General features: G+C 33.4%; 2 protein-coding genes across 2 annotated transcripts; both read left to right on the top strand.

Annotated features, from left to right (window-relative positions):
• The first annotated feature begins 30,668 nt into the window (after positions 1–30,668).
• On the top strand, positions 30,669–32,629 carry LOC126978464 (dynein intermediate chain 3, ciliary-like). Its single transcript, XM_050827279.1, has one exon. It carries the CDS (start codon positions 30,718–30,720, stop codon positions 32,470–32,472), a length of 1,755 nt encoding a protein of 584 aa, XP_050683236.1. The 5' UTR covers positions 30,669–30,717; the 3' UTR covers positions 32,473–32,629.
• A 3,135-nt stretch (positions 32,630–35,764) lies between these two features.
• Positions 35,765–50,756, top strand: LOC126978461 (uncharacterized). The gene is made up of 12 exons (XM_050827275.1): positions 35,765–35,912; positions 37,038–37,107; positions 38,677–38,770; positions 39,845–40,002; positions 40,969–41,121; positions 42,689–42,899; positions 43,855–44,153; positions 44,362–44,498; positions 44,996–45,141; positions 46,672–46,838; positions 48,178–48,329; positions 50,473–50,756. Exons 1-12 carry the CDS (start codon positions 35,842–35,844, stop codon positions 50,627–50,629), a joined length of 1,815 nt encoding a protein of 604 aa, XP_050683232.1. The 5' UTR covers positions 35,765–35,841; the 3' UTR covers positions 50,630–50,756.
• The last annotated feature ends 21,333 nt before the right edge of the window (positions 50,757–72,089 follow it).

Here is a 72,089-nt window from a genome sequence, read left to right as displayed (position 1 = left end):
CGCAGTAGATATTTCGTTCAGAAGTTACTTTCGGCAACACAATGGCAACCACGACGAATACGAACACTGCATTTTCGTGTGGCAAGTTTAGAATGATTTTAAGGGGAAAGTTGGAGCCTTTATATACCGGGTTGCTTCGTTAATATTTAAATAAGGCACGCGTGATCCTAATGAGACCTGAATGGTTCAGGCGTTGTGACAGGCGATCAAACATGTCGCGTTTACTTCAAATGCATAATTGTTAAGTGGAAAGTAAACTGGAACAAGAGCGTGGAGCGTCTTAAGCTGTAACTATTTATAGATAAATCTTATATCCTATTAATGTCGTTTTGTTTCTTATATGAGAAGGTTTGTTTGATGACCGTATCGAAAAAGAAGCATTCTAGTAATTTCGTTGCGATATTGCTGCACATTTTGAACTAATAATGTTTAGCATGGTAGTCTACTCTACTTATGCTGCGTCTACAGCTTGCTTCATCATACTGTGTCTGAATTGCTTAGATTCGTGGGATTACTTATGGATCCCCTGGGAATAAAAAGAGTAGAGGTGCCCAGAGCCATAGGTAAAGTAACAGGCGTCTAAGAGTTTTTTGATATGGGAGAGTAATGCTCCTGTCTTAGAAAGACATCACGAATGGGCAGAACTATACAAGAGATAAAGTTCACACTCGCACACAAAAATGTCGTGAAGTAACGACCAAGCACCGCTATGGTTCACATGGTTAGTGTCGAGGACCCTTGCAAAGTCCCTCCGCCACAATATGACAGCGCTCTGCAATAGGCTACCTTAGTTGGCGAGAATACCGAGTTGAAGAATGTCCAACATGGCAATACCATCGTTGTATTCCGTCCTGCACCTTACGTGGAGACTTGCAACATCAGAGGACTGCTAGAGGACTACCTTTAATTCGAATACAAATTCAAATATCATCATTTCATTTAGTCAGAAAATGATAAATAGTTTACATACTGGCCAAAATTATAATCATTCTTTTTATTTCGCCGTAGTGGAGTACCGCCCTAAAATCGTCGTTTCCTAAATGGTAATATAAAAGATTCTATTTGAATGTTCGAAGTTCATGGCACTTTGATAGAATAATCAGTATATTGATTGTAATTCGTCTTGTCCTAAGGACTATAATTATCCAAATCTGTGCAAAACATACGAGTATTATATAAAAGTAGGTGAGACAGAGTCGTCTGTAGGACGTAATACGTTTAACGTACGTCAGTGATTCGCGGCAAATTTGAATATTAATGAGTTTTCCATGGTATAAAACGGGGGAAAAATTTCTTCAAAGCACATTCATCCTCTTGACTCCTCAGAGATTACATTAAGAACAGTATTTTTGATTCTGCTAACATGAGATCCTTCTGTCTTATTCTTCTGATTTCTTTGGGATCAATATCCCTTGTTACAAAAACATCAGGACAGCAATATTACTGTGGCAGAAGATTGGCGTCAGCATTAGCAATGTTATGTTATGATGGTTCTATTGAGAAACGAGCAGGAGTCGCCATGGACAACATGATCTATCATAATCAGCTCCCGTGGTTGGACAGAAGCAACGCTCGATCAATGAATAAGAGTAAACGGCAGATTGTGTCCGAGTGCTGCGAGAAACCTTGTACCGTGGAAGAACTTGTTACATATTGCTAGATCAAAAATGTAAAACGGCTAATAAATTATTACAAATAAGTGCACTATTAATATATAATATGAATATATAAGATTCGGATTGTTTTACTCATCACCAGATACACTTAAATAAGATGCACTATATACTTTATTATCTATCTGTACATAGAAATAAAATTGGAGTGTCTGTTTGTCGTTTTTTACTATGTTTATAAAGATATATACGTTAGGTATACACCAAAATAACCTTTTTTACAATTTTTCTGTCTGTCTGTCTGTTTGTTCCGGCTAATCTCTGAAATAGCTGGACCGATTTTGACGGGACTTCTATTGAGATAGCTGATGTTATAAGGAGTAACGTAGGCTACGTTTATTTAAAAAAATATTTTACGAAAATTCTTTTCTTTTAGAAAAATAAAGAAATGTAGCAATGTCCAAGAAACGGTCCATCTTATATATATAAAATTTATATAGCAAAACAACGTTTGCCGGGTCAGCCATCATAGATATATATAAGTGATCATCTACATTAAATCCTAATTTTAGCATGAAAGTTTACTTCTACTACATTTGTGTCGTACCTTATGAAAAGTACAACAAATAGCTGCCAGAACAATCCAAGAGGTTACGGCAGTTGCTGCAAGCCCTTTGTGATAAAAATATTCCCGTTATTATATACTAATAGGCTGGCAACACTCCTGTGATTCTTCTGGTGTTGCAGGAGATTGTGGTGATAACTTAACATCAGGTGTGCTCGTTTGTCCTCCTCTTCCATAAAAAAACTACAACTCCAAATCATATAACTAACTGTAAAAATTAAATGACATAATTCAGTGTGAGCTAAGTGAACCGGACCATCTCATTCCTCCAACTAAACTGTTACCATTATTATAATTTAATATTAGATCGGGTTCAAACACTGATTTTAGGGCCAATAAGTTGTTAAATAGTCATAATACTAATTATATAAAATGTACTGCGCCAAATGTCAAAAATGTAGATATGAATATTTTATTAAACGGAGAGGTGGTAAAACCCAATGTAAAACCAGACAAATCTGCTATATTTCTTGGCATTTCCACAGTAGACATATGTAGTAGTACGTCGGTGTATATGTAAAGAGTCGGTGGCGGATGAGACCCTCGGGTCCAACGGCAGCGCTCACAGTCCTAAGCAGGATTTAGTGCCTTGGCGTCAGGTGGCAACCGGCCGTAAAACTACATAGCCACTTCACTTTCCTTGTCCTTAAAATATGACAGCACAAAATAAGAGAATGAACACTAATACTAGGGCGTCCCCTTTAAGCGACGGTTGAAGCTACATAAATGTTTGGGCGTCCCCCGTAAGCGACGGTCGAAGTAACACGACCACCTCATCACTGCGATTTGGAACCTGGAATGAAGTTACTATGACGGGCAGAAGTGCCGAATTAAGCGACATCTTTAAAAGGAGGCAATTAGATGCATGCTGTGTGCGAGAGAGAAAGGGAATAAAATCAAAATTTATAGGCCAAGGGTACAAACTCCTATAAGGGAACCATCAGCGGTAAAAATATCGTCGGAACAATTCTATCTGAAAATCTATCTCAGAGACTAATAAAGGCTGAAAGGGTATGCGACAAACTTATGGCTGTAAAGATAGCCCTATACAAACAACCATGTTTCAACATGATATCTGCATATGCACAATCCGGCACCGTTGAGAGTGAAAAGGATGCTTTTTGGAATGATCTTCAAAACTTACTAAAAATTATACCGCAAGAAGAAACAGTACATCTGGGTGATGATTTGAATGGCCATGTTGGAAGCAGGAATACCAACTCAGAAAAATGGCATTGAGGCTATGGTTATGGTACCAGCAACAGCGACGGAGATACTACAATTTGCATGCATCTGTGACCTGGCCATCATCAATACCTTTTTTAAAAAGAAAGAGTCCCACCAAGTAACATATAAAAGTGGTGGACACTCCTCTTATATAGACTTTTTTCTAGCGCGACGTATACATCTAGACTACAAAGACTGCAAGGTCGTACCGGGAGAACCACTCACCACTCAGCATTGATTACTAGTCACAGTTTACAAGCTTCCTAAACCTATAAAAATTAACCGTAAATTAACACCAAAAATTAAATGGAAATCCTTAAAAGAACCAGTAGGCAAACTGTTCACAGTGCAACTTTCTGAAAACTCTATCTTCATGGATACCATAAATATGACACCAAATGAAATGTGGGTAAAATTTGAAAGATTTTGTATTGGCAAAGCAGAACAACACTTAGGCCTCACAAGAAACAAAAAAGGACCAAATAAAGAAACAAAATGATGCAGCTCAGAAATAAAAGAAACGGTAAAAGCCAAGAAAGTATCTTTCGAACTGTGGTAGTTGACCAAAGATAAAACTGACTATGAAAACTACAAGAAAATAAAAAAGGAAACAAAAAGACAGATTGCAACATAAATAACAAAAACAGACTCTCACTTTTACAACCAATTAGAATCTGCCAAGTCAGAATTAGACATACTCAAAATAGCTAAAACACGTCACAATAATGCAAAAGATGTTTGTTATGATACATACATTAACAATGGTCATAACAAATGCTTACAGAATACAGAGACATGACCAACAGATGGACAGAGTATTACAAAAAGTTAACGTATCCCATCCCAGGAATTACAACTACAGCAGGCCTGAAACAGTACAGGGGTGAACTGTAGAAATATCAGCCATAGAGATAAAGTTAGCAGTACAGCAAATGAAAAATATTAAAACTCCAGGGCTAGATGAAATACCAGTAGAAGGTCTCTAAATCTAATAAATCTAATCACCATACTATGGTTTTTATAGACATTTGATCATGTCTCACGTGACCTCATCTGGGAATCACTGAGGCAACAATCTGTGCCAGAACATTACATTTATCTCATACAAGACATGTACAAATCTGTTTCCACTCAACTCCTGAGCCCAGCAGGAAAAGGCGAAGCGTTTGAACTTGAAGTCCGGATTCTATTAAATAATAAGTTTAATTGTACAATATTACCCGCTGAGCTTTTTGCGCCCCTTCTTCTCAGGTCTGAGGCATTCTCTTTGGAATGGGTGGTAGTTTTTGACTTTCAATAAGTGATGTCACAATCTTTTTTGAATAAAAATATTTGAATTTGAATAGGTACCATCAAAATGTGTCTACACCTTCCTAAAAGGTCAGTAACGCTCATGTGATTTCTGTGTAATTACACAATAATGTGGATGACGGTGATCACCTAACATCAGGTTACTAGTATGTTCATTTGTTCATTACCCTTCCATTACAAAAACAACTGCGCTATACCAAGGTTTACTGTCAAAGCTAAATGTTAGTGAAACTAAGCAAAGCCTTGGTTCCTTTACGTATTCAAATAATTACCATAAAAAGAACCAGTAAGACCATAACTTTTCTAAATTAAAAAATATAAAGTAACCAAGTAGGATAATCAGAACTACAGTGGTTTTTAGCTATTTAGACATAACTTCATACATAAAGGGAAGGTGGAGGGAAGAAGAACAAGAGGAAGGAGCCCCATGCGATGGACCGATCAGATTCGCACTGCCCTTGAAACCACTGTCCACGATGCTTTACACTCTGCTTCCGACAGGGGCAGATGGAGGCAAATAATACGCAACAAAGTACTCTGTCGAGATGATCACGACCCTCAACACTGAGGAAACCGACGCGAGGAGGAGGTACTTCATACTGTTAAACTCTATTACTATTTAAATACGTTATTTTTTGGTTTGTTTTGTACTTTAATCTTTTTATATTAAGTGTATCCGGTGAGTGTTTTGTGAAATAAATGTTTTTCTTCATTTCTTTCTTAAGCAAATGTTTGAAATGGATGGATACTAAAATAATAGGGGTTAAGGTATGAAATTTCCGTTTTATTGTAATAGGTATTTCGAATTGACATAGAAGATTCATGGCTTGAGATTTTTGAGAGAATTGTTTACATGGTATCTATTTGTAATTAGGTAGTTCTTATCTTATTTATCCACTTTCAGTTGTAAAACAACTTTATTCAGCTTTAAAAGCTAAACGTAGGATAGATTTTGATATTGTAAATCCCTATGATAATCATCTCAAGCCTAAAAAAAGTGTGTCGACATCCATGCAACATGAGGAAAATAAACCCAAAAAGAAAAAACGTTTATATAATATTTACAAACAGATGAACTGTTTAATTATTCTTTTAATAAGTTTAAGCGGTAGTACTAAATAAAGAATCTCCAATAATAACTAACTACTTAACAAGCATTTATTGAATTTGGCGTTATTTTTCGGAAATCCATAATCATGGAAATTTTGTGAGTTTTCTTGAGGCTTAATTGCGGTCTCGTGCTAGAGTTGGGCGAGTCAACATCTCTTGAGGATGCCTCGTGTAAAGGCGAAACACGGGGTCGAATTGATTAAGGATATATCCTCCTCGCCTCAAGATATGTCATGGTGGAATTTACACTCAAGAAAACTCACAGATTATTACTTAACAGCATGATTGCAATCAATTATTAATTATGTAAGTATGGTAGTATTAAAAAAGAATACTGGGAGAATTTCTTGCGCCGTTTCTTCTCTCTCAGAATCGTTTCCGAAGTTGTTCCGATGGTAGAAACCAAATTACTATTTGGTTTCTATTCATTCTTATTGGTTTACTAACCAATAAGAATTCTCATGCTGATTGCATAGTTTTTTTTTAAATTACGTTTTAACTATTTATTAAGGTAAGTATGAGCAAAGTGATAGTTAATCCCTTATTAAGATAATAATAATAATAAATCTTTATTTGTTGCAAAGAAAAAAATACAATTTTGCTTAAAATTACCCTCGACCCCCAAACTAGGACAGCCCGTGACATGGGGGTCAGTCTCTTCCCAGTTGTGCATTCTAAAATGTCAAATAACAAACATCAACATATTTTAAGGTCTAACAATGGAAGTTATGCAACAAATTATGAACACAGAAACTATTTTATATATTATTTAGGGCGTGTATTGTGTGTTTGTGTGTGTATGTGTGTGTGTATATGTGTGTGTATATGTGTGTGTGTGTGTGTGCGTGTGTGTGAGTATGTGTTTAGCTTTTTATTTTCAAATGCTATACCTGGATTAAGTAGTGGTTATCGAATAAGATTTTCAGTAGCTTCGTAATTTAGGTTTCTTAACATGTTCTTGAGTTTATGTCTAAGTTCATATATATTACAATGCATAATTTTAAGTTTTGTATTAATATTTTTGAAAAGTAATCGTCCCAAATAGTTATATTGGCGTTGTGCAAATGAACTTTTTGTTCGGGGAATGTGTATTACAGGTCGACGTCGGGGGGTACTGTCCAGTGGTGGGATTCGGTGCATCCGATGGTAACGTGTAACGCTTCTGTCTATATACAGCTGACGTACCGTAAGAAGTTCAGTGATTTTGTATAGTTCCTCAGTAGAGAATCTACGAGGTTTACCGAGCATCACCTTTATGATAGCTCTTTGCGCTCTTTCTACCTCAATAAGGTGTGAGGAGGCTGCTCCACCCCATGCAGATATGCAATAGATCAGTAGAGATTGACATAGTGCTTTATAAACCTGTATTATCAATTTGGTGTCAGCAACGTCACGGAGGTTTCTAAATACGGGGATTAGCCTCCTGACTCTATTAGCAAGTGCTGTGATGTGGGGATGCCATTTTAGGTTTTCGTCGATGACAACTCCCAAGTACTTCATGGTTACTTCTTTACCGAGTACTTCACAGGAGCAGTCATTAGGAGTGACTTCTAATTTGTTACAGGGAAACGTGTGTAACTTAAGTTTGAAATTAGAAGGGGGCTGGGTGACTCGCGTTATGCTAAAGCAAATGTACTTGGTTTTTTGAGCATTTATGGTGAGTAGATTATTTTCCAATGTTTTTGTGATCCTGCTGAGTCCAATTTCAGCTGTTGTGCGGGTCTCATTCCACGTTCTCCCATGAAATATTATGGCAGTGTCATCGGCAAAGGCAATAAGTTGGGCACTATCTAGTTTTATGTTGCAAATTTCATTAGCGTATACTAAAAAAAGCGTCGGTCCCAACGTGCTACCTTGTGGAATTTATAATATATTATAAATATATAATAAAAAAAGATAATTTGGAGGTAAACAATGTGTGGGTTTGGCTTCTCGACTCTCCACGTTTAATTTGACTTCAAAATATGAAATCTCAGCAGAAACAAAACCTTCAGCCAGTACAGAAAATATAATCGAATCGTGTTACAAAATAAAAACTTGCCAAACGGACCAATTCATTCTTAGTTTAGGCGAACACGATAGAAATCCGTTCGTATTTATGTCTGAGACTGCTGCCCTCCTACGCTACCTAAAAGGTACTGATATTATAATATTGAATATTGTGAAAAATCCTCATCTTAACGAAATTCTTATTAATAACTATTTAAAACAAATATGTCAACAATATCCAAATTGTAATATTTGAATTCAAATGTAAATTATACTGGATACTATTATGCTAAAAATAATTATATTAATAAAGTTTGCAACAACATCAGCAACGAATAAGAAAGTCAGCATTATAAACAGGAATTTTTGGTATGCAAGGATTGGTTAAATAAACTAAAATACAAAAATAGAAGCGTTAGAAACCAAAAAGAAATGTCTACACAAGTTGATAAAACGATATTGTCAGTTAAAAACTATTGTAATAAAGCGACTCAAACAATTAATCTAGAAAATAATACTCAAGCTAATTTTTTTCGACCATAAACCATGTAAGGAAATGTATCTCTTGCACCAAAACATTGCTGGTGTTTTAAATAAGCTAAAATGGATTGAGCTAGCGTTGTCTGAAATAGAAGTAGATATAAGTATCATTTATCTTACTGAAACTTTTATATTTTATAAAAGGGAGAAGAATCTAATCTCATACTGCAAAATTATGATGTCGTTTCGACGTTTTGTAGATTGAATGAAAGACGAGGAGGTAGTTGTATTTTAATGGAGAAATCTCTAGATTATAAGATTCTGGATCAGTGTACTGAATACTCAACCGAAAAAATATTTGAATGTTGTGCTGTTGAAGTAAGAGCGATAAATTGCTACATTGTTTGTATATACAGGACGTCAAACTCAAATATTACTTTATTTTTTGAAAAATTAGAACTAGGTACTTCTCCATAAATTAACCATAAATAATAATAAAAAGATTATATTAGCCGGAGACTTTAACATTGATATATTAAAAGAATAGATAAGATATCAAAATTATTTCAAAATCTATTAAGTAATTTCAATATTAATATAAATATAACGGAACCAACTCGACAACAAGCATGCCTAGATATAATAGCGACAATTATTCCTACAGTAGAAGGCAAAGTAATTAAACTTTTTCTATCGGATCATGAAACATGCCAACTAGTAAGTTTACCGAAAATATTTATAAATAAACCGAAAAATTGGTCTATAAAAATTAGGGATTATTGTCAAGAGAATATACATAAATTTAATATGTACTTACAATCTCTAAATTGGATCGATGTTTTAAATGAGTCAAATGCCAATACAGCCTTCAAAAATTTTCATGATTTTTTCTGCCTGTTATACGATCTTTGCTTTCCGATATATAATAAGAAAATGTCCAATTATGTTGGCAATAATAAATGGATATCAAAAGGTATTAAGGTAGCTTGTATTAAGAAAAGACAGTTGAGATTTAATCACTACAAATCAAAGTCTCATGAAAGTAAGATAAAGTTAAAAAAATATAGCAAAATATTACGGTCTTGTATTGACTGCTCTAAGAGACACCTAAATAATCAATATATACAAAACTCAATAAATAAAACTAAAGCTACATGGGATATAATAAAGAAAAAAGGTAGTCATAATAATATGATAGCTAAAAATTGTATTGACCTAATTCATTATAACGACGTTGATATAACAAATCCATTAGACATTGCAAAAACATTTAATAATTCCTTTATTGATTTGACTAAAAATTGTAATCATAATTGGAATAATCAATATAAATACAAAAGAAATTCAATCAATAATAGTATATTTCTGTCTCCATGTTCCGAAAACGAAGTAATAAAGATAATAAATTCTCTTAAAAATACAAAGGCAACAGGTTATGATTCCATATCTACACATATACTCAAACACTGCAAGCACAATATCTCTCATATTTTGACTTAATTAATAAATATATCCTTTTCACAGGGTGTCTTTCCAGAAAGCTTAAAGTTATCTGTTATTAAGCCTTTACTCAAAAAGGGTACTAAAACCGATATCAATAATTATCGGCCAATTACTCTTATATCTATTTTCTCAAAGATAATGGAAAAAGCAATGTATGTAAGAATAATGCATTTTATAAATAAACATAATATTATAAAAAAAGAACAAACTGGATTTCAAGCTAACAAATCAACTACTTTGGCTGCTTATTACTTAAAAGAAGAAATAACTACATGTATTAACAAGAAAGTACCTCTAATATCAACCTTTTTTGATATGTCAAAAGCAATCGATTTTGTTGATCATCATATCTTAATATATAAATGTGAAAAATATGGTATAAGAGGCCCTGCTCTAAAATGGATTGAAAGTTATTTAGCCGATAGACAACAAATTGTAGAAATAAATAACATAAATGAGAAACTGGAGATGACTACATACAAGTCACCCTATTTAATTAGTAAATTTGGAGTTCCTCAAGGAAGTCTTATGGGACCCTTACTGTTTTTAATTTATTTGAATGATTTACCCGATGTGGTTGACTATAACTGTGTATTATTTGCAGATGACATATCCATAATTATTCCTGACGAGCATAAAGCAATAAATAATTATAATATGACTATTAATAAAAATTTAGAAACTATATTGACATGGTTTAATGAGAATAATTTATTCGCTAATATGACAAAAACTAAATATATACAATTTTCTAATTATAAAACAATACATAAATCTCTAAGTATAACACACAGTGACCAAACGATTAAAGAAACAAACACAATAAAATTTTTAGGCATTATATTAGATTGCAATTGTAACTGGAAAGCTCAATGTGATACAGTGGCAGGCAAAATAAATAAGTTCGTTTTCGCTTTAAGAAGACTCAGACAAACTGTATCCTTTAATGCTGCACTTACTGCATACCACGGTTATATTGCGTCAGTTTTACCGTACGGGTTAATACTATGGGGAAACTCCACTAATATTTCAAATGTTTTTCTGGCACAAAAAAAATGTATAAGAGCTTTATGCAATGTCAGTCCTCTAGAATCGTGTAGACCATTATTCAAAAAGCACCGTCTGTTAACGCTTACTGGTCTATATATATTAGAAATTTGTATGTTCATTAAAAAACATGGTGAACTTTTTAAACCAGCAAAGGACTATTCCATATTAGGATTAAGAGATCCAACTCGCCTTCTGATGTCATACTGTAGAACAGCGCTTCATCAAAATAACGCAAATGTTATGTGTATTAGGGTATTTATTTAACCACCTTCCAAAGAATATTAGAGAGATGCCTAAAACATTAATGCATAAGAAATTAAAATTATGGCTAATAGATAAATGCTTTTATAGTTTAAAAGAATTCTTTAACCAAAAATAATAGTATTCAAATGTAATTTTTGAGAGGTACCTACAAACTAATGTTTATCTTATATTATATCATTGAATTAAAGCTATGTAATGTGTATTAAGAACGTATAAGTATAAATTAAATATGATATTCCAATATTGACAATCAAATATTTGTATGCCGATATATTGGCGAATTGTGCTGTACACCAATTAATTGTTAACAACTATGTTACCACGACTCATACAAATAAATCATTTCATTTCATTTCAGCTTATACAAGAAAGATGAATACTTCGAAAATTCAAGTGACTTATAATACGAATGCCGACGCGGAACTAACGCGGCAGAAACAGCTCGCTATATCAATGTTGCGTTTGGAGTGTGGACTGCTAATGAACGCACAGTGTGAAAGCTTTCGTGATGGAAACTTTGATTTCAAGAACTAACCACGTGGAAGACCGGTGACCGGACACAGTTGAATAACAATGAATTTAGTTAGTTATATTATTATATTTAGAAGAGGAGGACAAACAAGCGTACGTGTCACCTGATGTTAAGCTATCACCGCCACCCACACTCTCCTGCAACACCAGAGGAATGACAGGAGTGTTGCCAGCCTTTAAGCATATTATTGAGAGAGTATTCCTATCAAACAGTAATTTCATAAGGTAACAAATATAGCAGAAGTAAATTTTCATGCTAAAATTGGGATTTAATATAGATGATCACTTATTTTTGGAATTATATAGTAAAAAAATAAATTAATATTAAAAATTATTCATTATTTTTAACGAATTGCGAAATGCTTGTGCCAGGAAGCACAAATAGTGCATCTTATTTTAGTGTGTCTGGTGATTAATAAAACAAGCCGCACCTTATATATGGATTATATTAATAGTGCACTTATTTGTTATAATTTATTAGCCGTTGTACATTTTATATCTAGCAATAAGTAACAAGTTCGTCCACAGTACAAGGTTTCTCGCAGCACTCGGACACAATTTGCCGTTTACTCTTATTCATTGATCGAGCGTTGCTTCTGTCCAACCACGGGAGCTGATGATAGTTCATGTTGTCCATGGCGACTCCAGCCCGTTTCTCAATAGAACCATCATAACATAACATTGCTAATGCTGACGCTAATCTTCTGCCGCAGTAATATTGCTGTCCTGATGTATTTGTAACAAGGGATATTGATCCCAAAGAAATCAGTAGAATAAGACAGAAGGATCTCATGTTAGCAGAATGAAAAATACTGTACTTAATGTTGTCTCTGAGGAGTCAAGAGGATGAATGTGCTTTGAAGAAAGTTTTCCCTCGTTTTATACTGTGGGAAACTCATTAATATTCAAATTTGCCACGAGTCACTGACGTACGTTATACGTATTACGTCCTACAGACGACTCTGTCTCACCTATTTTAATACATATTTTGCACAGATTTGGTCCTTAGGAACTTAATTATAGTCCTTAGGACAAGACGTACGAACTACAAACAATATGCTGATTATTCTGTCAAAGTACAATGAAATTGAAACATTCAAAAAGAATCATTTATATTAGCATTTATGAAATGAAGATTTTAGGGAGGTACTTCGACTACGGCGGAATGAAAAGGAGGATTATAATTTTGACCAAATTTTAAGCTATTTATCATTCCACTCTGATAAATGAGGTATCGTTTGTCGCTGGTTACTGTACTCCTCTAACTATAATTTTAATGTTTTACTCACTTTTATTTTAACTTACTCTAGTTAGTTGAAACGTTCGAGTATTTCTGTTTCATATTTATATATAATTGCTGTGCCACTAAGTATTTGCCGTTTTTTCCCTTCAAATTTCAATTTTTTCGAAGTGGTGCTTAATGGAAAAATGATATTGACATTCCTGAGTACAATTGTTCTAAATGATTTTTTTTTTATGTAAGAGGAGGACAAACGAGCGTACGGGTCATCTGGTGCTAAGTGATCACCGCTGCCCACATTCTCTTGCAACACCAGAGGAATCACAAGAGCGTTGCCGGCCTTTAAGGAAGGTGAAAGATGATACTTGAATTTGTATTCAAATTCAAGGTAGTCAGGAGTTCTCTGATGTTGCAAGGCTCCAAGTAAGGTGCAGGACGGAATGCAGCGATGCTATTGCCTCGTTAGAGATTCCTCGACTCGTTATTCTCGCCAGCTACGGTAGCCTATTGCAGAGCGCTGTCAAATTGTGGTGGAGGGACTTTGCGAGGTTTCTCGGCACTAACCATGTGAAACATAGCGGTGCTTGGCCGTTACTTCACGAAATTTTTGTGTGCAAGTGTGAATTTTATCTTTATTATAGCTCTGCCCATTCGTGATGTCTTCCTAAGACAGGAGCATAACTTTCCCATATCAAAAATCTCTGAGACGCCTGTTACTATACCTATAGCTCTGGGGCGCCTCTGCTCTTTTTACTACCACGGGATCTATAAATAATCCCACGAATCTAGGCAATTCAGGCACAGTATGCTAAAGAATGCTGTAGTGGACGAAAAGTTGGGTGGAGTAGACTACCATGCTAAACATTATTAGTTCAAAATGTGCAGCAATATCGCAACGAAATTACCAGAATGCTTCGTTTTCGATACGGTCTTCAAACAAACCAGCTCATATAAGAAACAAAACGACATTAAAATGATATTAGATTTATCTATAAATAGTTACAGCTTAAGACGCTTAAGACTTGTTCCAGTTTACTTTCCACTTAACAATTATGCATATGAAGTAAGCACAACACGCATGATCGCCTGTCACAACGCCTGAACCATTCAGGTCTCATTAGGATTACGCGTGCCCGATTTAAATATTTATGATGCACCCCGGTATATAAAGGTTCCAATTTCCCCGTTAAAATCATTCTAAACTCACCACACGAACATGAAACTTGCAGTGCTCGCATTCTTCGTGGTAACTCCTGAACGAAATATCTACTGCAGCAGACGTCTGGCAATGGCAATAGAGATGTTGTGTGAGAATAGTCCTTCAGTTAAGCGGTCTAATTCTATGCTTTACTTCATATATGGTCGCTCCAGAAAGTCTGCGAACACCCCAGGAATGTTCTGAACTTCTGGAAGGAGCTGGGCTGGTTGGAGTAACTGGCCAATACTGCACGCAAAATGGACCCATGCTAGTGGTTTAATTGCGGAAACAGGAGCCCCTATAACATACCATTAACTTTATATATATTATTATAAAGAGATATAATAATATTTTTATTTGAAAGTCACAATATTGGAGTGCTGACTTCACATAATGTGGAATAAGGGCTTATAAGAATACTCGTAAAAAATTAAAATATTTAGTTAGTTTAGATTTTTTAAGGGGCAAATGGACAAGCGGCTCACGGGATGGGGAGAGGTTAGGCAACCGCCCATGTACATCCGCAACAACAGGTGTGTCATGAAATGCGTTGCCGGCCTTTAAGGTGGGAGTATGCTTTTATCTTGAAAGTCGCTAAGACGTATCTGTTCGGGTAAACCGCAGCCGGTAATTGATTCCAAAGTAGCTGTACGGGGCAAGAAATTTCTAGCAAAACGCGCGGTTGTGGAATGCCAGACGTCAACGTGATGCGGGTTATACTTTCCACGTAATGTCCGGTGGTGAGATTCGGCCGCTGGAATCAACACGAACAGCTCCTCTGAGCACTCCCCGTGAATTCGGTAGAAGATGCAGAGAGAGCCCATATATATACGCAATGCCAAAGAATCAAGCCGATTGGAGATTTTTTTTTTATGGAATAGGAGGACAAACGAGCGTACGGTACGGTACCTGTTGTTAAGTGATCACCGCCGCCCACAATCTCTTGCAACACCAGAGGAATCACAGGAGCGTTGCCGGCCTTTAAGGAAGGTTTACGCGCTTTCTTTGAAGGTACCCATGTTGTATCGTCCCTGAAACACCGCACAGGAAGCTCATTCCACAGCTTTGTAGTACGTGGAAGAAAGCTCCTTGAAAGCCGCACTGTGGAGGACCGCCACACATCCAGATGGTGAGGATGATATCCGAACTTGTGGCGTGTCGTGCGAAGGTGGAATTCGGCGGCAGGAATCAGGTTAAACAGCTCTTCGGAACACTCCCCGTGATAAATGCGGTAGAAGACACACAATGAAGCGACGTCTCTACGCAACACCAAGTGATCCAACCGTTCAAAGAGCACTGGGTCCCCGACAATTCGAGCTGCTCTGCATAGCACGCAGTCAAATGGATCGAGCTGATACTGGGGTGCGCCAGACCAGAGATGACAGCAATACTCCATGTGTGGCCGGACCTGCGCTTTGTAGAGCGCTAGTATGTGGGCCGGCTTGAAGTATTGCCGTGCTCTATTAATGATGCCCAGTTTCTTTGAAGCCAATTTGGCTTTGCCTTCCAGATGACCACGAAATTGGCAATCGCTCGAGATTTCGAGACCCAGTACTCCGATACTAGGCGAGGCTTTGAGGGAAGTGTTGTCGAAGAGCGGTGATACGACAAATGGGGTTTTTTAAGTGGTAAACGCGCAAACTTGAGTCTTCTGGGGGTTAAATTGGACAAGGTTCAATTTTCCCCATTCCGCGACCTTCTCAAGGGAGGACTCGATAGAAGACACAAGTTTCTCCCGGCACTGGTCGACGATTTCTCGAGAGAGACCTGCATGGCCCGTGTATATGGCATCACCAGTGCTGTCGTCTGCATAGCAATGAATGTTGGAGGTGTCCAACATATCATTGATATGCAGAAGAAACAGCGTGGGAGACAGCACACAGCCTTGGGGCACTCCAGCATTCACGGGCTTCGGGTTCGAGCAATATCCGTCGACAACGACCTGTATGCTACGCCCAGTGAGGAAGCTGGTCCACTTGCACACACTCTCGAGAACCCCAAATGATGGAAGTTTGGAAAGGAGCGCCGGAGGAGTGTCGGAATAGACGCGTTAGCACCGGCTTCAACTCAGGGGCACACGTTCTAAGCACGATTGGAGAAATGCCATCCGGCCCGCTCGACTTCCTGACGTCCAACGAAAACAGAGCTCGCCTAACAATTTTCTGTCTGAACTGTACTTCAGGTATACTCTGACACCGCGGGATGGTCGGCGGTGTTTTTCCGTTGTCGTCAAGAGTCGAGTTGGAGGCGAAAAGAGTGCACAAGAGATCGGCTTTCTCTTTTGCCCCTGGGAATGACACCCTGGCCCATAGCCAGGGTGTCATTCCTCATGTGCAACGGCGGCATGGACGGCTGGCTGAAGATGGATGGAGATGACTTGATCGTCGATGATTCGAGCCTCTCTTCGTTGTATGCTGTCAAATTGAAGAAGCTGGTGCTGGGGAGGACCAGCGTTCTGCTCGGGTCCTGGTTTATGGGTCGATTTAACTCCAGTTCTTGATCTTTATTGAGACACTTTCTTCGGTTCCTGAATTATGATCACTTTGCTCCGAGATGAAGCTTCCGGGAACATTTTCGGCTTCCGGTCCACTGGTCTTTTCTTGTGCCACGCATTCTTCAATTTGAGAATCGTCTGAAAAATTTGCGGCCAATGAAAGCTGTTGACTACTGTTTGGCACTAAATTCCTGGCTTCCGATTCCTTCCACTTCTTTTTTGGTGGCCCAGAATTATTCATCGTAAGCAATAACTCAAAAATAAAAAAAAATAAATCACAGCAAAATTACGATAAAAAGTAACGCAATTGGCGAAGTAAGGTCTGAGAGGCCGCTATTGAATTTCACATCGATGTAACTAACTGATTTAGTACCGTCCGATTTTTTGTTTTATTATGTTGTTCGCAACGTATCAATGTGTTTTCGGGCTTCGAGTTCATGTGTACGTTTCATCGAAGTTTCAAGAGGTCAGTTCAATATTAGTTTCATTTGTCCACCATTTCGATAAAAAAATTATTGTTTTAATGAATGACGAACTCCATAGCAGACCATATAAGATCGACATAAACCAAGGCGCAAATAAAAACTAAATTTCAAATCTACATCCGAAGTGTTCTTAAAAAAGAAAAAAAAAATGGTCTGATTGGCATTTCAGTTTTGTGCGAACCAACATCTGTGGTTCGAAATTGGATCTATCAGCAATAAGATGGAATGTCTGTCTATATTGACTAAGTGTCAGGTGATACATTAAATTTTGACGCTTTTGGCGACAAATTCCTCTAAACCTTTTAGGTGATATATGATTTGTAGTATTGTTCTTTTCAATTACACTGTCTGTAGAAGGAAACTTTCCTCTTAGGGAATTATTACAGCCACTGAATGCTTCTAAAGCTCCAATAGATTGCCAAAGATACAAATATTTAAATATTTACTAAAGTAGCAGTATTTTGTATTTACTCACAACTTTTCCGAAATGGTTCTATTTGATTTTATCTATATTTACAATATTCATAGGTGAAATTATTTTTTTTTAAACTTACTGTATGATAAAAGAAAATTCATTTCATTTTACTCAACATTTTATATATTTTATTTTATGAGGAAAGCTTACAGCCATAAACACATAAACCAGTTAAAACATGTGAATAAAATATATATGGCCAATTAAAAGCTACTACACAATTTTGAAAAGTTTTACAATTAAGTTTATAAATAAAGTTTAATCAAGTGCTAGAATATTATATTTACTATGTGCACATCTAGTGTTCTTATGTTACTAGCAAATAAATCAATATGAATCTTGCATATCACTATTATACAAAATATTGCATAAATTGGAGCTTATAAATAAAAAGCTATTTGATTCATACTGCGTTTGGTGGTATGGGATATGAAGCAGAAGCGGTTTCCTAGAATTGCGGAGTGAGACTCTAATGTGAATTAAATTTAACAATTGTGGGCTGCCGACAAATCCTTGAGAAATTTTTATTTAATTGCTGTATCAGCGAGATTACGCAAAGGAATTTGAGGGAATTTGTTACATCGATTCGGATAGTCAAGTTCAGGCAAGTGATATTTGTGCATCAGAAAACGGGTAAACTTTTTCTGAATGCGTTCGATTGCGTTTTTTTTTTCATTTTTATATTCAGGCATTTTACCCATAAACTACAAATGACATCGACAATCTTATCTTAAATTACATTATACTTTGATTAAATGACATTTTAATTAAATTACAGATAAAAAAACGCATACAGAGTAAATTTATATATATATATATATATTGTATCGAGGATTCGATATATCTGAAGCATATTCAAGATGGCTTCTGACATAAGCACAGTAAAGAACTTTTACTATGAGTATAGTTAGTAATAAGTACTTTTACTTAAAGTAGCTTAAACATTGTACCTGCAAATTGTAACTTATTTACTGTATAAGTTTAATATGGTTTTATTAATAGCCATTTCACTCGCCCCCACATGAAGTGTAAAACCTGCAAGAAAGCTTTTAACTTTTACGAGCTAGAGCTAAACGGGCTTCATAAGTTGAGCTTCCCTTGTATTAAAATATGTTTTAAGCTGTAACTTAACCTACAATAAAACAGTCTGGAGCGTGCCTGACTCGTGTGCCTTAAATATCTTAATACTTTTCTATTTTCTATTCTATAAATATTTTAACAATTTTCTATCAGTCATATTTAACAGTATAACAGGACGTTACCCTACCATCTTTAAGTTGTGGTTTGAAAGTAGATGAAACGAAAAACCGACAGTAAAAAGAGACAGCCACATAAATTCATAAAATTTTATGTGGGAGAAAATGAAATAGGAAGCACTATACAGTGTTGTGTCAAATCAATCATAGTTGAAGAAGAGATATTGTCTTGAGTTGTGAGTTTATAGACACCAGGAGAACATATATATTATGATAGGATGAGGATGATGATGGTAGCAGTGATAGCAGTGTCTTTCATAGCGGTTGAAATCATGTGTCATCCAAGCAACAACTACTAGGACTTCATATGCAGCTTAGAGGATCATGCACAATGCAGGTTTCACACTTCTGACATGTGTACGCACGCATTTTTTTAACTAACTTATTGAGACCCGACAAATTGGTATTTAATGTTATTATTATGTAACAGGAAATTGTCTCAATGTGTTCACTCAATGTTTTACAAATATTGATTATTTACAGCTTCAAGAGGACGTCTCTTACAAAGAAAACTTAAAAAATTGCAATGTTTATTGAATTAGCTCTCCTTCCAGAGATCATCGAGTCAACATCTCCTAACGATTCCTCGTGTAGAAGTGACAATTAATAATTAAATTAACACGTTTCGAGAAAAAACTCTCGCAGCCACGATTATAATATCAATAGAATTATATTTCGTTGAATCATGCTTTTATATTAATCCAATACTTGGTAAGAAATTTAGAATGAACATCAATTCCTGCCTTATCGATGATAGATGAAAAAAATATATAAATTAACAAAAAACTTATTTTTACGAAGTTTGAACGAAATCTGGCCGTTTAAAGTGGGTCAAAATCGCGGCCAAATGAATCGGTTACAAACAAACGTACATACAGGTGAAACTACTAAAAAGCGTATAAAAATTTAAATTTAGTTTAGGATGAAATATGCAGTGATTTGACATTAGTTTAATAGTATAATCCAGCTAAGTTTGAAAGCGAACAGTTGCTTAAAACTAAGTGGATCTCCGTATTTTACATTTCATACGTACATTGACTGCACGTTTCATACAATCGCGTGAATCACTTTTTTCTTAGAGAATTTCGCTAGGCTGATTAATTACTGTCTTGAGTACTGTCAACAACAATCGTATATAATGATCGTATAATAATGTTAGTGAAAATTATATGCATAAGGATCCATTAGATGATGATTCCCACAAGGATCCATTCTGGGCCCCCTCTTATTTAATATTTTCGTAAATGACATATCCTCTCATTTTAAGCATTCCAAAATAATACGCAGACGATATGAAAATACTTTGCCCGGTTAGTTGTGTTAGAGATGCAGAACTTTTACAAACTGATCTAGATACATTTGTTAGTTATTGCGCAGAACACAAATTAGATCACAATATTTCAAAATGCTTTATATGCACATATACTAAAAACAGATTGTCATAAATGAAAATTGCTCAATATCTGGAACATCAATAACAAGAGCATCATGCGTTAAAGATCTCGGAGTTATCTTTGATTCAAAGCTTCTATTTGATCTACACATAAACAATTTAATTATTAAGACTAAGGGTTTATCATAAGGATGTGTTCTGAACTAACGTCAATTTAACTGATGTTTGTTCTTGGGGGCTCATAACTCAATAGTAATGAGCGGAGAGACCTGGCTGGGACGTGAAAGCTTACGAGACTGAGGAGCTCAGAAGATGTCAGCTCACCAGTACTTTTGTTCTTGGCGACGATAGCTCAAAAGTAATGCATGAGTGGAGAGTTTCCGGATCGCAGTTGTATATTTTATCTGACATCGTGCACTGGTTTAGCGCTAATAACCTATTGTTAAATAGCAAGAAAACTAAATACATTAAATTTACCGTACCAAATGTCAAAAATGTAAATGCAAATGTTTTGTTAAACGGAGAGGTGATAGAACCGGTGGAATCTGCTATATTTCTTGGCATAACTCTAGATTCCAAATTACAATGGGGCCCCCATATTGAAGGATTGGCGAACAGACTTAGTTCTGCAGCATAGGTGGTTAAAAAGATTAGACAATTAACTGATATAGATACGGCGCGTCTTGTATACTTTAGTTGCTTCCATAGTATTATGTCCTATGGGATATTGCTGTGGGGCAGCGCTGCCGATATTAATACAATATTTGTGCTGCAGAAGAGGGCTATTCGCACTATTTATAACCTAGGCCCTAAGGAATCATTGACAGCAAAATTCAAAGTAATTAACATCTTGACTGTTGCTTCTCAATATATTCTTGATAATGTAATGTATGTTCATGGGCACATAAGTGAATTTGCCAGAAACTGTCATAACCATAATGTTAACACCAGGAATAGACATAAGCTTATAATGCCTACTACTCAACTAAGTCGAGTTAGCAAGTCTTTTGTGGGGCAATGTATATGCTTTTACAACAGGATCCCAGAAAATATTCAAAACAAAAGTATTATGTTATTCAAAAGAATTATTAAAAAACGTTTGTGTGGTAAAGGTTACTATAACATAAATGACTTTCTTAATGATACCACAGATTGGGAATAGAGCGACCGCCCTCAGGCTATTAAATAATAAGTTTAATTGTACAATGTTATTTTGTTACTTTGTAAATGTTACTTTAATTATTGTAGAACATATTTTTAATGAAAAAAAAGCCCGCTGAGTTTGTTGCGCTCATTCTTCTCAGGCCTGATGCATTCATTTTGGAATGGGTGATCGTTTTTGACTTTCAATAAGTGATGTCACATCCTATTTTGAATAAAAATATTTGAATTTGAATTTGAATTTAAATTTGAATATAACTTTTGACTCGTCTGTTTTCCTGACAAAGATTCTATTGCTTTTTACCCACACATATTTGTAGCCCTTCCCTTTTGCGATCTGTCGAGCTTTGGTGAAGACGATTTTATTTTTCAAAGTTAGGTGTTCAGAGATGAAAGTACGGGAGCCACTGCCAGGGGTCACAGATACACCAAGTAATTGTTCAGACGTCAGCGATCACTGCGCACGCGCTGCAGCAATCAGCTCATCTCACTGTCGTCGAGTTGTCAACTGCAATATAATGATTTTTGGCCGGTCCGTTGCCAATCCGGGAGCAATACGGTAAACGCTCCTTATGTCGCTATCTTTCAGATCGACACATAATAATTTGCCAATCGCCAGCGAAAGTTGAAATTGTGAGAATGTTGAGATTTTCGCCTTTCTTTTCCGGTATATTTTGTATCTCAACGTTACAACTCCTTGAGGCTTGATCCAGATCGTCAAATTTTGAGGTCAACGTTTCCAGCTGAGTACGTAGTGTGGCATTCTCCTGTGATAAATGGTGGGCGAGGATTCAATACTGGCCATCCGATCTTCCGCTTGCGAAAGTTTGTCTTCTCAGAGAGCCATAAGCGATTCAAGGGCGAGTATATCATCGCTAAGCATTCGCGTCACCTCCGAAATGGCCGCGTTTAGGTCGTCTCGCCACTGCTGCCTCAGGTCTACGAGTTTTGAATCCATGTATTTGGTCAGGATCTCTGTATCGGCGTTTAATGAGGATGCTAAGGCGATTTGATTTAGGCGACATGGATAAAGCAGGCGCAGCATTCTTTTTAATCTTACACGTGCACGAGCACTTCAACTTTTTTTTTTCATCGGAAGCATTCCCTTAAAATCAGGCTCTGATAAATCAGCGCATAAGAAATGCAGCAACGTGAGACAATATATACATTGGATAACTTCATTTTCGGAAATATTTTTAAAACATTTGCCACAATCCATATTAATTTATGTACTTTATTTATCCAAATAAATAAATAAAAAACAAAAAAAACGACTGCGCTACGCAGGATCGATGTCGCTTCATTACATCAAGTTGTAAGCGCCTATCCTTAAGTTCTGTTAAAAGACGATAATAACTCTCTGAAAGTAATCAGATAATTACGCCATGCTTATAAATTAATAACCTTTATTGTTAATTTGAAGTAAATCAAAGTGCTTGAATGTTCTTGAACTCATATATTATATACTTCACCCAGATTGAGATTGGAGATTACCTTTTACTATTTTCATCTTGTATTTTCTTATATTTCGTGATTTTAATACAAATGCTCTAAAACGCTTTGAGTAAGAGCGATTTAATTAACTGTGTTGTAAAAGTTGACTTTGACTTTGTATTTTCCTTTCCTTTTTATTGCCAAAATTGATTATTTTCTAGAGCAAATAGTTCACTTAATAAGCTTTGTATATCTCGTGTTCTCGAGCAACCCAGCTAATGCCGACGACATATTGAAATTTGTTTTGTACATAATAGATTGAAATGGTCCGTACCACCTAATTTATTTTAATTAAATAATCTTATATTATTCTTTCATTACATTTTACATTTGTAGGAACTTGTAATTGGCCTCTTATTAATTTCAATTTGTTGTTTATTGCTGAAAGTTCAACTGTAAGAAAAAAATACAATGATTTTAAAACACGATACTTTTTATCGTGGTGTGTTCAATGTAAAACGGTGTGTGTGTGTTCATATAAGGCAAGCACTACAAATTAAATTTATTTAATGATACAGAAGATTTCTTTTTATGGAAAAAGAGGACAAGTGAGCGTACGGGTCATCTGGTGTTCGCACACATTCTCTTGCAACACCAGAAGAATCACAGGAGCGTTGCCGGCATTTCAGGAAGGTTATTGTAGTTTTTTTAAGGTACCGTGTCGTATCGTCCCAGAAACACCGCACCAGCTTATTCCACAGGTTTGTTGTATGTGGAAGAAAGGTCCTTGAAATCATTGATATGATGAAGAACCAGTATAGGATACAGCCTTCACGGGAACTCCAGCGTTCACGGGCTTCAGATTCGAGCAATAACCGTCAACCTGTACGCTGCGCCCAGTGAGAAAGCTGGAGGTCTACTTGCATAATCTTTTGAGAAGCCCAAATGATGGAAGTTTTGAGAGTAGCGCCTGGTGCCATACATGATCAAAGGCCTTTGCTATATCCAGACTTACTGCCAGGCCTTCTTCGATAGCCGTCGCCCGTTATATATATGTTAGGTATACCAGATGGTCGCCCGCCGACCGACCATGGCTAAATTGCTCTCCATGATTCTATTTCTTTCTAGAAGAAGCAGAGAAACGAGCCACAGAATAATATTATCTTAACAAATGTAAGATTTATTTAATGATACTATGAACGTCCTAATGTAATTTTAGTCAGGATAAGCGGAATTTTAATAAAAGCGTTGAAACTGGACCTTTTTCCCATTTTACATAAATTTGTGAGATTAAAGCATTTTGTTTGCCATTTGTGAAACAAATTTTAACTAGAGATTAATTAATAATAACGTTTCATTTTGTATTTTCTCAGACTTTTAAGTTTCTCTTCTTCTATATGGGACACACTAAAAGTTTTGCACTTCTAGCTAATCGGAACTATTTGAATTTCGAATGTTATATTTTAAAAACGTTGCAAATATTAAACCAACTATGCAAAAAATAATTGGCGGGAAATCATTTGTCAATTGTTTTTTTCACACATCAAAGTTCTACGTAGGCCACAAAAATGGAATTAAGTCGAAAATATTTTAGAGCGATGATTTTTTATGATTTTAAAAGTTCTCTCCCTCCACAAGACTGTTCCACTCGTCTTTAAAATGCTTTTGGGAAAGAAGCACCTTACTTGAGCACCGTTAGGCGATGGTTTGCTGAATTTGAGGGGGTCGGGTTTCTTTACATGACGAATTTCGTGAAGGGCGTTTTTCAACTGCCGTCAACAAAAATAATGTGGCTACTGTTAAGCGGCTAATTGAAGTAAACCCGTGGATCTCAGACAATTCGAGGACTATTGAGGATTGGCATGAGCCTAATATAGAAAATTTTACACGAAGAATTGAAAGTTCGGAAACTTTGTTGTCGTTGGATCCCTCATGAACTGACAGCGGAGCAGAAGCGGGCTCGCTTTTAATCGACATTCTAATGCTATTTATGGCATTGTCACAGGAGGCGAAACGTGGATTTTTTTGTTTTAAGCGCAAAAAAAACAGCAATATTGTGAATGGGTGTTTGAGAATGAGAACAGGCCAACAAAAGTGATACAGGCGAGAAACTTTGGTAAAAAAATATCACATATTTATTCTCTGTCGGGTCCCATCTGCACAATTCCACTTAAAGATGAAAAGAGTGTTAATACCAAGGTATTCTACCATTACCCAGTGCGTTAAAAAAATTTCGAGAAAAAAGACCAAAAAGCCGCGTTCTCCTACATCATGACAACGCTTCTTTACACACACCAACAAAACCAAGTAATTTTTAGCTTCCGAAAAAGTACAATTCGTCACCCATCCTGCACATAGCCCCGACCTGGCACCCAGTGATTTTTGTATTTTCCCCAAAATCAAAGGTTTGAGAGAGGTTTCACCTTTAACAATTCTGAAGAGGCAGTGATAGCGTTAAATCAGCACGTAGAAAACACGCCTTCAGATCTTTGGTCCTCCTGTTTTAAAAAATGGTTCGATCGCATGAAAAAATGTTTTAAATGTTAAGGAGAGTATTTTGAAAAGCGTTAAACACATATTTCGGTCATTGCGATTTGGCAATATAAAGTAGGGTTTACCCTCAGTTTAATTTTTTCCCCGTATCAGGTAGTTCTGTAAGGTCCGAGAACCGTTCATACTACCGACAGATAGAATTGTTGAAATTACGGTTACGGTTACGTTGTATAAATATTTTCATAAATTAATCACAAATTTAATCATATTGTTATACTTTTTTTAAGCTGCTTCCGTATTCCATTAAAGAACGAGGTTGCAGTTGCACTTTTAGATACTGACGATTTATTTGCAATCCATAATAAAAGGAAGTATTTGATGTTCACTGGTTAATAAAGAAGTTTCGATTTTATTTCTAAAATGAAAGTCAGTTGTATGATGACATTAACTTTATAGGGAGACCACGTAAGGAAAGCACGAAAACTTGTTCAACTAATAGGATTTCATTTTTAAAAATTTGCTCACAATGATCCGCCTAAAAAAATTTGCGTCAACTTATTATTCGATCAAAATATATATTATCACAAATAAAGATAGTTGCACACTCTGGGGGAATACGGGAAATATCTTTTTAATCAGTTTGACAAACGCGTTGGTGAAGTAGGTAGTGACCCTGCTTAGGTAAAAACTGAGTCACACTTGACTCAGATTTTAATCCAGTTAAAGAATACTTCACTAAAAATAACGTCATTGTTTAATCATTAGTTAAATGAATAACAGTTACTACCCACAAATTGTTCTAAAGTTATTAATTCTGATTCCTTATTGAGATATTATATTATTCATTATATTTATAGAAAAACTCTTGTTATTAAAGTACAATTACGCTATAATTTGAAAAAATAAGACAGTATGGTAAATAAGGCAATATAGCGCATAGGTCAGTCCACTAACACTTAACAAAGAGAGCAAAAATAACCGTGAAAGGACCGTTTTTCATATCTTAATATGTGAGTTTTATGCAATTCAAAGTCTAAATCCTTCCCAGTTTCAGAGCACGCTGGAAATATAAGACGCCAGTTATTAGACTGAAAAGTAAAGTTCAATGCGACGACGATATAACATGCTTTAATCCGTGAAAGTTTGAAATTAAGAGCAAAGGGGAGATGTTTAAGACTTATATCTATGGGCTCTGAGACAAACTTTATTTTTATCTCCGATAGAACTTATTTACAAGCTATATTGAGATATAAAGTACATAATACTTGTTATGATAAATATTGCGTAGCGGTGTTGTGCTCTTAGAAAAATCTTGGAGTAATACGCGAAAGAATCTATCATTAATTAGAATAATTAGAATTGCTACAAAAAATATTGATTTTTGTAAATTAAAAAGTTGGAGTTCAAAATTGTTGTCTACTACTCCGAGAGCCTTGAAAATTATTTGCATATCAATACAATAATAATTTCTTATATTAGTAACCATTACATCATGGTTTCACAAATATTCCCAAACTTGTTTAAAGATTCTTTCCTTCCATAGCTTTTTATCACCATTGTTCGTTATATGTGAGCCCAAATTTTAATTTATATCATCCATCAAACTCCCAAAAAATTCTGTATAACATGAGCCCTATGTCCTTTTATGTATCGACAACGTGTGTGTAAAATTATATCCGAAATTAAGCGTGAAATTGTAACAAATAAACATAGCGTGGACCCTTCCGTTTAACTTCAATCTTAGTCCTTCCAATTAACTTTTCTTCTTCAATAAATTGTTAAAATTCAGAAATCAATTTGTGTCTTGCACATACGGTCTATCCGAGGCCATTTCTATTCCAGATATATTTATTTATTTTGAAGTAAAAACTTTTTTAGCGGCGTTGAGCATTTTCCTTGGGAAGGTTATAAAATGTTAAACTCACGTCACAGATCAGTGCTGAAGCTTTTGAAAATGATAAAAGTGAATTAAAATAATAGTAGGATGAAACCTACTGGAAAAGGAAGAGAATATAAGAAAAAACAAATGAAAAATAAATTACGGGCAATCTGAGGTCGGGAAGTGGAAAAGGGGGTATAAAACGGTCTATCTTAATTTCTGGCGAAAGTACAAGTCCTATGGAAAAAAAAGGGAAAATTGTAGTTAATAATAAGATCTACAACTTTTGTTTTCACATAACCTCAAAATTGAATTTGAATTTTTATTTTTATCTTTTACAAAAAATTTTTTTACACGTTATTTGATGAAAAGTATCCTTTTTATATCTAAAATACATCGTAGTTTTTTGATTTGAAATATTTATTTTTTTACCTTATTTTGACTCAAATATCCAAAAAGCATCAAAAAGCAATTTTCAATCGGAACTTCACCCGTCAAAATATCAGCTTTTTTCACAAATTTGGTGTGCTTTCTGTTCTTTGACATCCAATGGCGTAAAAACAAATATTACATTTAAAAAACACACTAAAAGAAATGTTATCATAAACTTGAACCTCGACATAAGAAATCGTTCTAAGTTTCCCAAACCTTTTTACCTTTTCAGATCTTTAGCTTATCTTCAGTTATTCCAAAAAGTTTCGTATTATACACCTATTGAGTTTTACAAGCGAATCGCCCAGCCTACATGAATTCTTAATCAAAATTTATCACACTTACATTTCAATGAAATCAGACATCTAAATCAGTGTAAGGAAAATATTTATGTGAATAAAGAAAATAATTATATTTGATAAGTATTTTTATAATTTCAACGCAAATAATCAATTCGTATAATCGTTACGTTTATTCATAATAATATTTCATATTTTAAATGGAAATATCAACATTAATAACTAAATTAATACATAATCTGATGAATAAAAATGAAATAAAGATAATATTAGGTATATTATCATATTTATTATTACATAATAGCTGATCCGACAGACGCTGTTCTGTCAATAGAAAAAAAAATTAATGATTCAATAGTTAAAAAGTAAGTAAGCAGTTATAATTGCTAATTTTGAACTATTGAAATGGATATAGTATGCTATCCTTAAGAGATATGCCATCATGGACTTTTCTGTAGCACTATAATTATAAGGTACACAGTTCTACCATACATTATTTTATTATATCTCAAAGGATTGAGATAGCATATGATGATGTATGAGAATAACATTTTTACTACATACATTAGTTTTTACAGCTCATCCCCAAACCACTCGAAAAAAAATTCATTATGTTTGTTTGTTATATTGATATTTCGAAATTGGAAATCTGGGGTTCATGGGTCATATAACATGTAATTTATATTTTGAATAAAAAAAAAAATTTCTCTCAAAAACAATAACAAAGTAAGACTATTTCAACATATTAACAAACACAATCTGCCTCAACATAATGTATTTCAGCCACAACAGAAATGCTTTGATTTCCATTGACTATGAAACAACATTATGACATCACCATTATGCTGGAAATGTGGCCTCATGAATGTTATGCCTTGTTCACATTCAATTAATAACCGAGCGATGGCGAGATGAAATGTCTTTGTTCTCTTTCACTCGCCTCTTACTCTTTCGTAACCTTGCGGCGGGGTTTGCTATAAGTAGACCTTACTATGCAATTCATTGTAAAAAAAAACCATAAATAGAAACTCTTTGTTAAAAATTTGTTCAATTTTAAAACTAAACAAGACTATAAGTATGAACTTTTCAATTTTCTCTGATTAAATAAACACAAATAACGTTAAGAAAACGTTTTTATTAATTCACTAGCTGATCTGGCAAACGTTGTTTTGCCATATAAATTATATATGTAAACCTTCCTTGAGCTTCAACGAATCTATTACAAAAGATTTCATTGAGATCGATCGAATAGTTTAGAAGTTATTAGGGAACATACAAACATACATTATCTTTTATATATATAGATAGATAGATTAGATTGTATATGAATATACTGGTGTGATAAAATCGTGTAAAAACTGAAAACAAAGGGATTTGATAAGATTAAACTTTTCAGTGTTGTTGGAACGTGACAATACAGCTCTAAATTGATAATCCAGTTTTATATTATTACCGGACAAATAAGTTTTGTCTATAAAATGTTTATTCCAATTGTTATTCAAATGGAAATTTACATAATATTATTAAATAGATTATAATAAAACTTTTAAGCACTGATTTATAGGTCTCACTTAACTTTATTCTTCTTTAAATTCGTTTGAGATTTACTAAATAACTTTTTTTATAAAAAAATATAACAAAAAAAAACAACCGACTTCAATAACACTTCCAAAACAATAAATATAACATGCACTAAAAATATAAAAATTTTTAGGTTTTTTTATGAAATCTAATTAATAAATCTATTTCTAGTAACGATTATTGTTATTTTTTATTTTTGTGTCCTCCCGCCGCGGCCCCGCTCTCGCGTCTCGCCTCCTCACCTCGCGCGTACGTTACAAGCACATCTCACCTATAACAATGTATGTTGTTACAAACCTACCTTGGCTGACACCGACTCCAAAAATAACAATAATCGTTACTAGATTTAGATTTATTCATGAAAGATTATTTCGTAAAGTGAGATAGCATAGATCTACCAAGAGAAAGCTATTTTATGGTCAGAGAATTATTTGCGGCACTTAACGGAAATTGTTCTGCTGTGTAGCGAAATGTTAAAACATTGATGTTGTTACTGTCCTCTCACTCACTTTTATTAGAAAAAACTATTTAAAGTTGTGGTAGCATTTGCTTAAGATTCTAATATCGCTTTCAGTTCTGGTAGGGTGATCATGAAACAGGCAACCAGATGAAGAGAGGTAAAATATATGTTCAGTAAAATGTACGGTATATCCAGTTGTTCCAGATCTACCTCTAGTAAACTATATGCAACTAGGAACATTTACAGTGGATTAACAAGAAGTGGTGACAAATGCTATTTTGCAATTATACAAAATTAGCGCATTAAAATTAAACGCGAAATTTGTAGTCATTATGACTACGTATAGTTATAATTAATATTAATGTAAATTACATTATCTTAAGGTTCAATGGACAGAGCTACTTCTAACTTAAAGTTACAACGGAAGCGACCATATAAATATTACTTATTGTATACGCACTTTTCATTTCCGACTTTTTGTATAGTAGAAGTATTCCGATTTATTAGAGAGATCGAAAAAAATGTTCATAATTATTTAAATAAAATAAAAATGGTAGACTTTAGAAATCATTGTCTTGATTGAATTGAAATTTTATATATAAACTTCTTTAATTATATTTGTTATTGACATAATATAAAGACATTACGATAATATAACTTCAACCTTGTCATTAAAAAACTCACATTATTTAATTTAAACAAATTAATAAGCATTTTCTTTGTATAAAACTGTAATGATGGACAAAGATCTAACTTATGCATATTTCAAGCCAAGAAAAGATTTTGGAAAACAGCCTCTATTTTGTGAAGTTGATTCACATTTGATTGATTCAATAAGTCCCAGCAAACATGATCAACAGCAATATTGTTTAAGAAACCCTGTGAATCATGACACTCAAACAAGTAATCACTGCTCAGAAAAGTACATGAATACGAAGGAACTAATTGTTGAACATGCTGGTATTAATCACACTGAAGGTGGTTGGCCAAAAGACATTCATGTGGATGATGAAGAAGCCACGTCCAGATATTGTCGCCGAGTTGAAAGAGACGATGCATATATACATACTGTGCTGTCAACTTATCCTCAATTTAAAAGTTACATCGATCAAAATAATGGTATAGAAATGTACGACATGTTTTTCAAAAATATGCCAACTCAAAAATCCGTTGAAAAGTCTATGATTCAAGTCGGGAATGCTTTTAAAGATGACCAAGAAAGACCAATTAGTAGCATCAGTTGGACATTTGAAGATAATTCAAAAATGGTTGTGGCTTATTGTAATAAACAATATCCACTAAGCCAACTTGTAAATAAAGATTTTACCTGCTCTATTTGGGATATAGAAAATCCCAATTCACCCATGTTACAATTGCATCCTACTTCAGCTTGCTGGCAGCTGGTGTGTTCACCTGGAAATTCAAATGTGATTGTTGGTGGTCTAGAAGATGGAACAGTTTGTATTTTTGATACACGTGTTAATTCTCAATGTACTTCTTCAAGTCCACTGCATTTAGCACATCGAGATCCAATTTCTAGTCTTATTTATATTCCATCACGCTTAAATACGGACTTTTTTAGTGCATCTACCGATGGCATGTGTAAGTGGTGGGACGTACGTAATACGTCTTCACCTACTGATACTTTGATAATATCTATACAAATTCCGCCTGGTGAATCTAAAAGTATAGCTAATTCAGAAGGGATTAGTTCATTGCAATATGACAGATCATTTCCGACAAAATTTTTGTGTGGAACAGATACAGGTTTTGTAATCAACGTGAACAGAAAAGGTAAGACACATAATGAAATCATGAGTGCAGTATTCGCTGCACATTATGGTCCTGTTCATGCAGTTCATCGAAGTCCATGTACTTCAAAAATTTTTATTACTTGTGGTGACTGGCGGGTTAATATTTGGAGTGACGACATTCATTCGGGTCCAATTATTACAGGGATGAAGCACGTTAAAAAAATAACCGATGTAGTATGGTCTCCACATCGTATTTCAAATTATATGTCAATTTCTGCTGATGGTAAATTCCGTGTTTGGGATCTTTTACGTAAATACCATGAACCAGTCATAACATTACCGGTATCAAAATATCCTTTACTGAAACTCAAGCCCCATGAAGATGGTCAGAAAGTGGCTGTTGGAGATAAAAAAGGCATAGTATATCTTTTGTATTTGTCTGAAAATTTAGTAATATCAAGTGAGACAGATAAGCCATTAATGTTAAAAAATTTTGATCGCGAAACACGCCGTGAACATATTTTAGAATCAAGAGTGAGAGAAATTAAATTAAGACTTAAGTTAGAAGATGAAAAACCTGTTGATATGGGTATAATAGATAATGAAGAAGCAATCTTAAAAGTAACAGAAGATGAATATAGAAGTAAAGTATCGCAAGAGATGTTGAATATTGGAAGCTCAGCAGCTATTAGTGGCTCCAAAGGACGTAAAAATATTCAAATGCGTGAAAGATAAAATTTCGTTGCTTGTATTTTTTTAATTGTAGTTGAAGTATTGAGGTTGTCATGTAAGATTGTTTTTGTTTTTCATAAGAAGGAAACTGATAGGCCTGTTTCAATATTATTGTACTGATGCAAACAGGTTTAAAGCAATAATAAAATTCTGTAATAGATGTTTTGTTTATTTCTACGGAAATATCATTTTTATCAATCTATAGTCTCTGTCTGTATTCACTTTGTGTAATATTTCAAAATTTTTGTCGTATGTATGTAATTTTATAATTCTTAGAACGGCTTCCACGATCTTGATGGATTTTTGTGTGTCGTTAGATCATAATACTGTCTATTGGATAGGATATTTATAATGAATAAGTTCTGCCCGCGACTTGGTCTCTATAAATTTCGAAATTGCATATCTTGTTGTGTCTGTGACATGGCTACGATTTCGTGACCTCTTTGGGGAAACTAAAGGATTTGCCAGTGCAACTGATCAAGTAATTAAGACGATCTACTTCTGGAAGTACATCATGAAGAACAAAATAAATAAGATTCAGTTACAATAAAGTGCATTGTTATAAAATCAAACTTCATTCCAGACTCGGAGATCCATAACTATAAATAAAATTTATAATTCAAAAATAGAAACATATAATAAACTAGCTGCCCCGACAGACGTTGTTCTGTAGATAGTAAAAAAACAACTGTTTTATATTTCAAAACATCAAAAATTATTTCGTAAATATGCTCCCTTGTTGTTAAAATGAAATTGTTTCACAGCGGAACTCAAACCGTGCGTTACTAAATTCTCTCATAGAAAATATGTCCATACAAAACAAATGTTGAAAATAAAAATATTTATGGGTCCCAATTCGAAATAAAAACTATCCTATCTCTCAAGTTGGACCAAACTGCACTCCATGAAGTAATCACCATTAAAATCCGTTCATTAGTTGAGTCCATTGAGGACAAACATTGTGACACGAGATTTATATATATTAAGATAATCACAAAGTCGTAATAATTATAAATAAGCGTATAGACAGACATAACATGCAAGAAAGAGAAACCTTTCAAAGGGAGATACAGCAAGATAGAAAAGGATAGCGAATCTATTGTTACCTTAGATTTAGAATACACTAGCGTAAAGACGACCTGACAGGCCAATATAATACAATTTTGATGTGGAACGAGCTAAGTTTATGGTAACGACACAGCGTCAACTTTATTCGAGTGGCAATTTCTACTCATCGTCGGTACATCTTCGTCAGCAGCAGTCCGTCCGTCTGATGAAATTTTTACTCGTTCCAACTAAGGTCCAAATGACGCTATCTTTTGCATTGTATTGCGTTTAAACTATTCACCCTGCGTTTGTGTACATTTCATTCACACTACAATAATAATTATACTACTTCAGGATACCGTATCCAGATTTAACACGTAAAAGGTATTTAGATGCGTAATCCCGTCAGGCGCGGCCTTCAAAAACTTTCTATAGACGGCTGACGCAGTGTTGCCCACCGAGTACAATGCGCGTTCGCTGGCGTTTAATATCGCTGTAGTACTTGGGTCGATGTCAATATATATATATATATATTGACATATATATATATATATATATATATATAAAGTGAAACTAGCCAGTAAACTTGAAATTATCAAAAGTATAAATTGATTATATTTATACAAATTACACTCTTAACATGCTCAAACTTAAAATATTGTAATAATATGGATAAGTGTTCACTTTTATGCTACCACAGCATTCATTATGTTTACTACGTATATAAGACGGTAATTTTTAACAATTTAAAAACTAAAATCTTAAAACTAAAAAACTTCGACCTTCTAATATGAATTAATCGTGTGATTATGTGTATTATATATCATACTTATAGGAAAAATAGTAAATGACACTGACAGTTATTTCTATGGGAAATAATTTGGGCAATACCTAATATTTATAATTTTACACATTTGCTTTGATGACAATACTATTTTATCACCTATTTATTATCTTCGGAATAGATCTGAATCAAACACATCGTAGAGATGTCGGTTCATTGTGTGTCTTCTACCGTTTTCGTCACGCGGAGTCCGAAGAGCTATTTAACGTTTTCTTGCAGCCGAACAATCACACAACGTGTTGTGGCGTGCTACAAGTTATAGTAGGTTGTTAACCGAGGGTCGAAAGAATCATTTCCTGAGGTATTTAGACCCCCGAGCGCGGCGAGGACGGCTATAGTACGAGTAGGAATTGATTATTTTACCCGTTTAATTTACTCTACTTTACATTTCGAATGTGAGGAAACTAAAACTAGTTGTTTATCTAAACTGTTTATTAATAATATATAATAATATTAGTAGTACCTATTTAAAATTAATTGTCAAATTAGGACAATACATGAGATTAAAAGTTACATTTTTGTTCGGAATGTTTATGCTCTTTGATATATTTTGACAAATTTGGCTGTTCTGGATATCTGTAATAGTGGGAGACTCTGGTAAATATCATCAGACGATAGATTCCATGGCGGATACTCCGTCAATTAATTTAATTCCGCCACAGATACATAAACGATCAGTATCCCGCCAATTTATGTCGTATTTTAAATTTTAAATATGGAACTCCCCGCGTAATTGTTATGGTTTAATTCCGCTCAAAGAAGTTTGCGCAAAGTTCACACTGGCTGTTTAGAAAGTCACATGGCATTTATTTTAATTTGTATTTTTTTTACATAATACTCTTCATAGCTGACAGCAGTTCTATTTTTAAAGTTCATTCCGGCCCTTAGGTGGGAAGTAATTTGTATAAGTTTTTCCCTCTCTATGCAGCATTTTCCACCCAATAATCAGATCAAAACAACATTACTTTCCGAGTATGAGAAATGAAAAAATATTATCATTTCCCTTGGAACGTGTGGTGTAAATCGCGGAATTGTTTTCAAGTAGCCTTCTTGTACAAATAAATGGAATGGGAAAAGCTATGGAATTATGTTTATTGTTTTAACAGTAAAATATCTGACTGACTGAATTAATGTTTTTCCAAATACTTAATATAACGTTGATTAACAAAAAACTATCAGAGTAATATTTACACTAATGTGAGTTAATACTATCCAATATTTCATTTTATTCATTACTGATTAATATCTTCACTCGGATACTGCATATATTGAATTTAATTTAACTTGTTCATCGTAAACAAAGTGTATGGCATGCAATATTTGATGAAATGAAATATGTAAGTTGTAGACAGTGTTGTAGTACTAAAAATTATAAAAATTTAACATAGCCGTCGAGTTTTATATGCATAGCCTACGTGATTATGCTACAAAATATGTTTTTGTTGTAAATAAATTTCCAATACACATTTGTTAACAATAAAATGGTTCGAAAGGAATTAGTTCCTGAAGAAAGGCCTATTTGCAATGTGGTTGCGGTGTATCGAGAAAGAGGGTAAGATTTTGAAATGATAAAAAATATTAAATCTTAATTACGTAGATTGTTTTCAATTTTCCTTTACGGTGGGAATGTTGAAAATTGACAAAACAGAAGAATAGGTTATTAAGTCAATAAATAGTACAAATGAACGGGTTCTTTTGCATTTTTGCTGAAATAAACATGCCATCAAAAACATAACTAATAAAAAAAACCAAGTCTCGCTTTAAATTAAATTGAGTAATTAAGTTCAGTTCTTATACTGTGAAAAGTTGTGAGATACGTGTAATACGAAGTCTGACAATTTATTCAATCACTACTTAAGAGTCCAACTGTATAAAGTTATTACGTAATTAGCTAACCTAAAAACATATTATAGTAACCGTATCAATATTAAAAATATTTTATGCTATCCATAAATAGATTAACTTGACCATTGCATCAAAACACCATGTATCATTTTTATTTATTTTTTATCAAAAACAAAATGTATCTCACAATTAATAGATATAATATAAAATCAGATTGTTTAGTTTAGTTTTTGTTGAGATATAAATAAAATAAAATAATACAATAATTGGAAATAATCTCTTCGATCTCTGCTATTGCAGATTTCCATTGGAATAGTTTTCACTATCAATCAGTTTTGCCTGTTGCCTGTTTTTCCTCTTTTATATTGAAAACAAAAGCCTAGCATTTTCATCATCATTATCATCAGCTGGAAGACGTCCACTGCTGGACAAAGGCCTCCCCCCAGAGCTCCATGACGATCGGTCCTGCACTGCCCTCGTCCAACGTATTTATACGGTCCATCTTGTGGAGGCCCACCAAGACTGCGTCTTCCGGTACGTGGTCGCCATTCGGGGACTTATTGCCCTTGCCTTGCCCCACCGGCCATCTGTCCGTCGAACTATGAAGCCTGTCCAGTGCCACTTCAGTTTTGCAATAATTTGGGTATATGTTGGTGACTTTGGTTCTCCTGCGGAACTCCTCATTTCATTCAATCTCGCAGGGAAACTCCTAGCATAACCCTCTCCATTGCTCTCTGAGTGACAATGAGCTTCCTCATAAGGCCCATAGTTAGCGTTAGCATTTCGAAACTATGCATTTCTAATTCACTGTTCGGTTAACTTATTGTTTCAGAAACTACTTACAAAGGATAGAGCAATTTGATAAAGCTATCCTCGCCTACAATGAAGCTCTTCGGTGGAACGTTAGTTATCTTGTAATTTAAATAACATAAATTATTATTGGTCACATCATTCTTTTCCATAGACAACTATACTTTAGTTTTGTTTTGCTCGGGAATTCCTGCAACTCCGACTGAACTTAATTAACTTCCCACAAGTTTAAGACACGTATAAACAGTAAATTAAATAAAGTAAATTTAATGTTAAACTCTTATTTCTAAATATTCTGTAAAATCAAATATTCCCGTCCTTGGCTATACAATACCTAAATTATACCCATTAAAATTATTTTACCTTTTCTAGACAAAAACTCTTGTAGACGATGAGTCATCTGAATAAATTTATCTTGTTATAAGCTTCTTATTATAAATGCTGTAACAGAAATAAATATTCAACGTATCTACGACAAAATCTTCCAATTTGTTTGTTATGAGCAATTCTATTATCTTTCTTGGGTAAATGCCAACTCGAACTTAAAAGGAGCGATTAGTTGAATTAGACAACGATAGCTTATGGATAAGCTTTCTCTTAGAATTATTGTTTGTTCTTATTTTATCTGATATAACAATAATAAATTAAATAACATTTAATAAGTTTTAATATTACGATTACTTTCACTCATCTATCTGTGTGTTAAGAGTCTTGGAAGGTGATTTTCTTCTACTTGAGAATTTAATTGAAACTACACACTAAATACAATATTCTTTAAGTTAATAAACTGGTACACCAGTATAAAAAAAAACTTATGTATAATATATATACTATGTAGGACAATGAGCTATTATTTATAATATAATAATCTCAAAACGTACAATTACATAATTTTAAAAAGACAATATTTGTGTCGTTTAAAGTATTAACTAGCGCACATTAAGTGTAATCCAAGCTATAAAGTATAAAATATTTGGGTTTTATAGTTTTTTAAACAACAGATTTTCATATTATATATCCCCAGTACTCGAAGCTTCAAGTTCAAAGTCAAGTTGACCGCCAAGGTATTAAATTAAGCTTCTACCCGTGACTTTGTTGGTATTAAATTAAATATCTGCTAGTGACTTTGTCGGTATTAAATTATGCTTTTGCCCGTGACTTTGGTGGAATAAATTGAGTTTCTGCCCATGACTTTGACGATATTAAATTAAGCTTTTACCTGTGACTTTGTTAGTATTTAAATTAAGCTTCTGTACATGACTTTGTCAGTACTCAATAAAGCTTCTGCCCGTGACTTTATCCGTAATAAATTAAGTTTCTACCCGTGCACAATGAAGCTCATACCACAGCTTCCGTACATGGAAGATATGATGATGAACAATGAATGTGAATCGAAGATGGATAATGTTTCCATGTTTCTTGGTGGTGCAGAAAACCAATTTGGGAGAGAAATAAATTTGTTCGTTGAAAATCATAACGATGACCATTAAAGTGACATTATTATTTTATTTGTTAGCTATTCATAGTACATTTGAGTAACATACAATAATTGCTATAAATAAGCGAATGAGTTTTATCTTTAGAGGGTATAGTATGACATAAGTTAGGACTATCATTGAGAGTAACTAATGCAGAAATAATGTTTTCCTGTTTCCAAGCAGCCGTCGGATGTCCGGTCCCTGCTCGGAAGAAGTCTGGCTCAAGCTAAAGCGACACATTACGCTGATGCACTCGCCGATGCAGCCAAAGCAGCTGGTAAATTGTCTTTACATACTTATGTCATTAGCGACCATAATAGACACACCATACGCCGTATAAGAAGTAAAAAACAACAAATCGTGCTATAGTTATAGGATAGAACTGATAAAAATACGTATGCTTATAGAAGCTTCCATAGAAATAGATTAAAAATTAAGGAAAACAACATAGTCGTACAAACAGTTTTCTGGTACGCGAATACAACTCAGGTAAGGGGCCTTTAGGCATAGAAAATACTCCCACCATAAAGTCCGGCAATGCATCTCATTCCCCTGTTTTTACTAGTTACTCCCCTGTTTATTCTAGTGATTATTTTGTATTGTAGTGAAAACTTCTTTTGTTTTATTTTTTTTTTAGGTTCTTACGTACGTAAGTATCCATCCCAACTCTGTGTTTTTGTTAAGCATTTTATTTTGCGCATATTGAATGAATCCTATTTGTGTAATACTCGTTAGGGTATTATATAATTGTATTTTATATATATTGTAAATGTTACTACTTTATGAATATAAAACAAAAATTGTTGTATTTCGACATATTAACCTAGCCTTGATGAATATTTAATACACTTCTGTCGGGTCGGGTGGTCTAAGTTACTTCACTCCTCTGGAGTGTGAAGAACGTTGCAGCTTTGTGTCGAGTGTATACCTGGGCTTGTAATAACTGGCAAAATCACAGATGAAATTCGTTTGGAAGAAAGTTGTGTACCATAATTGCCATGCTGCCATTTTTTTTTGATCTCATAATTATAATCACATGCGAGCAATATCAAATGTGCCGAGAATATTTTTTAAACGCAGTTTATGAAATAATTCAATTAAATAAAGTAGTTTTTAAAGGATTAATACTCATGTTATTTTCATTGTATTTTGCTTCTGCAAAGTTAAGTAAGCAATTGAACAAATGAACATTAAATTCTTATGGTATGATAAGATAACATTCTATGTAACAAACTAACTCTTTTTCCCATTAATTGGATTACTTAGAAGATCTAATACATAACTATTGTGAACAAAACTGATTTAATCTATGTTTAATGTGTATTCAAAACGTAAAAAATCCTATTACCAGAAATTGAAACGGAAAATCAAACAGCACTACACCTGAGAGCTCAGACGAATTATGAAAAATGTGCATTTGAACGAGCGTTGGTTCTCGCGACTCGAGGACAAATGCTTCGGAAGTATCCGCCGAACTTCGCCGAGACTGCCAGATGCGCTGAGGAAACGGTATATTTTATGCTAATAACATCCGTGTTCAGTTTCGTGAGTAAACTTTAAGTTTAAGTTACCTGAAGCTGATAGTATAGATAGCTTCACTTGTCTGTAAATTTAACTTAAACCATGTACTTTCAACGCAGTTATAACATAATATGTATGATTATAATATTATGCATTTTGATAAATTATTATAGTTGTACCAATTAGTGAAATTATAAGTATTGAGCCATATTTAAAAAAAATGTTGTAATATCTAAAATCTGTTTTTCACTACCTTAAAAAATCCCTGTAAACATTTCATTAAATTACTTAGATTGTGATGGTGGCGGTTAATTTGTAACAATCAAAATGCCCTTTTAATATTGGTACAGTTGAGTTCGATAACTTTGTATATAATATATAAATATATATATCGACATATACAAACGTCGTGCTCTAATATGAATAGGTCAAGCGAATATAAGTTAGTGGGATAAAGATTTTCTTATATTTAGGTACTGTACCTACAAAGATATTGTTTAATTGATTTTCATATATCCGTAAAACAAACGCTCCTCTTAAAATAACTAAAGAGTTCCAACTGGGCCAAGATAAGAAAGTGATTAGGTACACTAATTTATTATAATATCGACAGCAAAATACTCGTGGCTGTCTGATATGAGGAATCCAGTGTTTAAGCGTTGGATTATTGTTCACATGTACAAGAATTAAAAATGACTGCACAAGTATGTGCAATATGTAGTTTTAGTTAGGTAGTTTAATTTTACTTTTAACTTGGCACCACTTTACAGTGTCTAAATTTTGTATAACTATGGGTCTTATTATGTGTGAAATAAACGTTTTTTATTTTATTTATTAATTTATTTATAAGCGCCAACTGACAAGCCTTGATAAGGATACACCTTCAGATTTTCTAATAAACTTTTGAACTTTTTGAAGTGAGTTTTACATTATTTTATGTGAAAATCTTAACAGATACGAGATTGTACCGGAAGGAGTGCTTTTAAGATACTGTCATCCATTAAGAAGTTATCAGAACGAGTGGAAGTTAAGAAAGATTCGGTAGAATTAGCAGCTCCGGGTATTACGCAACGAGTTCCTAGATTACAACCACTAAAGGATCAAGAAGTATGTTACCTAAATCAAATATTTTATGTGATATTAGATAATTATGAATATTTAAAGTTCTACTAACTTTTATGGAATTCATCAAAAAATTAAGTAATTCTCACCACTGAATTTCTTGCGGACGTTCTTCTCGTGTCTGAGGCATATTTTTTAGAATGGTGATGGGTTTTGACGTTATACAAGTGATATAAATCCTACTTGAATAATAATATTTGTATTAGAATCTGAAAAATTGAAAGAATGAATGCTTATATTCGTGTTAAAGTTAACAAAAAATAATAATAATTTAGATTTTTCTTAATTTTTTGCCGAATCTTTTGATTCAGTTTCATCCGGTCATAATATATGATCGAGATCGATGACATGTTTATGTTTATTTACAAAACAGAGTTTAATTAATTTAATGATTTATAGTTTCCGAGTTATGGCGAAGAATGGAAAAAAATTTTTTTTTAAGTATAGGTAGGTATAAAGGTACCTAGTAATATGTACGAACCCTCGGTGGGCCAGTCCCTATCACACTTGTCCGGTTTTTAATCTTACTTTCGGTATCGATACTAACTTAATTAATTCGATGTTTACTGGAAAAATAATTTTAATTATTATGACATCCGATTTTTACACCTAATCTTAATTATTAAGTTCTTTTGTTTTTATTAACTATTTTCAACATCTCTACATTCTTTCTACTAGATAAACTACAATAATTGATCTTTTAAAGTCTAATTTATTATTATTTAGTTTAAATTTATACAATACTAGCTTTTACCTGTTACTTCGTCCGTTTGCAATAATTAGTTTGGGCAGCATTATTTAATATACACGATTTGCAAATTATATACATAGAAACTGCTGTAGTTAATACATTTTTATAAGCTATAGACGATAGAACTTTCATCCCCCTTTTTCATGCCCACATAGGTGTAAAAAACGCTAGAAGAAAATTATCTTTATCAAGTGCCAAAATACAAAGTTTCATAATGTTATCTTTGATAATGACGGACTTCCACCCCTATTTCAACCCCGCCATGCCTTTTATTCGCGATAAAAGTTAGCCTATGTCTTTTCCCCAGCTCTTGTCTACATCTGCACTAGATTTCATCAAAACCGGTTTACTGGTTTAGGCGTGAAAGCGAAACAAACATACTTACATTCACATTTATAATATAAGTGAGAATTTCGTGTGGTTTTAGTAATTAACTTTTTTAGGGTAATATAATAACATATAAACAGTCACAAATGATTTAATAAGATCTAGTGGTTGCAACGATTTATTTAATTATTCAATTTAAACTTTATAAGGGTTAATTTTTCAAGACATCTATAATATATGTTGTGTGTCATTCAAGCATTAGTCTGTGTTATATTTATTTAAATTAGTTTAATATTTTTTTAAAGCATTTTATATAAAAAAAATAGATTTACGCATTTCTTCTCCATATAAATCTTAACTGTGTTATATTTCACGTTCATCCGTCCGCGCATATTTTTAAGATAAATTACAAAGATTTTGCTTTTCGTATTAATATATAGATAAGTTCTTTACTAATAATATTCTGTTTTGCAGGTACAGGAGGTAACCCGTGTAGAAAAGCAAAAAGCCGAGCGTATTTCTCGCTTAATGGCCTCGAAATATTTAGAGCGAATGGCTCATGATAAATATTTCCTCACGGCTTTATGTAAGGACGAGCGCCTTAGCTCAGCGAACAAAAAGGGATCGGAGAAAATGCAGGAGCTAGCGAACAAAGCCTTGACTGATATCCAGAAACGTCAAGCAAGTTTTATACGAATTTATATTTAGTCTAAAATAAAATATTCGTAGTCGCATTTGTTGGATTATGCAAATCATGTTAAACAGAATCATAATAATATATTTGGTATTTCAAGCAGTATGAATAACAAATACATTTTTCATTTACACAATATTAATTTGGATTTATTTTGAATAGCAGTATGATAAAAGTGATTCAATATCGCGGATGACAAATCTGATCTTCTCACTTTCCTATGAATCACGTCAAAATTTTTTGTATTGTTTTGCCTCTTCAATGATTTATCTTGTTATTTAATATATTGTTATATCTCTAAATAGAACATCTACAACTATTTTCACAAGAAAATCAATCATCACATTTTTTTTATGAAAATAAGAGACGAGACGAGCAGGACGGACGCAGCTGGTGGTAATTTATACTCTCTGCCCCTTACAATGCAATGCCTCTCAGGATTCTTGAAAAAAAAATTGAGCGGCACTATAATTGCGCCCGTCATCTTGAGGCATAATATATTAAGTCTCATTTGCCCAGCCCACCTGATTGCAGTAGCTACAGCCTTTCAGACTGAAACACATTACTGCTTCATGGAAGAAATAGGCGCCGTTGTGGCCCATAATCTAGCTGGCATCCTGAGCAAAGGAGACTCCCACTGGTATAAATTGTCTCACACTTTCGTTTATCCAAATTCGGGACCATTCAACTAATCAATTGTCATGAGTATTCGTATTTAGCTTTCATAAGTCACAACACATCCGGCGCATAAATATGCTATTTGGTACTAGATCCATCCTATAATTTATTAGGCGCTTCGTGTGCTAGATTACACATTATTTATTGAGTCATAGTGAAACGCAAACAATATCTTTATTCGATAGTCGAGACGCAAGTAGCCTATTCGTAATTTTACTTGTAGATTGTAAAACAGGGCCTAAATCTCTCTATACTTTTCTTTAGGCAGTTCTCCGCGAACGTCGACCGTTATACGCCGCTAGAGCAATAGAAGCTGATGCTCGTAAGAGATTGTCTAAAGCTAGGAAGGAAAGAATTAGAAACGCTCAACTGCAGCACATTGCTGATGCGAAACGACTCATACAGTCTGCCGAGGTTGCATTTGAGCAACGAGACACAGCTAAATGTCTAGAGCTAGCCGAATTTGCAATGGAACAAATTATGAGAAAGCCAGCAGACCTTATGCCGGGAAAAGAGAAATTCATACTGGAAATACAAAATATTGTAGGAAATGCATTTTTAGATCAGGTAAAAGACATATTTGATCTTATTTAATGATTTTTTGACACGATTATTTCTAGTACATAATTATTTATATCAGAAAAAAATTCAAAATACCACAAGTCTTGTAGATTATTAGTAAATTGGAAAAATTAATCTTATATATTTTGAACTCATTTCCTAGTCGCATCTCAAATGTCAATTGAAAATGTGTATTATTGTATTTCATTTTCAGAAACGTGTCAAGCATGAAATGTGCGAGGCAGACCGTGAAAAAAGAGCATTCATATTACTCGGCATATCAATATCGAGGGAGCCGAGTCGTGATTCTATTTTGAGAACAAGACCTTTCGCGCCTCCTCGCGATTCCAAGTTAATATCTTATAAATATGTACTATATGTAAATAAAGATCATGTCATTGCCAAATATTGTGAACGGATTATTGTAAAAGGGAGTGGTCATTTAAATCACAATTTTTATAATCACTATTTAGGGCAGAGTTTAAACTTAGCACGACAATTGATCCTGTTAATGATATCAAAATGACAACAGCGTCAACTATTTTATATGAATTATATTGAAGTTAGGTTGCCTCATAAAAAGATTTAATTATTAATAGTCGATATACGTTCTTAAAAGTGATAACTATATATAATAAGACTGGTAACAAAGTAATAGTAATATTACTCTATTATTATCGCTCATTTCAATTAAACTATTATGACGTCATGTTGATAAATTATATGCAGTTATATTTACTATCATTTTAATACATATGACAAACCTGCTTTAAAGAAAATTCAAAACTTAAAATATTAAACGCTCTCTATATTTTGTAACTCAACTAAAGAATGTTAAATATTTTTAGACGTCGCTTTCGAACTCTGGAACGTGCTCTATCGCAAAGTATGCGTGCTGTTGAAAGATGCTATGTACTGCACGAATTATCGCGATTATACGCGGATGCCAAGCAAACATATAAAGCTAAATATTATGCTTTGAAGTGTCAATCCGGTAAGTTAATCAGTTACATGACTAGAATCACACTGTTGAGTATATTCGAATTTTTTAGAATGTCACGCGCACTAAGATTTGCGAGTATAAGTTGTTTTTTGGCAAATTTCTATGAACCCTCAGTCATAGGGACCAGAAAATACCGCACAAGGAAGTTCATTCAAAATTTTGAATATACATGTTCTTCTTTTTTTATGATAATAAGGGACGAGACGAGCAGGACGTTCAGCTGATGGTAATTGATACGCCTGCCCATTACAACGTAGTGCCGCTCAGGATTCTTGAAAAACTCAAAAATTCTGAGCGGCACCACAATTGCGCTCGTCACCTTGAGACTAAGATGTTAAGTCTCATTTGCCCAGTAATTTCACTAGCTACGGCGCCCTTCAGACCGAAACACAGTAATGCTTACACATTACTGCTTGAGCTCCACGTTGTTTACAAGCGCCAGATATCCAAAGGTCTCTAGGTTGGACTGGTGGTTGAGACTGACCGTGGCAGTGTGAATTTATCTTCCACAAATTAGTACTCATTGTGGTTTTGCAGTACTATAATGGTTGGCTCGAGGTCAAATCAAAATCAATTTATTCATATAGGTCAAGAAAATGTATGTTTGTTTGTAACCGACTCATTTGGGCGTGATTTTGACCCACTTTAAAAATTAAATATTAATTAAGTTCAAAGTTCGTAGATTTATTGAGGACCGATGACAATACATTAATTTGATAAATTTATTCCTACTTTCAATTAGCAAAGTAAGATTTTTGTTAATTTACATAATTCTCATCAATCGTCTATAAGACAGGAATTGATCTTAATTTTGAAATAATTTTTTGAATATTTTAGTTTTTTAAAAAGCGTGTTTTTTAGTTTGTTGAACAACAATTTATTAGATTTACTATCACTTCGGGAAAGGTTAAGCTTTAATAAGAAGAAGTGGCATAAAAACTTAGTGCCACACTTTTAAAGCAAACATTTAATAGCTTCTTTTTTATTAATTTATGAATACAGTAAATTATATACACATTTTGGTGAGTGTCATATATATATTATAAATTAAGCCAAATAATTAAAAGATTTTTCCATAATAGTTGTATTTGTCGTAAAATACGTCGGAGAAAAAACCTTCGAACATTAAAAATAAATTATATGGCAAAACAAAGTTTGCCGGGTCAGCTAGTTAATTATATCGTCAAGCATCAGTGTGAATTCTGAATGCAATGACTGTTAATAAAAAATTGCATTAAATTATTTTTTATTCATCGTCTTCATCAGCCGGAAGACGTCCACTGCTGGACAAAGATCTTCCCCAAATATTTCCACCACGATCGGTCCTGCGCTGCCCTCTACCAATGTATTCTGGCGACCTTGACCGGATCGTCGGTCCATCATGTCCATCATATTTTTTTTATTAATTAACATTAATTACTGATGATACGTATAATTTTCTTGAGTTATAATTTTTGTTTAAGTTCATTTAAATATTTTTATAATATTATCTTTTGTAAATGATGTTAAACTATATTATAGAGTCAAGATCCGCTAATCAGCGTGTCTGGTTGCTGAATGCTTTGTTTCTGTTGGCACGATGTCATCTGCTCCAGAATAACAGACCGGAGGCGAGAGCAACACTGCTGGAAGCGGCTGGCTTAGCCCGTGCCTTTGGCCACAGTGATGTAGCAGAGTTTTTTGATACGGTATTTAATTTATTTTACCCTCTTTATACCAATTGACGTAAATTATATCTAGTACTAGCCCTATAACCAATAATCTAAAGAAATAATAAAATCGTATTCGCACAGTTCATCATATATATTTCAAAAAACCCAAACCATACAGATTGTTCGTCTTATTGTTTTTTGTCGGTGTGTCTGTTTAATTTTCTTTGCCAAAATTGGAAAAGGCTAAAACAATATATATAATATTAAAAAAAATAGCTCTTTCCAAAATTATCTAGGTTCTAGACCCAAAGTCTCTACTATTTATCATCATCATCAGCCGAAAGACGTCTACTGCTGGACAAAGACTCCCCAAAAGATTTCCACGACGATCAGTCCTGCGCTGCCCTCATTCAAAGTATTCCCGCGATCTTGACTAGATCGTCGGTCCACCTTGTTGGGGGCCAACCAAAATTGCGTCTTCCGTACTATTGATATGTATATTTATTTTATTGTAATACAAAGACGATTACAAAGTAAAAAATATCAAATATTTATAAATGATGTATTTGAACACACCTTTATATTATTTATCTTTACATTGAAAATAGTATGTAAGTACAACTAATATGTACTTGAGATATGTGTTATAGTGTTTCTTAATTGATATTTTAAAATTATTACACAAACTTTGGTTAAATATGTTGATTTCACAATTTTTATTACCACTTAATTCGTTATATAATTGGCACAAACGATGAAGCGGATTATTATAATCGACATTATTGTAACAATGCGGCATTGCAAAAAAAGTTGGTTTACGTTTTTTACGGTTTGTGTTTTGCTTGCGAGTTATAAAGTGAACATCTCTTAATTAATCATTGTTGAAAGTCCCATGCACTGTGTAAGATAGCCATATTAGCAATTTCACGACTGCATTAAAGACTTCGAAATTTAAAATATACGAAACGGTCCTCATACTCATGTATGGCTCGTATCAATCCCATTTTGGCACTTAAGTGTCTAACTCTAATGATGCTTTTGTATAGGTTCTATACTGTCTTTGTTAGCTTTGTAAAGGGGGTGCCCAGACTGAGTAACAGAACTATGAGTGTATTATGTGTTTTATTAAAATTTATATCCTTTTTTAAAAATATAATGCTTTTTCTTAAAAATTATTTAAAAATCATGTTGCTAAGTTATAATCTCATCATAGAACAAAGGATTCTTGCCATCAAATTGGTATAATTAGCTTGTCACGCTGAAATTAGTCAACCTATTTAAAAGTCTAATGTCATAGCTATTACACCTCGATAGTATTTTTGTTATTATTTCTAATTATATTATTAATTAGCAATCATTTGTACATGCTGTTTAGTGTGTGAACGTGTCACTAGAAGGTGATGTAGCTTCGACCGAAGCGTTAATTGAAAAGCGCGAAAAGGCAATGGTGTCTTTGATGCAAGACAACGAGATGCGTCTTGCAGCTGAGCATCTCTTTAGAAGAATGTCGGTTATACCAGCTTCAAGGTAACACCGTATTAAGTAATCCAGATTGAAAAAAAAAGTTATAATATACAGGTGTCCCAAAGTCATGGGACATGAAGGGAAAGTACCTTAAATATCATAGACAAGGTATTTTACTGAGAGAAGACTTTATGTTATTTTTAAAAGTTAGTAATTCTGCATTCAATGATTTTCTAAAAATTATTTGCCTCTTCTGGGAATCGAACCGGCTTAAATGTAAAAAAATCACCACCACTTTTATGATATGTAGATATGAGAAAGTAGTCATTTAAGTGGGTATTTTTTTGTAAATTAATTAATTAAATGCTCAAAATATTGTGATCCCTCCTGTCTTACGCAAATCGCCAATCTTTTAATGAGTCCGCTGCCTTTTGATTTTCTTATCATTTTATGGTGAATACTCGATATGATATGGCACAATTATGTTTGTAACTCGCTTTTAAACTAAAAAAAACTATGCTCTAAAGTATTTTAATTATGAAGTGGGTACGTATGTACGAATAATCAATGCTATCTATGGAATGATAATATCTCTACTTTTCGAACGTCGTAGTCGGCAATAAATAACTTTCTTGAAATTTGACTCAAACATTTTACGTTGCTCCTTTATTTTAAAATACTATGTTACTTAAGAAGAGTTATTAGTTTTTAGCCATTCTTTCGATTGGCATCATAAAAGTAGGGGTGTTTTTTATTACATTTAAGTCGGTTCGAGTCCCAGACGAGGAAAGTCATTTTTGGAAAACCTTTAAATGCAGAATTACTAACTTTTAAAATAACATAAAGTCTTCTTGCAGTAAAATACCCTATCTACGATATTTAAGGTACTTTCCCTTCATGTCCCATAACTTTGGGACACCCTGTATATACAGTCATAATGTTCCTTTTGCTTTCCCTTCGGACGTGTGCCATTAAGGGTTCCCCTTAATGGCACAAGTTTTCATTACTTTCATTAGGGTTCCGTAGCCGAATGGCAACAACGGAACCCTTATAGATTCGTCATGTCTATCGGTCTGTCTACTGTCTACAACGCCGTACAATCTCTCTGTGTCTTGATACTTAAAGAACTCAAGGTGAACGAAAGGCTTTCATCTATAATCGGAGCGCGTATCCTTAGATACTTCGACATATCACGCGACGTGGAGAGCATGCCATAGACTTGTTGTTCAGGGAAGGGTCAACGGCAGTAGGTCAAGAGGACGCTACCCTATGCGCCGTAAATACCCAATCAAAGCCCTAACCAACACTCCCCTTAACACATGTGTCAGAGAAGCAACAGCCAGCGTTAACTGGCGTAGAATCGTTCGTCGTTCGACGTGACCACGACTACTCTGTCAAGAGAAATCCGACGAAGAAGTCTGTCTGTCTGTCCGTTTATATATCAAAGCCACTTTTTTCCGAAACTATAAGAATACTGTTGAAACTTTGTAAGTAGACGTATTCTGTGAACCGAATTAAGATTTTCACACAAAAATAGAAAAAAAAAAAAACAATAAATTTTGAGGATTATACTTAGGACTGAAAGCAAAATTTTTTTTCATCAAACCCATACGTGTGGGCTTAGCGCTGTGGGTATCTATAGATTATATTTCTTCAAAAATTATATTGAGGTTTCTAATATCATTTTTTCTAAAGTGAATAGTTTTCGCGAGAGACACTTCCCAAGTGGTAAAATGCCCCCACCCCCTGTAACTTTAAAATATGAGAATGAGAGAACTAAAAACCGAAAATTGGTTTGGACGAGATCTAGTATGTAATTTTAAATACCCTATTATGAAAACATCGAATAAATTTACAACTAGAACTTTTATATTATGTTACTTGCTGCTACGGAACCCTTCATGGGCGAGTCCGACTCGCACTTGGCCGCTTTTTTTAAATCAAAAATATTATATGTCGTCTATTACTACGTTATCTTAATACATCATGCCAATCATATGTATAGTATGAGGTGTTAGCAAAATATTATACATAATACCAGACAAATAATATAATTAATTAAAATAATAATCGTTCCATAATAAAACATAAAGTTGTTACTGTATAATGCTATTTTAAATAACACTCGAAAAATGTAAGCGGGTTAAAAGTTTTATTTTTGTTTAAGTTTAAAAAGTTAAAAAGTTTAAGTTAAGTTTGATTGCAGACGATTTTCGATAATGCCCGGTGCTCGTGTTGAAGAGAATATTCCACCGACAGCTGCCAGCCGACGAATATCGATCGCACCTCGGACCCAACAACCGACAAGAATTGCTCATAAAACTCGTCACCCGCACGGCTTTCAAGATTTCGATAACATTTAATGTTTTGTTTGTCTTATTGCATTCATATTTGTAACTTACAATTAACGATTTAAAAAAAATTGTTGTGATTCTCATTATTCTTAAATATATTTGTAATAACAGTTCCCTCTTAACTGACTGCTAAATAAAGAATAACTTTTAAAATGTAATCTTTAGGTATTTTAGCACGATGACACTACTTCTGCTATTTTTTTTTATATAAGTGTGTAGATTTTAGGTGTAGTTTTTCAATGTTACAAAATACATCTTTTGCCAGTTGACCTCGTCGAAGAGAGCCCATAATATTTTCGGCTGAACAACTCGTCTTAAATTTCTGTAGGTAGAAGGTGCTATGTCTATTTCACGTTATAAAATGTAAATTTTGTTTCTGGATCATAATGGTGTAGCCACGTATCATGATAATTACAAATTGAGTTAAGAATTGTGAAGAATCTTCTTGTAATAGTTTCAAAGAAGTTCGAAAAATGTTCAGTCTTATTCCTTGATGTTATTCTGTGAAGGATCTGGAACCCCAGCAAACGATTACTTTTTGTGTGAAATGTTATGCACACTACCAGTTGAAATCTTTCTTTCTTCGGCTAAAAATCGCTGTGTCACACGAAATGTGATAAAAATCTTTTTTTTATAACAATAAGGGACGAGACCAGCAGGACGTTCAGCTGATGGTAATTGATACGACCTGCACATTAAAATGCAGTGCCACTCAAGATTCTTGAAAAATCCAGAAGTCCTGAGTGGCACTACAATAATTGCGTTCATCTCCTTGAGACATTTCATCATCCCATTTGGGAAATTAAGGAAATTACTAGGAATTACACTACCTACGGCACCCTTGAGACCGAAACACAATAATGCTAACACATTACTGCTTCACAGCAGAAAGAGGCGCCGTTGTGGTACCCGTAATCTAGCCGGCATCCTGTGCAAAGGAGCCTCCCACTAGTACAATGGTTTTAACATCATTAGTAAAAGGTCATCTATATTTAAATTCGGTGTATCTGTGTACGGTGATCCTTCAACGTATTCTACAGTTATATCCTTATACACTAAAGATTTCTTTCTTGATGACCTTGTTTCATTCGAAAGAACATATTGAATATCTGTCCATCACAAATACTTTATAAGACTATTATTTTTATTTATTTTCGACAACAGTCTCCGACAAACTAACAACCAAAGACTTCAATATCAAGAAAACCAAAAGATATTCTAATATTCTAAGTATTTATATTAATTTAATCAATGTGCCAGCTTTACCGGTCAGGTATTTACTTTTGTGACTCCAAATACTTTGCACCTCATTCTCGCAACTTATTAAACGCCCGTGTAATATGCATGCCATGAATGAAAACTGCTAACTATGTTAGGTAGCGACGCTAAAGAGCTTATTACAATATTCAATCTGCTGGAAATCTAATTGGAAACATTTTAATAAGGACGTTGCAAGCTAGTGATCACACTAGACTAAATTGGATTCATAATTGGACACATGACTTTTAGTCTTGAAGTAGAATTGCAAAAGGTTGCAATTTTTTTATATAATACCTAGCTGACCCAGCAAACGTTGTACTGCCGATATTAAAATCGCGATACAAAAGTAACTGTTGATCGTAGATGGGTGAAAATTTGAAGTTGTATGTATTTTTAATTCATAATCGAACAAATTAAAAAAAATGTCAAAGAAATTAAAAAAAAAAAATCGTATAGACCACCCTTAACATTTAGGGGGATGAAAAATAGATGTTGTCCGATTCCCAGACCTACCCAATATGCACTCAAAATTTCATGAGAATCGGTCAAGCCGTTTCGGAGGAGTTCAAAGTTTAACACCATGAGAGACACGAGAATTTTATATATTAGATATAATATCTTACCATGCCATGCCAGAATACAAAAATGTCCTCTTTCAAGTTATTCAATATGATACATACTCCACTACTATACTAATTTTTAGCAAAACATAGAATAATCTTTGTTGATATTAAGAAAAATATAAGGAAAATATATCCTAAAATTACAAAAAAAGCGAAGACCTATGAAAGCCAAATTAATTACTGAAAGGGATCACAACAAAAGGGAATTTATGAAATGAATCCTGATATAAATCATGAATTGAAAATTGAATTGTCATCATTACACAAGGAGTATACGAATATTATTGACGAACGTGAGGGACTTATAAAATTAGTTAAAAAAAAATTGTAAAGGAGGTTAAAAGAAGAAGTAGTTTAAATAAACATTATTTTTGAGAAGGAACTAAACATTGCATATTTATTTGTTCTAGATCGTTCTCGTCCCTTATGTGGCATATTCTAGTGAACAAACCTCATTTTCAATATAACTCTATGGGAAATGTTTGAAGCTGAATAGCTTTTCATCTCCATCAAATCCAAACACGACGAACGTTTTCCATCTAGTCTTTTCAAATATGATTAATATAGGGGTTTACCTATAGTGGTTAGTGACGAATAAAATTTCCAACGCCGACTTTATGCTTTTAAATATATATATTATACTAGCCGACCTTACAGACGTTGTCCTGTATACACGACTTAAATATGAAAAATCAGTCCAGCCGTTAGGAGGAGTTCACTAACATACACATTGGCAGTAGATATATTATATGGACTGAATTGAGAATCTAAGCCATTCTCAAATTCGCTGGAACACACAAAAAAATCATCAATCCGTCCAGCCGTTTAGGACATAGTTCAATTGTGAATCTAAACCATTCTCGAATCGACCTAAAAACACACAAAATAAAATTTCAATAAAATCGTTTCAGCCGTTTAGGAGGAGTTCACTGTCAACACACGCTATATATATAAAGATGTACTGGTATCAAAACTAAAAAATATATTAAAAGTAATAAGTATATAAGAAAAAGTAAAAAAAAGGATTGTGTGGTTTTATGAAACCACGGTAAAAGTGATATAAAAATCGCTTTATCAATCTTAATTTTATACTTGGAAAATTAGAATGATAATGGGAAATAATAAAAACAATCAAAATAGCGTAGACCACTGGCACAAATGAGTAATAATATATACACTACACGGTCAGCTGCTGCGAATTATAGGCGCCGCCCGACCGTCACGCGACATGCAACACACAACCGAATAAAGTTTGAGACGATGTAATAAAAGTATCACATCAAAAATTTACAGTTGATTTCAAATAAATAGACACAATTACAATATAGCGGGTGAAAGTAACCAAACATAATAAACTGCGAATTTTTACCATATAAAATGTTATCATCCACACGTTGACTGTGGTGCGAATTATTATTACAATAAGAGACGAAACAAGCAGGACGTTCCACTCATGGTAATTGATACGCACTTTCGTGCAATGTAGCGCCGCTCAGGTTTCTTGAAAAACCAAAAAATTCTGATCAGCATTACAATTGCGCTTGTCTCCTTGAGACATAAAATGGTTAGTCTCGTTTGCCGCTAACTGCTTCGCGGCAGAAATAAGCGCCGTTGTGGTACCCATAATCTAGCCAGCATCCTATGCAAAGGAGCCTCTCACTGGTAAAAATTATTATCTAGCTTGTTCAAAAGCTATTGTGAAAATAACATTAAAATTTTCTTAATTAAAAAATAGAATAAGAAATAAAAGGAACATATTAATAAATATTTAATTAAGCATAAACTTCCTAAGAAGACCTTCTAAGAGATTTATGACAGTTAAGTAATTAAAACAAAATGTAGCTGCAATAGAGTCAAGACAAATTGCTGGCGTGTCAACTCTCGCGGGACTCTCAGCGCAACAGCAATAAGACTTTTTGAACAAGTATTTTAAATAATAATTTAACTTCTAAATGTTGTAGAGAAAATTTATATTTTACTTTTAACGACGTCCTCAATAATTAGGCTTAAGGTCGATAATCGGGTCTACCGTTTAGATAGTAATATGACAATTAAATAGAATTTGTTCACAATCATATGTGCTTTAATTTCTTTAACATCACATATGCTCCTAAAGTGAGCCTTATTACATTGTTATTAGGGCCATAAACCACACACTTGCATAATAATATTACATACTTGTGCATAATATAACTATCCCTACAAAGTTAAGTTACTACCTAACTGCAAATTATATGAAAGTAAACATAGCATTTTTAATTTAACTGGGTACTACAGTTCTTTTTTGTAACAACAAAGAGGTATTAAGCCGCTGAAAATCCATTTATATTTTAAGAATAAACAATGTGTCCCTTAATGATACGAAAAAAATTTAATATTATCAATTTATTTAGAATTCATAATAAATTGTTATAAAATATATGTATTTTATCACTTAATTAATAATTTTATAGTAGGCTGTATCGCTATATATGTGATTGATTTATCACTTTACATTGCAAATGATTTCTTGGCGTATTTTTCATTACTAGCCATTACATACAAACCCAGATCACTGTGGTGCATCTATGCTTATGCTATGCGTGTTAAGAAGCGTGCTTAAGCTCAAACATGGTGTTGATATCAAAACGTACCGCATCCTGATTTTTGCAAGTGTGTTGAAAAAGTGCGTATAAAACACGTGAGCAACTTGCTCACTAGACACTCGGCTGATTTACGCCCTCGCCTACGGCTTGGGCTGCAACGCACAGCATCGTGTATAACGAGGAACCTGTGTCATAATAAACTATTTAGATTCAAGTGTGATAAGGGTTACCCGTTTACACCATGAAACTATAGTTATCTACCAAAGAGCCGTTTTGGACTAAGTCATAAAAGACTGACAAATGTTTAAACTATTATAATGGTATGGAAATTAAATAATATTATGTAAATTTTTTACATAATGAAAAAGAAATATCAAATAATTACGGCAAATGTTCAATCCAGCTTAGGGGCTTTAAATAAAATCATTGAATTATATAATACCCCAAGATTTTTGTGGATATTCAAAATATTTTAGGTTTTTCTATTTTTATAAAATTTTCAACTACCTATAAAGTTCAAATCGACTTTTGAACCTTCTTGTACATGTGATAGCCTAAAGCTCTTTTCCATCGCTTTTTAATATCCTGTGTCAAAGCAAATACGTGGGGAACACTGGAAGTTACGGGAGCTCGCAACTAATAATAAAAACAAAAGAAAACCAACAACTATATATGACAACGCTCTCTCTGGAAATGTATTATTACTTTATGACTTGTAAATTTTATAATTTAAAAATAATAGTGAATATTCAATTTGCCAGGTTTGTTGGGTAATGTACGAATTATGTTTGCTTTTAAATGTTTTAGTTAGTACTGATTACGGGATACTTGCAATGTTTTCAGCATTTTGAGTTTTCTCGATACCTCAATGATGTTCGAAGCAAGTTAATATCAGTAGTCAAATTTCGTCACCACATGTAACGTCACAATGCAAAATTTCTACTGCACTTCACAAATGCGGTCATGGGTACGCTCTCTTACTGATAATTTACAAAATAACCTATGAGCAATCCTCAGAAATTTAAGGCAGTCGAAAGAAGTGGTACCTGCACTATCGCCCAACAAGCTTAAATAGGCACAATTGGTTTGGTCAAACATCAGTTAACGAGCACCTCAAAATCGGCGTAAAATAAAGGCATAAGTGCAAGAAATGTCTGGTAGAGGATTAAACGGACTATCATGTCAATCTGGTATGTCTGATGTCTGGTATGTACGTATATGAGGTCGATCCCACAAGACTGCCAACATCCTAGGAATATTCTGAACTTCAGTACCTGGTTGAAGAAACTGGCTGTATGCAAAATAGAAATTATAAAAAGGTCTGAATCCGGGAAGCATACCGTACCAAACCAAGTGCGAGTCGGACTCTTTTCCCTTAGATTATCAATGTCTCAAGTACTGGGTGAAAAAAAAACTCAATCGATGGTGCACTATTAGTAAGTAATGGGCAAGGATCCACACATACCATAAATGCTCTACGCAATACAAAAAAAACCTAAACTATAAATTCAAACTTAATAAAAAAAACAAATATCAAATGATGACGCTAGTAATTACATTTGTGTTGATAATTATTTAAGTAGTGTTAATGTGAATATGGCTTTAGAAGTAGCAATCCGATACCAAGTAATTCGGTTTCGTTTATCCAATTACATAAAATTTAATTATCTGCACATGTAATAAACCTGGAAATACACGACGCAATAATCCCACTAGGATTTCACAATTTCAATGCTTATACTGCCTGCTAATCGATTATTTATAATAAAACATAATGTATTTGCAACCAAGCCCGTGTTAGCATGGGCCGAACACCCAGCAATAAATTCTTAAGTTACAAGAGACCTGCTATCGTCGAAGCGTGTTGCAATATCAAAAACAGGGACTGGATACTGCTTTTATTATACGATTTTATATGAGGACAAAGAGAGCGTAATCAACAATATATCCACTTATTTATTTATTTTGATCATCAACATTACATCATTATATTTCACATTTCTATAAGCTTATGCTGGATACAATTTTGATATATGTAACAATTAGAGATGAACACATCATTCAAATAGGTACAGTGTGATATTGAATTAATAAGAGGCAAATGTGACATAGTCAAAAATTAGAAAGTAGGTACAAAATTTTTATAAGTTTTTAACTCGTGAAAAAAAAAGCAAACCATTTTTATTTTTATAGTTTTTGGTAATAAATGTTTTAAATTTTCGTATTAATTTATACGACAAGGGTAAAAAAACTTTCTTGTGTTTTTATATGGTATTTGTATATTATATTGAAGAGGGTTTAGGTACTTACTACTTGAAGAATTATATGCAGGTGCTTTGAAGTTCAAGCTGTATAAGAAATTTTTGAATATTTTTTTGAATTTTCGTTAAAAATATCGATTTATATACATTTTAAATTAATATTTTTCTATGGTCTTCAACGTTTGACGAAGGACGCGTTAAGTGAATTCAATATTATAATTGTTCTGGTATAAGGAATATGAAAGGTCTTGGAAGAGTGTCTGTCTTCAATATTTAAAGAATACTGAGAGGGATATGCGTTCTTGTAGGTCAGAATGATTTATTTTATTATTAACTATTTTGTGCAGTTCTTTATTATTCATTACATCTATTATGTAGTATGTCATATATATATAGTACATCTTCATATATATATTGTTAAAATTTCATTAAAGTTTAATTGTAGTATGAGGGGCTGCGAAACATTATATTATAGTGTCACGAGAGTGGTTCAAGGAATGGAAAGTAATACACAGCTTAAAGGAACGAGCCTCTATCTTCGCTGGTCTGCCGCTGTTCCTCTTCAGGTGGCTTCCTCTTCTATCTTCTCCTCGCTTTATCATTTTCACACTTTTCACTACTTCTTCTTCTCTTCTCTTCCTTCTTTTTCTTTTCACTTTCGAGTCTGAACTTGAACTGCCGTGGGCCACGCTTAGTACGGCTTATAAACCCCCGGGTCTGTTCTGTTTTCAAAATAATTTTCTTCCATTTTTAAAATTAAATTGTACTAAAAATTTTAGTAATTACTTTTTCGCTGAGCTACGAGTATTGTTGACGGAGCTGTGAGCTGTCGCAATTATCAATGCCTAGTTTGTTTAACAGTTTGACAACTCTCATCATGTACGTCGAAGCGTTGCTACGCGACAAACTATATTGAGATTAAAGTTTAAATGGTATTACTTATGATACTTGTGTTAATACTAATTTAATACATATTATCATATTATTATCTTATACTAACAAGGATTTACATATTAATATAATTTGATGAACTAATTATTATGCAGTGATTACCATGAATTATTGTACTACGACACAAGTTTAAATGAACTATATAATATCAAATCAACTTTATTTATTAGTGATTATTCTATTGATTGATTTGTTTTAAATGTCAAATTTAATTAACGATTATATGCAAACTTCCACAGAAAATTGTTTTTTTTTTTAATACGTATAAAATGAGAGCTCATTTGCGCTGTATGATTTTGAGCAAAGATTTTTTTGTCTTTTCCATTTAAGTAATTTAATATAATTTTTCTTTCTATATAAATTTTATATTATGTTCCTTGCTGCTATAGAACCCTTCATGGACGAGTCTGATTTACACTTGGCCGCATTTTTGTATCAGAGAACCGTCATAAGACCTTAAAAGGTGTTCAGGTTTTATACAACGCAATATACAATAATTATTATGTATCGTACAGACAATCATAGAGTCTGCAGCTCAAGGAGGTTATCAATTGTATTAATTATTGTCAATATATCAAAGGAAATAAAGTGGGTACTAAGTGCCACTTGTATTAAATTACCTATTAATTAACAGCTAAATGAAGACTCGCTCCCAATGTGACGTCAGTCGTGTTAATTAAACGCTACTTAAGCATCTAGAATATAACTATCCCGACTATTTGAAATGGCTGGCTTATTAGAACAATTGTACTCCATCCGTGTTGGATATTGTATTATAATAAAAATAGCAAAAGGGCTTGAGTGATATACAATAAATGTCAACGATAAATGAGTGTTTCTACATGAAATCCAAATCCCTTTATTCATTTGTATACAAAGTAAAAAGAACAGCGAGAACGTTGAGGTTTAATAAGAAGAAGTAACAAGAAATTATTTGCCACTGTTTTAAATCAATATTTACAGCTTCATGAGTTTACAAATAATTAAAATTTATGCAAAAGATTATTCATATGTCAATACTTACTTCAGAGATTTATTATAAAGCTATTATGCTAGCATATTATCGACATTACGAATTTAAATATTAATGTTGCTATGAATGTATATGATTGCTTTTAATTTAACATCATGAACCCGAATATCCGAAGCCAAAATCATCTCATTATTGCATTGTAGTACTTCTATCACAATAACATTTTTATCATAAAATATTTGCCTTAAATTGTAATTCGAATTATTTTTTCATTAGGAGAAAAAATAGTGCTGAATAAGCCTGTCTAAAGGATATGAATATATCATATGTAACACATTCTTAGCTATTGCCATATCTACAGGTATAAATAGTATTTCAGCTCTTATCTACAATTACATTCAATCAGCTTAGCTTTGCACTTCAGAAACATTCGCAAATTACTTTGAACTCAAAGCTCGGTCGTTAGCAGTTTTGCAGAATGGGCGGGAACGGTCCAGACTTAATGTGCTCTTAGGCAACCAAAGCACTTTAGAAACTTCATCAAATGTACAATAATATATTGTAACTGTTACAATATGTTTTCTCTTTAGAGATCAGTTCACTTTCACCAGAGAATAAATGTATCTCTACAAAAGTGTATATGGACAGTTTCAAACACGCGTTTGGTGTTCCAAGAACGCGATCACTAACCTCCTTTCTATCAGGAGAATTGAAGGCTTATTTTTACTTTTATTTGATAAAAAATATATATTACAATAAGTAATTGCTGAAAAAATATAATTCTTACCTAATTATATATTACTTACTATTTTCCAAGCACATTAAGACATTCATTATTTATTTTCTTCCGACTTAAATGTTTAGTATATCCGCTTTTTTTTAATCTGAAAATGTTTAATCAAAAATTAGATCAGTTTTAAATAACGGGACATAATAGATTCCGTAACGAGACGAGAAAACAAAGCCGCAGCACCCCGCAGCACACTACATGTGGACTTTTGCAACATAGGAGAATCCACTCCAACTAAAACGCCGTCCACTGCTTCCACTTGACACGGCGCAGCTGATGTTTTCATTCCTTACGGAGCCGCAGTATCGACTGAGTGAAACAGCGTAATTTACATACCTTGAAAATTTAACTTTATTTTTTGGACCATTCCGGGATACGGTGAAAGAAAAAGGCAGATCTTCTCTTTTTACTTCCAACTTGGATCTTAACGATGACGGAAAGACAAAGCTGACTAACCTTGGTGTCAAAGCATAGGGCTGTGAAGTCGGGCCAGAAGTACAATTCAGACAGGGCACTCTTCGGTGACTTCTTCTTTCCTACGATGTTAAAAGGACATCGGTGTCAAGGAAGCTAGATTGGCTTCGAAGAAGCTGGGGATAATTAATAGATCACGGTACTACAACAAGCCCACATTCTAGCGCTCTCCAAAAGCACAGGCCGGCCACATATTATTTCCTCTATTGCTGTCATCTCTGGTCTGACGTACCCCAGTATCAGTTCAAACCTATTAACCGCGTGTAAGCATAACTGCTCGAATTGTCGGAGATCCGGTGTTCTGTGAATACCTAGATCACTTGAAGTTGCTGGGAGACGTCATTCCATTGTATGTCTCATACCGCAATTAACAAGGTGAGTGTTCCGAAGATCTGATTGACCTGATTCCTGCCGCTGAATTCCACTTTCGCACGACTCGCCACAAATATTATCTCCACCTGATGGTGTCTGGCGTTCCTTTACAGTGCTGTTTTCAAAGAAAATTCTTCCTTGACATGGATATCTTTAAAAACAGTCCGTTTACCTTTCTAAAAGTCCGGCAACGCTTTTGTGGTTCCTATGGTGTTGTAAGAGAATATGGGTGGCAGTTGATCAATAAAGATCAGGAAACCTGGTTGCTCAATTGTACATTAAAAAAATCCTGATTAGTAAAATTTGGTAAGATTTTAACATGTAGGACGAAGTAGCTGACACATTAAAATTATGTTATTATTTTTTTTACCTTTGTTTAAAACTATTAATATGTATTAGGGATCTGACGATATATCTAAAAACACTGGTGCATTTCTAAAAATACTAAACGCACAGTGGTGCGCTAAGTATTTAAAGATAAACATTTGTGTATTGGGTATTATTCCATTTAAAAGAAGCTATTTATCGATAGATTGTGCGTTACCCTATCCCCATTCGTGTTCTTTCCCTTTAGGATCGTCCGCCGCGTTTGAAGTCATCACAAGAAGCGAGGAGGAAACACAAGGCAACGTCGCTTTTGTTCCGTACGACGAATGACCAGTGACGTCGAACTTGAAGCGCTAGAAGGCAACGTCGCTTTTTGATCGGCAAAAATTCAAGTTCATTAAATCATTGACCTAGTGACCCAATTCTACAGCGCCTTCATATTCGCTCAAAATTAAAAGTCTACATTTTGATATGATTAGTGCATCGATTTCGTGTGATGTTTTGTGTATCGTCAGCAAATGATATAACAAGTATGCAGCTACATTTTATTCATTTATGCAAAATCCATACTGTATATAAATATCACAAACATCTGCCTCCAATTTTCAACATTTTTGGTAGTAAAGTAACATCCGACCCGAACCGGCTATTTTGTTTATTGCTCGGTGTCAGTTATATGACGAAGGCCATCTGAAGATTACCCTTTTTTAAAATAAAATACCTACATAGACTTCAAGTTATGTATTATGAAACTAATAACAAAGGTAAGAATAAGTAAATGATACAGACATGCTGATAAGTTTTTTCAGTTCCGTGCTGATAAACACCAAGTAGGTAGGTAATTGAAACTTGAGGTTGAACTGCAGTTTCCAGCTTATTATATGAAGCTGAACTTTAAATGACCTCGGTGTAGTCTGTTAGGTAATAACTTAAACTGCATACCTACTCAAAGTGCTTATAACACGTTCAAAACACTTTTATATAAACATAATATTATATTACACTAGAAAATTGTTGTAATGATAGTTTACGTTTTATTTAAATCCCAGACTATAAAAATCATGTCAAAAGTTTCATTGGTGTTCGAATATTTATTAAATGAATAATAATCTGCATATTATTTATTATAAGACAAAAGTCCGTCTGTTTGCGATAAACTCACACAAAAGTACTACACTTTTCAGCAGTTGATGGCATGGTTCTCAGGGAAGGTAGTAATACATTTTTGTATATAAATTACAATATTTTTAGGTTGTGTCTGAAAAAAATAAACCATCTTTCAACGAAAAAAAAACTAGCTTTGAACGAAAACTGTGTCTTAACCCTTTCAGATATAACAAAATAATGTATGGTGGAATTATGTGTCTTATAAAGGTCTACAAAAAAGTCTGCGATGGCATATGTCCATCTCTTATGGTTAACATACTATATACATCTTTATACTTTAAAAAATTGGCAATTACAATGGTAATGTAAAAGTTACTTACACAAATTGATTTGATATACTACATCCCTTTCTGTATCACTGACAACGTGTGTGTAAAATTTCATCGGTTGTGTAGTCGAAGCGAGCGAGTACACCAAAAAAAGATTGTTCGTGATTGATTCGCGTTGTTTTGCATTATTAGTACATATTTTGTAGGAATTTGGCACGGTGTTGTATTTTTAAGTCAGTTCAACTAGTTATAAGTAAGTATCAAAGAAAGTTTTCCTGACTTCATTCTTCAAAAACGATTTATTTAATTTGCGACCAAATCTAAGATTTACTTGGTTATTTAGAGTCCAAGATTCACTATACGTATGTGTATAATAAATATTATTATTTGTACTATAATAAATTAATTTTACTATTATAGTTACGATAGATAATTTTCTGTAATTTAAATCATTTCCTCATAAGTCTAAAGATATATCAGGTACATAAATAATATTAGCGTTGAGTAATGTTAGATTTCATAATTATTAGTGCGCTTTGGATGTCGTAAAAAAATATTCAAATAGAGATCAGTTATGTATATTGTTTTGACTGACTCTGAAACAAAACAAAAAAAAACATGATTGGAAAATGAAAAGGCCTGACGCGATATCTTGGAATTCCCGCTTCGAAAAATATTTTAGCAATCGTACTTTCAACTCGAACATTTCCACAATGAATCATGAGACAATGAAATAGGAATTCAGTCGAAATTATGAAAATTGTAAACGACAACGCTGTTGTTATTCCTTTGGCGAAGTAAAAGCATTTTTTTTTTTTCAGCTCGAATTTGCCACTTGTTATAACAAAAAAGATTGATTGATAAATATTTCGTTATATTCTCGATAGTGTCCATCCCAACGTATAATAAAAACATTGTATCAAAGTGCGTATACCTTCTTTAAAGACAGGCAACGCTCCTGGTATTGCAAGAGACTATGGGATCGGTGATCACTCAGCTAATGATAACCCGTACGCTCGTTTGTTCCGTCTTCCGTAAAAATTGCATCTAAAAACTTTTACATTTTATTATATCTTAAAAAAAGATAAACAAAAAAAATCGTTTCTTAACAAGATCTAAATTTCTGCGGGATCAACTCATTCGTAACAAAGAAATTGAATATATGTCATTTTTAAAGTGTTTAATCAATCATCTGGCATTAATTACACAAATTAAATTTCAAACAAAATTTATTAACGATGTGCGCCTTAATCTTGCGTTCCATGCGAGTTCCACTGAGCGATGTAAAGTTCATAAATATAGATATGTCATTGCTTAGCTCTCAGATTGTGGTTTCATCTACAGGATCTACTTAACAGTTGAAAACCTGCTCAACCCCAATATTTGCATATAAGTATATTGACTTGAAATGTCGCTCTTTCAAATCTATACAACTTGTTATTTTTTGTAGTGATAACCCTCACTTCTGGGATAAACAACAAAAATAAGAATTAATTAGAATATTGGCGTAAACTTTTGTACTGTTTATTTTTCCGTGATATCAGAGTTCCAGAGTGAAACTTGAGATAATTTGAATTTTGATAATAAAATACACCATATTGCAATGAATTTTGTAAACTATGAATGTAAATTAAATACTAAAACACCAGTTAATTAAATGCACACCTCTTCCATACAAGAAGTTGTAATCTTTATTTTAATAATATGACTTACTGTACACTTTCAATAATTACAATGGGACCTTGTTGTTTTTACATATTTAGCTAAAACGTATTATGTATTAAAAATGTTTTGCAAGAACTTGATATTACGCGTTACGATAAAGGATGATAAATGTAGTCGTTAGGGCATTTCCCGGCAGTAAATTATTTTACAAAACGCTTACCTTAGATATCCGTTAACCCAGCCTAAGCATCAATTCATAAATTATTTATAATATATTGACTAATGAGAAAAATAATAATCTCAAGCTAAAATTTCAACAATATTTTAAAAGCTTATAATTTTTTTTTTGTCAACCCTTGACTTGTAGCTAAAAAACTACGCATTTCGAAAGTAACGTAGCGTTGTAGCGCGTAGGTTACTCTACAGATAATAATTCGATTCGAAGAATGATACTCAGTAACTAACATTTCGGAGCGTGATCAATATTGATATTATAAAAAAATAATTTTAATACAAAATTTAGTATTATTCTATTGATGAGGAATGGTACTAACTAATTTTTAATATTGTATTAATATTAATAATTAAATTAAAATTATTTCTAGCTGTAACAACAGCTTTACAATGACTAACAATAACACATTTTATTAAAGTGAAAGTAATATTATATTATACTTTATTGTTCCAAATTACTAATACTTCTTACAAAAGTTTCATGAAAAATAAATATTTTTATAGTTTCAGCAATTCCAATGTGGGACAATTTTTTTAATGTAACTAAAAAGACTAGTTGGTCAAGTCTACTTTAAAATGTTATTATAATAATACAATTTCTAGGAATTTATAAACTGATAATCAACTATAATTAGAAACATTTGTATCATTTTGACGACCTGTATAGCCGAGTGGTTAGCGATCCTATCTACTAAGCTAGAAGGTCCCAGGTTCGAATCCCGGTAGGAGCAAGCATTTATATGATGAATATGGATGTTTTATTAATGTATGTTTAAGTAAGTATATTGTATCAAATATATCGTTGTCTTGCAACCCATAACACAGGCTATATGCCTAATTTGGGGCAAGATAATTTGTGTAGAAAGTGTGTCAATATAAAAAAAGAATATTATTTTATTAATTAATCCATATCAACAAAAAAAGGACCAATTGGGTTATGAATATACCAATCTTAAGATTATCATATATTATTTATATAATTTTGCAATATGAAAATTTTCAATTCAATTAATAATTAATAATTTTTTGATCACTTGCCATCGTGTGTAAGCTTGTTATTCTCGTATAAATGGATGGAATTAAGTTTCGTGAACCCTTAATAAAAAAAATCTATATTCTTCTCATTATTTTCTTAAGTTAATCATCATATTCTTTTTATATCAGAGTAGGTCAGACTGCGGAACTCTCATTAAAAGTCTTAGTTTAGTATCTATTCATCTCTTTCAATGCCTTTAATAGCTTGCGGGTAAGAGCATTGAAATGCAGTGAAAGAAACAATTTTCAGCGTTGTTTACGTTGAAATTCCAAGCAGTTCAAGTGAGGTATGTAATTTTATTTTGCACTAGGTGAAGGTTAAATTAATTACTTACAACAAATATTGTCTTTAATGACGCTGAAACGAAGACTTATACTAGTCAGAAGTCACTAACTTTTGCTCGTGACGGATATACCATGATAAATGTGCCCTTGAGAACTCTAAAAAGCGGCCAAGTGCGAGTCGTGCTCGCCCATAAAGGGTTCTGTAGCCGTTCTTATAATTAATTTTACCCTGTGTAACCTAAAGAGCCAGTTAATAATATTTCTTATAACAAATTCAAACACTCATATATCTGCCTCTCTGTCCGTCTGTCAAGATGCATCTAATTCGAGACAATACACGAGAGCTTTTGTTTTTTTTTTTAGGTTTGGTTTTTATTAATTACAAATTAGAAAATTCACTGATATATTTCACAAATCTCACTCACAACGTGATAGATTTTTTTTTTGTAGTTCCCAAGGGAACGCGTTAAGCTTTTAGCGTCTTCATTGACGAAGGTAAGATCTCGTAATTATTATATATTATATTATTCCAATTAAGTGAAGACCACAACCTCTGTAAGGGAATTCTGCTGATGACATGTAAATGAATATAAGATGTTCTTTCTTTAGCTGCGACAGGAAATATACTTCATAATTCATCAAATTAATTAAAAAGTCTAAATAAAATCATTTATAATAAGCCGACCTGACAGACGTTGTTCTGTACATAATAAATAAAATACTGTGTTTTATAAATTTTTAATAACATTAATAACTATAATAACATTATATAATAACAAATAAATTAAATATTTCATAACATCAAGAATTATTTCGTAAAATATGCTTCTATTGTTATATTTCACAGCGGAACTGTCAAACCATGCGTCAATAAATTCTCTCATAGAAAATATGCTCATACAAAAAAAATATTAGAAATAAAAATTATTATCTGACCTCTCAAGTTGGACTAAGCTGCACTCCATGCAGTCATCACAAGCAAAATCCGTTCATTAGTTAAGGAGTTCTCTGAAAAAAAAACACCTGATGTTTAGTTCTAGAGAACTCCTAAACTGGATTTGTACAATATGATATTAAAATTTAATATATTTTATTTACACTATGGATATCTAAAAGTGTGACTAAAACATTTATGCAAAAAATGTTTTGATCAAGAACTTTATCGGAACTAGATAGATAAATATTTGAAAGCCAGTAACAAAACGAATCTTGTGCTAAGAAACTTTCCAAAACTTTCTTACCGGAGTAACCACTTTAAACAGTGTCTTTGTTACATTTCCAAACAAATAGCCTTTGTAACGCCTACTTGTAAATAAGCCAAATAGTCTTACAAACGCCTTCGTTGGTAACAATATAAATAAGCCGATTATTTGTGTTGTGAAATGTAAACTTCTTGTTTTGTTATCAATTAATTATGTTTACTCATGATCCTTTAAGTTTGAATAATAATTATCGAAGAATTATATCGATATTTGTCTGAATCAATTGTTGTAAGTATACCACCTACTATTGTGTAATACCTAGTTACTTTGAACCGAAACTATGTCGGTGTAAACTTAACACCAGGTGACCCGTACGCTCGTTTGTCCTCCTATTCCATAAAAAAAAATTAAATGGGTATTGAGATTTCAAAAATAATTTTATTCAAATATCCGTATTAATGCTAGGTTACAATTTTAATTACGCGACATAGTTTCGGTTCAAACTAACTAGGTATTACGCAATAGTAGGTGGTATACTTACAACAATTGATTCAGATAACTATCGTTAAAGTTCTTAGATAATTATTATTGAAACTCAAAGGGTCATGATTGGTGAGTACCAATCATGACCCTTTTTATATTTTTTATACGAGTGTATAAAAAATATAAAGTTAATTTATTACGGGGACATTCAATTCTTTTCATAACTGTTAATGAGCAGGAAAATTTTGTAATTAATAGCCGTGAGGAGTTTTCTTAAGTATTCCCTTATTCCGTTCGTTTTTTCGAAAATGTTTTTACAGCCTCAATTTTAATGGTAGAAATGAATTACATAACTGAAAATATACTAATTTCGGTTCGAATTCATTATAGGTATTCCAAACAAAGATTTCGTCAGCCTTTTATTTAATTTCGATTCAAGTTTTAAGTTTTTTTTTTATCGACGTTCACGAAATTAATTATTAGATTGTAATAGAATATTTATGAGGATATTGATATGGTTATATTTCAATTTTATCTTGATATGTTAAGTATGTCCATATGCACAATAACGAAGTTTCTAGAAACTGTGATGATCATAATGTTAACACTAGGAGCTAATATACACTTTTTATGCCTACTACTGTTGGACGATGTATACCTTTAAGACGATGCTTTTACAACATGATCCCAGAAAAATTACAAATCAAATGTGTAATGAAATTCAATAGAATTGATTTAAAAAAATCGTTTATGTGGTAAAGCTTAATGGCTATTCAATTAAAAGTATAAAATAATATTGTAAGACATTTAAAAAAGTGAAGAAGCCCACTGAGTTTCTTGCTCCCGTTTTCTCAGGACTTAGGCATAATATCGTTTCGGTTTTTGACGTTCAGTAAGTGATTTAAAATTATTTTATTATGAATAAAAATATTTGAATTCGATGCTAACACTAATAACTTTTAGAATTATAAAAGTACCTAATACTTTAGAGAAACCCATTTATTCAATTAAATTAATAGAACTATTTGCGTTAAAAATCAAATAATTCACTAGGAATACTAAATTTAAATGTAGATTAAAGCAGTGTGTAAATTTGCGATTCTATTCGTGAAATTGTTGGGAACAAACACTCCGTTAGTTGAAGCATGAAAGGGTTTTCTGAACACTCTACCCGACTGCCGCAAGTTGGAATATTTTCCAAGGATTCAAGATAATAAGTTTCCAGCCGAAATATAACAGAAACGTAAAGTTCTTTTGAATTGTCGTATTAGTGGACATGTAACAAAGTGGAATTGAAATTAAATGGTTTAAGACGTTTTAATTTAAGATTCATTATGTTTGAAAATTTTAGTTCATTCCATTATGTTTATAAATAAATAAATTATATGGCAAAGCAACGTTTGCCGGGTCAGCTAGTTAATACTTTTTAACAGCTCGAGTAGTAGGTACTCGTATGTAATCATTTAATGATGTCCTAATGTGCTATCGATTTTATCACTTTATTTGTTAATATCCGGACGACCGAGCCTTGCTCGGATTTTTAAGAATGTACAAAACTTGAACAAAAAAAAAACAAATAGGACTTCTGGATTCGAACCGGGGTCTTCTGCTTTCCGGATCACCCAATGTCCCATCTGAGCTATAATAGTCTTGTATATAGTGGCGAAATTTACCTTTGTATTCTAATGTTATTGTAGCTGTTTCTTATTCAAACATGGATAAAACCATTTTTTTTTAATTGTAACCTAGCTAGATCGATTTATCACCCCCGAAATCCCCTGCATACAAAATTTTATGAAAATCGTTGGAGCCGTTTCCGAGATTCAGATTATATATATATATACAAGAATTGCTCGTTTAAAGATATAAGATTAAAATCGATTTAATTTTTGAAATAGTGTTGATCGGCATATAATATATATATATATATATATATATTTAACTTCAACACAACATTTTGTATGGATTTATAAACATATATACAAACACATAAGCATTGCCTACGTTTTATGTATTAAAATATTAATCCACTCGTACACGTACTTGAGTGAAATTTATTACAGAATTTTCTTATTTATCATAAAAAAAAATAGGATACCATCCCAACCATCTGGATGTGTGGCGGTCCTCCACACTACAGATTTCATGGAATTTTCTTCCACGTACTACAAAGCTGTTTCCCGGACGATACGACATATGTACATTTAAAAAAAAGCGCGTACACCTTCCTTAAGGCCGGCAGCGCTCCTGTGATTCCTCCGGTGTTGGAAGAGAATGTGGGCGTCGGCGATCACTTAACACCATGTGTAATCACCACCCGTACGCTATTTACTCCTTCTATTTCATAAAAAAAAGTATTTAATTTGAATTGTATTATATTTCATCGCCATCAAGTTATTGTTTATGTGAAACACAATTCCCAAGAGTAATTAAGAAAACAAAAAAAAACGGTATATCGAGATACTCGTACTAACGAGATAGTCAGTTGCTTGTAATATTCTAAAAATGCAATCTAGAACAGCAGCTGCGGATAATAGGTCGTGGGCGGAGAGATCAAGCTGTAACTACGCTTTTAATTGAGCTATTGAATCCCGAATGAAACAGATTTTGAAAAATTCAACTAGCTTGCCTTAGATTAAGGATTGGTCTCGGCTGCTCTCCAACTAGATACCGTACTAGCAGAAAACAATAGCTTTTTTATTATTGAAACTTTATATTGTAGTGTGAATGGGCTATTTGACACTCAATGGCATCTTTCAAACTTTATAACTTATATACGCTTTCTTATTTCTTGTTATATTATTTTTACAAAGTTTTACTACGCAACCCGACAATTTAGTATCAATTATAACAAAGTTTAAGAGTGTTAACATGTGGAACGTCAACGACACACATTGTTCGAGACTGACTCGATTACGCCAACTTCGGCGTAGTATTAGTTGCCGCACTTTGAGACTACCCTTGCGGTATTTAGTTGGAATGCATCGGAGACCAATCCATAATCTTAGTAGTTTGCATTGTTGAACAATGAGATATAGAAGTTTTACTCTTTGGTACTCATTGACATTCTTATAATACTACCAGATACTTCTTATATTAACATGCTTCTTGGGCGTTACGGAAAGTAACTATTGTAGGTATTACGTAAGAAATACGTCCTTCTTCTACTATCATTTTGCCGTAATGTATTAGTTTGAAAGTTAAGGGCAAATACTTCTATGTATATTAAGAGCCCGCTGAGTTTCTTGCGCCCGTTCTTCTCAGGTCTGAGGCAGCCTATTTGAATTTGAATTTGAAAACTACTAGACAAGAATTTTGGAATACAAATTGTGTTGCAATTTTGGATCGCGAATGCGGGCAAAGTGGGGAGCAGGTATGGTGAATATACCATGGAAACGCAGATATATTAATGATGATAATGTCTTATTGGTCACTTTAAACAAAATCGGAGTTAGTTTATTGATAACACCGTTCACGGCTTACAAAACAGTGCAATGGTTTTCTCGCTTGGACTAGAGTCGCGGCGTCGGAACCGAATCTCAGTGAACAATTATTTAAGGCCACAGCTTGTCTAGTAGTATACATAGAAGTCATTGAATAAAGGTGTATAATCACTCTTATTTAAAATTAATTACAACGAGTTTAACACACTATATCACATATTATACGACCATCTAGGCTGATGAAAATTGGAAACGGGAAATATGCGCAATGCGATTAAATTAGTAAATATTTCAAATTTTATTTATGTAAATGGTTTGTTATAAATGCTTCACTTATTTCCTCGTATGTTAGAATTAACAAAATCAACTAATTGTTAAACCATGAAGACATTGTCTTAACACAATACTTATAAAATGAAAACATTGTATCTCTTAAACACTTTTTTTTCATACATAGTGGTCTATAATTGAATAAAAATAAAAGTGTATCAATTTATGAAATATTTGCAAGAAATCTATCGACAATACCTCCACTTATCCGATCCAAAATTAACGTTAACTTCAGGCTTGCCATAAACACAGTTTCCAAAAAGAAAAAGTTTTCACATTTAACTAAAGATTAAAAAGAAGAATTGACACAAAGATAGGTCTGAAATATATTGACATCACCGGTAACTATCTGAAATATGTTATATAATGTTATATAATGTTATATAATGTTAATGTTATATACAACACCATTAAATTATTTATCAATAAAACGATACCCACCATGTAACCACAATACAAATGAATCCAGTTGAAACTGGATTACTTATGCAATACATTATTGCAAAGCTGGAAATCTAACAATCAATCTAAAAGCTGAACTTTGCGAAATCGATATTAGTAAACGTTGATAAATCGGACAGCAATTACAATTGGTTAGAGGAACGGATATAAAATGAAGTGTGATTTGCATTTCGATAAGTCGGATTATGGATGAGTTTTACTGAGCCGTATGTGTTAAAAATTTTGAATATAGCCTTATAATAGATATCATTATAATATAATACAGATTAGGATAAAGA

This window comes from Leptidea sinapis, chromosome Z (genome assembly GCF_905404315.1).
Source record: "Leptidea sinapis chromosome Z, ilLepSina1.1, whole genome shotgun sequence".
NCBI lineage: Eukaryota > Metazoa > Arthropoda > Insecta > Lepidoptera > Pieridae > Leptidea > Leptidea sinapis.
The sequence above is the reverse complement of the archived record's forward strand: the minus strand, read 5'-3'. Positions and strand labels throughout refer to the sequence as shown.

Bases quoted from the DNA above. Each gene is read 5' to 3' on its own strand.
- LOC126978464 (XM_050827279.1), top strand. From the start codon at position 30,718: ATGATGGACAAAGATCTAACTTATGCATATTTCAAGCCAAGAAAAGAT.
- LOC126978461 (XM_050827275.1), top strand. From the start codon at position 35,842: ATGGTTCGAAAGGAATTAGTTCCTGAAGAAAGGCCTATTTGCAATGTG. The intron at 44,154-44,361 runs GTAAAAGACATA...TTTCATTTTCAG, and splicing joins GAAATGCATTTTTAGATCAG to AAACGTGTCAAGCATGAAAT. The intron at 45,142-46,671 runs GTAAGTTAATCA...ACTATATTATAG, and splicing joins TGCTTTGAAGTGTCAATCCG to AGTCAAGATCCGCTAATCAG.